At 42.3% G+C, this 72,089-nt stretch overlaps 1 protein-coding gene across 1 annotated transcript; it reads left to right on the forward strand.

The window, feature by feature from the left end:
- The first annotated feature begins 579 nt into the window (after nucleotides 1-579).
- On the forward strand, nucleotides 580-57,973 carry Irs1 (insulin receptor substrate 1). The gene is made up of 2 exons (XM_028789428.1): nucleotides 580-5,284; nucleotides 53,479-57,973. The coding sequence occupies exon 1, from the start codon at nucleotides 1,550-1,552 to the stop codon at nucleotides 5,261-5,263; it is 3,714 nt and encodes a 1,237-aa protein (XP_028645261.1). The 5' UTR covers nucleotides 580-1,549; the 3' UTR covers nucleotides 5,264-5,284; nucleotides 53,479-57,973.
- Nucleotides 57,974-72,089: the final 14,116 nt, after the last annotated feature.

Raw genomic sequence — 72,089 nt, forward strand, 5'->3', positions numbered from 1 at the left:
CCTGTTGGGTGAGAGCTAGCAGGTCACCCACGTCCCCTCCGCCCCAGTGCCCCCACCCCCTCGGGGCTCTGCAGCCGCAGTGCACCCCCTCTCACTGCCCCCTCCCTCACTCCTGCGTCTTCCCCAGATCGCCCCCTCCCGTTTTCCCAGACTCCACTCCTGCTTTCCGGTAGCCACCCAAACACGCCCGCCCTCCCGCCGCGGGGATTCCTGCGGGCCGGGGGCTCCCTGGGTGGCGCGGGCATGGGAGGCGCAGCACCCGGGGCTCTACCGGCCACGCAGGGGCGCTGCCCGAGCGCTGCAGCAAAGGGCCAGCGCGGGCGCCTCTGCGGCACGGCCGGGGGGTGGAGAGGGGCGGGCGTGGGGCGGGCTCGGCCCGGAATGTAGAGCGAGCAGGGAGAGGGAGAGAGACCCAGGCTGGAGCCTCCCGGCGGTGGCCGGGCTGCGGAGCGCAGAGGCTTCGTCACGTGTTTTGCTCCTCTGGAGTGAGACGGCGGCGCGGTCTGAGGAGGGCCGGCGCGCGGTGCCAGCCGCCGCAGCCGCCGCTTGTTTTGGTTGGGGCTCTCGGCAACTCTCCGAGGAGGAGGAAGGAGGAGGGAGGAGGGAGGAGGAGGAGGAGGAGGGAGGAGGCGAGAAGTAACTGCGGCGGCTGCGCCTCCGGAGGACCGGGCGTCTTCCCCGATCTCTTCCCAAACCTCCTCCCCCCCTCCCCGCCTCCCTCCCTCGTCCCCTCCCCTCCTCCCTTGCGGACTGGAGCTAGGGGCAGGGATGAGCCTGTCCCTCTGGACCGTCCCCTGCTCCCTCGACTGCCCAGTAGCGTTGCGCGTGGAAAAGCCACTTTCCCCGCCCGCCGAGATGGGCTCGAGTGCGGGCTGCAGAGGACGCGTCCTCGGGCGGCAGCAGCAGCAGCAGCAACAGCAGCAGCAGCAGCAGCAGCAACAGCCGCAGCGCCGTGGTCTTTGCGATTGAGCTGGTATTTGGGCGGCTGGTGGCGGCGGGGACGGTTGGAGGGTGGGAGGAGGCAGAGGAGGAGGAGGAGAAGGAGGAGGAGGGAGAAGCCTGTGCAACGTTGGGACTTGGCAGCCCGCCTCCCCCTGCCCAAGGATATTTAATTTGCCTCGGGAATCGCTACTTCCAGAGGGGAACTCGGGAGGGAAGGCGCGCGCGCCTGGAGGGCCAAGCGGGGACTCCTCGGGCCATCGCTGCCTCCCTACATCGGACTCGACCAGGGGCGGCAAGGGATGCACCATAGCTCCTACTCTGCTGCAGGGACTTGGGGAGACTTAGTCCTCGGAAGATTGCGGCTGCACTCACCCTAGACCCACTGCCTTTCCCTCTGGGCATGAAACGCCCTTAAACTCGGATCAGGCTATCTTCCTTGGCGCAGCTACCTCGTCCTTCGGCTGCCCCTCCCCAGCGCCAGGAACAGCGTGAATTTCGGAGTCAGGGTTTCTGCTTGCTTCCTCCAGCCCGGAGTGCATGTGCGGGGCGGCACTGAGAAGCCACCCCTCACCCAGTTTTTCGACACCTCCCTCTATTCCGCAGCAGCATGGCGAGCCCTCCGGATACCGATGGCTTCTCAGACGTGCGCAAGGTGGGCTACCTGCGCAAACCCAAGAGTATGCATAAGCGCTTTTTCGTGCTGCGGGCGGCCAGCGAGGCCGGGGGCCCGGCGCGCCTGGAGTATTATGAGAACGAGAAGAAGTGGCGGCACAAGTCGAGCGCCCCCAAACGCTCGATCCCCCTCGAGAGCTGTTTCAACATCAACAAGCGGGCTGACTCCAAGAACAAGCACCTGGTGGCTCTCTACACCCGAGACGAACACTTTGCCATTGCGGCGGATAGCGAGGCTGAGCAAGACAGCTGGTACCAGGCTCTTCTGCAGCTGCATAATCGGGCAAAGGCCCACCATGACGGGGCTGGAGGAGGCTGCGGTGGTAGCTGCAGCGGCAGCTCTGGTGTCGGAGAGGCAGGGGAGGACTTGAGCTATGACGCGGGCCCAGGACCCGCGTTCAAGGAGGTCTGGCAGGTTATCCTGAAACCCAAGGGCCTGGGGCAGACAAAGAACCTGATTGGCATCTACCGCCTCTGCCTGACCAGCAAGACCATCAGCTTTGTGAAGCTGAACTCCGAGGCAGCCGCTGTGGTGCTGCAGCTGATGAACATCAGACGCTGTGGCCACTCAGAGAACTTCTTCTTCATCGAGGTGGGGCGTTCAGCTGTAACAGGACCTGGCGAGTTCTGGATGCAAGTGGATGACTCCGTGGTGGCCCAGAACATGCATGAGACCATTCTAGAAGCCATGAGGGCCATGAGCGATGAGTTTCGCCCGCGCAGCAAAAGCCAGTCTTCCTCCAGTTGCTCCAACCCCATCAGTGTTCCTTTGCGCAGGCACCATCTCAACAATCCTCCACCTAGCCAGGTGGGTCTGACTCGTAGATCTCGAACTGAGAGCATCACTGCCACCTCCCCTGCCAGTATGGTGGGTGGGAAACCAGGTTCCTTCCGGGTGCGTGCCTCCAGCGATGGTGAAGGCACCATGTCCCGACCAGCATCAGTGGATGGCAGTCCTGTGAGCCCTAGCACCAACAGGACCCACGCCCATCGGCATCGAGGCAGCTCCAGGCTGCACCCCCCACTCAACCACAGCCGCTCCATCCCCATGCCTTCTTCGCGATGCTCACCTTCAGCCACCAGCCCAGTGAGTCTGTCATCCAGTAGTACCAGTGGCCATGGCTCCACTTCAGACTGTCTCTTCCCGAGGCGCTCTAGCGCTTCCGTGTCCGGTTCTCCTAGCGATGGCGGTTTCATCTCTTCCGATGAATACGGTTCTAGTCCCTGCGATTTCCGAAGTTCCTTCTGCAGTGTCACCCCAGATTCCCTGGGGCACACCCCACCAGCCAGGGGTGAGGAGGAGCTGAGCAACTATATCTGCATGGGTGGCAAGGGAGCCTCCACCTTGACAGCTCCCAATGGTCACTACATCTTGTCTAGGGGTGGCAACGGCCATCGCTACATCCCAGGTGCTAACTTGGGAACAAGCCCAGCGCTGACTGGAGACGAAGCCGCTGGTGCAGCAGATTTGGATAACCGGTTTCGGAAGAGAACTCACTCTGCCGGCACATCCCCTACCATTTCCCATCAGAAGACCCCCTCACAGTCTTCAGTGGCTTCTATTGAGGAATATACAGAGATGATGCCCGCTGCCTACCCACCAGGAGGTGGCAGTGGAGGCCGCCTGCCCGGCTACCGGCATTCCGCCTTCGTGCCCACCCACTCCTATCCTGAAGAGGGTCTAGAGATGCACCACTTGGAACGTCGTGGAGGCCACCACCGTCCAGACACCTCCAATCTCCACACTGATGATGGCTACATGCCCATGTCTCCTGGGGTGGCTCCAGTGCCCAGCAACCGCAAAGGAAATGGAGACTATATGCCAATGAGTCCCAAGAGTGTATCTGCCCCACAGCAGATCATTAACCCCATCAGACGCCACCCACAGAGAGTGGACCCCAATGGCTACATGATGATGTCACCCAGCGGTAGTTGCTCCCCTGACATTGGAGGTGGGTCCAGCAGCAGTGGCAGCATCAGCGCAGCCCCTTCTGGGAGCAGCTATGGGAAGCCATGGACAAATGGAGTAGGGGGGCACCATACCCATGCTCTTCCTCATGCCAAACCCCCTGTTGAGGGCGGTGGTGGGAAGCACTTGCCTTGCACAGGTGACTACATGAACATGTCACCAGTGGGAGATTCCAACACCAGCAGCCCCTCAGAATGCTACTACGGCCCAGAAGATCCCCAGCACAAGCCAGTTCTCTCCTACTACTCATTGCCAAGGTCTTTTAAGCACACTCAGCGCCCTGGAGAGCCAGAGGAGGGTGCCAGGCACCAGCATCTTCGTCTCTCTTCTAGCTCTGGACGCCTTCGCTATACTGCAACTGCCGAAGATTCTTCCTCTTCTACCAGCAGCGACAGCCTGGGTGGGGGTTACTGTGGGGCTAGGCCAGAGTCTAGCCTCACACATCCCCACCACCATGTCTTGCAGCCCCATCTGCCTCGAAAGGTGGACACGGCTGCACAGACCAACAGCCGCCTGGCTCGCCCCACAAGGCTGTCCTTGGGGGATCCCAAGGCAAGCACCTTACCCCGGGTACGAGAGCAGCAGCAGCAGCAGCAGCAGCAGCAGCAGCAACAGCAGCAGTCTTCCCTGCACCCTCCCGAGCCCAAAAGCCCAGGAGAATATGTGAATATTGAATTCGGGAGTGGCCAGCCTGGCTATTTAGGTGGCCCTGCAACTTCCCGTAGTTCTCCTTCAGTTCGATGTCCACCCCAGCTCCACCCAGCTCCCAGAGAAGAGACTGGCTCAGAAGAGTACATGAACATGGACTTGGGGCCAGGCCGGAGGGCAACCTGGCAGGAGAGTGGTGGAGTTGAGTTGGGGAGAGTAGGCCCTGCACCTCCAGGGGCTGCTACCATTTGCAGGCCAACTCGGTCGGTGCCAAATAGCCGTGGTGACTACATGACCATGCAAATAGGTTGTCCTCATCAAAGCTATGTGGATACCTCACCAGTGGCCCCAGTCAGCTATGCTGACATGCGGACAGGCATTGCTACAGAGAAGGTGAGCCTGCCTAGAACCACAGGAGCTGCTCCTCCTCCATCCTCCACAGCCTCTGCTTCTGTTACACCTCAAGGAGCAGCTGAGCAGGCTGCTCACTCTTCCTTGCTGGGAGGCCCTCAGGGACCTGGGGGCATGAGTGCATTCACCAGGGTGAACCTCAGTCCTAACCATAACCAGAGTGCCAAAGTGATTCGTGCAGATACTCAAGGGTGCCGGAGGAGGCATAGCTCTGAGACCTTCTCAGCACCTACTCGGGCTGGCAACACAGTGTCCTTTGGAGCAGGGGCTGCGGTAGGGGGCAGCGGTGGCGGCAATGAGGATGTAAAACGCCACAGCTCTGCATCATTTGAGAATGTGTGGCTGAGACCTGGGGATCTAGGGGGAGCCTCCAAGGAGTCTGCTCCAGTGTGTGGGGCTGCTGGGGGTTTGGAGAAGAGTCTTAACTACATAGACCTGGATTTGGCCAAGGATGTTAAGCAGCGCTCTCAGGACTGCCCCTCTCAACAGCAGTCCCTACCACCCCCTCCCCCTCAACAGCCCTTAGGCAGCAATGAGGGCAACTCCCGGAGACGCTCCAGTGAGGATTTAAGTACCTATGCCAGCATCAACTTCCAGAAGCAGCCAGAGGACCGTCAATAGCTTAACTGGACATCATAGCAGGTGCGTTTTTATGGTGGCAAAGTCAGAAGACAAAAGTGCTTTTACCACGGGTGCTTGAGTTCTGTTCTTTTCCCTCCTTCCCTTCTCACTGCTTCCCACAGTGTCCTTGGGGAGGATACACTTTCAGGAGGGGGAGGGGGAGGTGGGTCAGGGTACACAGATGCTCACCTCACAATGACACCTGGCAGATAGTCAAAGAAATGTGTTTGGAGCAGCCACAGAAGGGCTTCTGTATTTGAGAACTCCCAAGTGTAAAAGTTGCTGCAGCATTTAAAAACTTAAGTTCTATAAAACCAGTTCTGAGGTTTGATGAGTTCCTCCATAGGAATCATTCTCTTCTATCTGGAAGTTTTCTTTTGACTAAATATTAAGGCCAGCCCCTAGCAGGGACAATTCTACCGAAAATATTTGCTAATACAGAGGCTAAAAAGCCTTCAATTTAAGATCCTTTCTTAAAGTTCTGAAAGGCAAGCTTACCGAGGGGCTGTGTGCACTTTTGTTCTGTGATTTCACAGTACCAAAGTAGTTGTAAACAGCAGCGACTTTTATTTAAGCTCTCTTAAAAAGCTTCCCGAGTAAGAGCTTTTCAGGCACAAGTATTTATAGAGAAATTCTTACCTCTCTCTGATCTCCAAAGAAAGTAATTGTAGGGCACATTTTCTTTTTGTTCCTGTGCTGGGCTTCATGAAATGTTTTTCACACACAGACCTACCATCTTGCAGGCATGGCTGCTTTTGTACAGAATATGCAATAAACACCATGCGCCTGGGACCCATTATGAGTTAAGAGTTATGGGAGTTCACCCTAGCCTGTCTGCCCTGTAGTTCCTTTACTTGTACTGAGGCATCACACATATGGTTTGGGGGCTACTGTACATTTTTTTTCTGTAAGATTGCTTAACATTTCTCTAGTAAAATGAAAAGGCACTTGGTCAGGGGAAAGAGAGTGTTTGTTCTGGTGCGTGTTGGATGATAGAGCAAACCTGTGTATTCTCCATTTGTAGGGTATTTGTTTTCCTTTAAATTTATGACTAGATGCCTCAGAGATGTTGAAAGTTGGCTTTAGGTCATCTGTGGCCAAGGCTGTATTGAAAATGAGAAACATTTGTAATAGAAAGTTAGTTCTGGGAGCCTGTTTTCTGGTGGTCATTGTGGGTAGAGGAGAGAAGTGTCATCCCAGATAATGTGATGAGTTGGCAAATCAGAACTTTCCAGAATTGGAAGCAGTTTATTCTGACAAACTGATTACCTCATGAATTTTATATATGCTTCACAGGAAGAGCACTGAAAAACATTTATTCTTCTTAATAAGGCTCTTTGTAAGAAATTAATGTGTGCCTTGGGCTTTTATCAATAGGAAATAATAATAAAGAATAGGAAGAATAATAAAGTGATTGTGTGGTCAAAATGGTCCTGATTCTGCTTCCAACAATTAACATTCTCTATTTTGTAGGGCCAAATGGAGGTACATGAATATTAAAACTCAAGTTTTATGTGATTTGTTAAGAAAGCACCTATTTGGGTTTGTTCTTTATTTCAATGCTTGCTTTTATCACTAGGACAGAGATTTTTTTTTATTGTATTGTTTGCCAACATAAAATTCTTGGTTATTTCTAACATGGATTTTGAGGGTTGTGACTCCTGCAATACTTTCTTTGTAAACAGCTTACTTCATAAAGTAGGAGGAACCTGAAGCAAACATATCCAGTAAAACAGGAGATAAAGAAAAGAATCCCCCCCCCCATTTACTTTCTTACAAAATAGAATAAGCAGTGTTTTGTCTTTTGAGGAAATGAAATGATCAATGGAATCCTCATTGTTTTAAAAGGGGATTTAAAAGAAAGCCGTGCTTATGTAGAGAACACACACACACACACACACACCCCACAAAAATCCTTCCCCTCCCAGAACTTTAATGCTGAGCTTTTCATTTTTAACTTTCTTAGAGAACGTATGATAATCCAGAAAAATCAGTCATGTCTGTTACAGAAGAGCTATAGCTCATCCTTTGCCAAATGCCAAAAGTAGACTTCTACAATGTGTATCTAAATTTTAAGTGTGTGTGTGTGCTTTAAGCAGAGCGTCCAGTATTACCTGGTGCTGTATACTCTCCACTGTGCTTGCTTTTGCTAAGTTTAAAGGTTTTGTTTGCTCGTCAGCTATCATCAGAGGCTGAGTGGAATCAGATCTGCCAGTGGCAAACAGCTTCTGCTCACAGTGAGTTATCAGTTAGCTATTTTAACCTCCCCTGCCATTGCTGTCGCTGCTACTTCGCCTGTCTTGGGAAATTGAAAAACAAAAACAAAACAAAAAAACCCCGAAAACCCTGAAACAAGGTTAAAGGAATACAGCTGCCATAAGTGTGTGTGCGCGCTCGCGCCTGTGTGTGCGCGCGCATTCTCTGAGACCCTCTTTTAAACATCTCAGCTTGTTTACTTTGTTTCAATGTCAGCTCAAGGAGAGCCATTTGTGAAGCATTTAGCTCCCTTGCACAGGATTTGACTGAACAACAATCTTTTCTGTGTCTCTTTTCTCTGATGCATGTCAGGGTCACCTCCAACTTAGTTCTGAACTGCTAGATTGTGTTGTGGAACGATCACTCCTCTCCCCACCCCTTCCTTTTGTCCCCACCTCCTAGTGCATGGTCCGTGCAATAGTACAGTCATTGTGGCCTACTGTCTGTAGTGGGTTAACCCAGAGCCCAAAGTGGAAAGCTAAAAGGACCCCCTGGGCCGTCTAAATACCTTTAACCAGCATTTGCCTTAGATTTGAGTTTACTGTTGAAACTGAAGCTTGGCAGACAGAGCACACTTTTGCTGACACAGACCCGAGTCATCCCTCCGGGATCCTTTTTTTTTTTTTGTCATCCTTTTGTTAAGACCCCCTCCCCCCAACAAAAGGGGATTTTACCATTCCTCTCTGACCCTGTTTTTCCTTACTGTGACCTCCAGGATTCCCTGTCTCCACTGCTCACAGCTGCCTCTCTTCCCGCCCCCTCCCGCCCCCTTTCCGCGATGCTCCCCGCCCCCTGGCCTTTGGAGCTGGCGCAGACCCGCGAGCCCTGGCACTTTCCCTTTTCCCGGGTCACCTCCGCTTCCTGCCTGCCCCTCTCTTTGCTTGGCTCTGCCCCCCCCCCTTTTCAAGAGCCCTCCCGCCCCGGTTGGGAGAGACAGCCTCCTGCCCCCGCCTGGCTCGGTCTTCGCGGGATTCGGGCCCCCCTTCCCAGGCCTCGAGGTTGGCCGTAGCAGCCGAGCCTCCGCCCCTCAGGCTGGCGGGCCGAACGCCATGTGCCGATTGGCTCCTACAAGAGCCAATCAGCATGAGTAATGGCCGGGCGGGGGCAGGGTAGGCTGGGGCCTCGCTGGGAAAGCTCGCTCACCCTTGTGGGTGCTGCAGAGCTCATCCAGGTTCTTCCGCCCCCAAGTCTAAGACGCGATGCGCTCCGTCTCTATTGCATCTCTGCCAGACTCATAAGAATGAAAAACACTCTGCAGCGGGCTGACGGAGGCCGGAAACACCCCACTTCCTCTTCTTTTTAATTGAGAAAGAAAAAAAAAATCAGGCCGCGACCATGTGACATGCCCCATTTTGTTTTCCTCCTGTCTTTACTATGGCTTACTACTACGCCGTTCCTTCATCTTCCCATCTCCAGTCTGCACGCAGGAGGAAGCGGCAGACAGCACGTGGTTTGGTATTGACAAGACTGGGTCATGGTAATCACATTTATGTCTCTTGCTAAAAGGAAGGAGGAGGAGACACAAGGTTGTTAAGGGGTCATTCGGAGAAAAACTCCTTTTCCTTGAAAGAGCCCGAGGCTCTTTCCAGTAACTAACAATATACACTTTATTGAGCACCTGCTGTTTACAAAGGACAAGAACTGGATAAGATCAAGGAAAACTGATCCTCCCCACCCGCCTTGTGAGGGAACTCAGGAGTGTAGGCTGCAGCTTGCACATTGTTAAGTGTCTTCTGAATCACTAGAAACGCTGGAAGACTAGAGGGTGTTCTTTTACCAAGATTTGAGAAAGAGTGGGTGTGTTCTTCAAACGTTTGTTTTTGGCCAGTGACATCCCATCAGGGCAATCTGGGCTGGTTTTAAGGCTTGTTCTAATTGTACTGTGCCCTCATAAAAAATTTCATGAGATGTGTTATTGGTATAGGGAATGGAAAAGATACTAAAGAAAGAAAATAAGAAATCTATAAAAGTGTTTTCTCCTTCCCCTACTCTCAAAAGTGCTTCTCAGCAGCCAGCATCCTTCTCCATCGCTGACTCCTAAGCCTCAGGGGTCGTGTTTTTATGAGGTGCCCATGGGAAAAGCACAGGTAAAAACAGTATATGGGCAGCTCCGGTGTGAAAGGACTCAGGTTTCTTGAGAGCATCGGAAAAGAGTTACTTTTTGCAGTATCTAACTTTTTATTTCCTGTTTATGTTTTAAAAAATATGTCTCTATGTAGTAACCGTCTGTTTGAACACATCTAATATTGCCTTACAGGAAAGAACTTGAGCTCCAAACCAGCATGCTGCTTTTTTTTTTAAATCTTTTTATTTTCTTCTTCCAGTTTATCGAAATTCCTGGAAAATCACTTTGTTCTATCTTGAATGAGGCAATGGAAAATAAGCCCCTCCTGGGAGTGAGATCTTGAGTTCTAGCCTCGTGACCTTGATCAAGTCACTTAGTTTCCCTGGGTCTGTTTCCTCATCAGTAACTGGAGAAGTCTGTTCCACATTGTTCTAACCTTCTTTGCAGCTCTAAACATAGGGATGTTTTGGAGCAAATGACTGATACTCTTTCATGAGTCATCTGTACTGAGCTTGTTTCTCCAGAAGCAGTAGTTGGGGCCATGGCAAAGTGTGTGAGGATGCCCCTATCAATTCTCCCCTTACCTCCATGTCCCATCCTCTGTCTGGGCACACAGAGACATGGAAGGAAGGCTCTTTGACATAGGATTGGTTTTTTGACTTTTTTTTTTTTTTAGTTTAGAAAGGGCATTTTGATGTTTTAATGGACTTTAAGGCAAAGCCACCTGATTTTATTTATTTACATGTTTGGAGCTATCTCCCGACTGGATTGGTCTCCTCATATCTCATTTAAAAATAAACTATGCCATGAGTATTCAAGTCATCTGCAGTTTTCTGCTTTCTGAGGTCACCTATCAGGAGGATCATAGTCCACAGTGTAGGTCAGGCTGTAACCCATGTACATCTGTGACACTGTTCAACATATCTTCTGTTGAGAATCTCCCCCTTCTTGTAGCTTGTCATTTTATGGATACTGTTTCTTATTTTTAGTATCAGAATTCTCCAGTGAGATACCCATTCAAGAGAGTGGACAATAAACCCGAGAACCTCACCTGAGGGCTGTGGGCTGTTTTTCTATATGTTTTCTTGTACAGATGAATTTTTCCCTGTTAGACATATTAAAGTTTCTTTTCTTATAGGTAAAATGTATGCTGCCCCGGGACTTTAGAATATGCTTTAGAATTTTGGAGCGCTTAGCTGAACTATTAATATATGTATTCTGTTGACTGACCCAACAATATCTTGGCTTTGGAGTTGTTAGTATATTCAGAGGCTCTCATGATAGTCACATCTCTACATGGGCTTCATAAATCACTAGAATAATAGTCTATATACTTTTCCTTTAAAACTATTTTCCTATATTCCTACTGTAGTCAGATTAGTTAGATTTATTTATTTTCTCCTCCCTCTCCTCATTCTCCTCTTTATTTATTTATTTATTTATTTATTTTTTTTTTTTTTTTGTGGTTTATTGAGATAGGGTTTCTCTGTCTTGGACTCAATTTGTAGTCCAGACTGGCCTTGAACTCACAGAGATCTGCCTGCCTCTGCCTCCAGAGTGCTGGGATTAAAGGTGTGCAACACCATGGCTGGCTAAGTCAGATTTCTTAGTTGAGTTAGAGATAAATGGTTCCTTTTATTGTGATGGGTTAGTAATAATAGAACCTCACAAATCTAACGTTCTGTTTTGTTGTTTTAAAGAAAGCCTTTTCGTCAATTATTTCCTTATGTTAGGGAACTCCTGAAAATAGCATTCAATGAAAATGACTTATTATGATCCAGTGACCGTTTTTTATACTAGTATTATTTTGGGGTCTTTAAAAATGATACGTATTCTCTTACATTTATAATTATGTATTTGATTTATTATTTATTTCATTACCTCATAGATCCATAACTTCATGGCCAACTTTAAAAACTCTTTTCAAAATGTAATGTTTGAAAAATGTTTAAAAAGCATAATCGCATAGAGGTTTTAGCAGAATCACATCTTCATGCTGCACACTATAATTCTAGTGTGCTTCAGTCTAATGTGAAACCATTTAGGTGGTGAGTAGAAGGCTATTTGAAGTGAACGGCTCATAAGCATCATCAGGTGGCATCTACTTTGTCTTATAGAAATGGCAGTGTCTTTCCCAATCTTAATTTATAGAAAAAGGGAGGTGACAGAGGAGACCCCATTAAGTTACTCATAGCCACAGTGAAATAGTTATTTTCCTTTTTGGTAAGATTCTTGCTACAGGCTTTGCTATCATCTATTTGTTGAAGTAAATGCTGTTTGTGTGTTTTCCGTGAGTCACTGATCTTTGAATAACAGGGTTTTAAAAATAATGGATTTATGTAGACAAGGCTGCACATCCCTTTCAGCCCCTGTACTGTGTCTTCATTCCCGATGGCATGTGAATGTAATACAAAGGTCAGAGGTTAACTTAATTATGTCAGTCTTCCATAGAGAGGAATCTAGTGGTTTCATTTCTGTATCCCTAGTGCTTCTTTGCCTAAGCTGAGCTCCCTGTACCACTTCATGTTTTAATCTTGTTTCTTGCAGTTCCATGTTTTGTTATATATCCTCCTGGCCCATTGTTTGTTTGACCAAGTGTTCTCTGATGCACGGTCTCTGATCTACCTTGACATAATCAGGTCATGTTGCCATCAGTATTGTTTAGTCTTTAGAATGTTTACGTAGTCAAAGAGCTTTGATTTCATTCTGAATGTGTGTTGCATTGCAAACAAATTATGTCTTGCATGGGAAGTTCTAATTCTTGCTTTCAGGAAACACATAGAACATGTTCAGTCGTTTTAAAAGTCAACCTAAAAAATAGTGGTGGGGCCTACCAGAGGCCTCAATGAGTAGAAAAAGTTCTTGCTGTCCAAGTCTGACATATGACCTCTGTTTGAGAGCTGGAACCCAGGGTGGTAGGAGCGTCTTGACTTCCAAAAGTCATCTTCTGATCTCCACACATGCATTTGCACTCAGACAGACAGACAGACAGACAGACAGACACACACACACACACACACACACCTTACATATACACAGCAATAACCAAATAACAAATTCACTACTAATAAAAAAAAAATAGCTGATACTTGATACTTGCAGGCCATATGAAGATTTGTGTAACTCAACTGTCCTTCATCTGATCTTCAAAGATCACTTCTCTGTGCACTGGTAAATTATTTGGAGGCCTCAATATGTAAATACTCTCAAATTTCATGAGGTGTGGAGATAATCAGATCTTGGCAGTTGCTGTGGTGTGTGTGTGTGTGTGTGCGAACATGTGTGAGTAGAACAGTTTGATGTTGGGCATCTTGTTTAATGGCTCTCCACCTTATTACTTGAGGCAGGGTGGAGTTCACTGAATTGGCTAGAGAAGCTGCTCACCAAGCCCCAGGGGTTCTCCTGTCTCTGGCTCCGTAGCAGCACTGGGATTCTAGGCTTATCCTGATTTTTTCTCATGAGCACTGGAACTCACACTCAGGTCTTCATTCTTGCACACAAGTGCTTGTCAACTGAAATGTCTCCTCAGCCCCAACAACCAGGAGATCTTTAACAACTCCAGTATAGTCTTTAAACCTACCTATTTGCCAATTACAACATAAATTGTTGACTGTTGGTCAAACAAGCCCCTAGCCACACCTGTATTTTCTTCCTTGGTAAACATCATTGAGCACTAGTACATGTCAAATTGTTCATTTTCTATTACGAGTGGGTGAGGCTAGACACATAGAGAAGACACCGGGAAGAAGAAACCCCCAAAGTAGTTATCCAATTTCTTTTGACATAATTCATCTAAGACAAAAGAAAAGTTAAAATTTGGAATGTATAATCCATGTAAGCAGAGATTTTCATAACTCTATAAGACAGAAGTTTTAGTGTTTAAGGTTATTTATTTATTTGTTTTTTTAAAAACCAACCAAAATAACTGTGACTTTCCTCCCTGGCAGCAAAACAAGATACTCAGTTATTTGGTGAGGTTGTTGAACTTGTCTTTCGAAAGAATGGCTCATTTTCAGTTCGGCAGGAAGAAAGCAAGTGACAGGTATCTTTGGTTTGGGCCTTTGGTCCAAATGAAGCGGAAAGGAGAGGATCCAGCCTGAAATAAATAGAACTTGAAGGTGGGTCCTGTTACTGGTTGGTTGGCCTCAGGAAGCATGAAGGCTGTAAAAGAAATTATAATCCTTTGTATCTTAGCTTTGTTATTAAGGGACTCCGCTCCTCCTTCAGGTGGGTTTAAGTGTTGTTTTGTACTTTTCTGTTTTCAGTCCTGAAAGACTATAATCCTCTGAACTATGCTTGCTTCTGGTTGGGAATGCAACATCCTTTGCATTCACCACTCATCACTCTCCATTATTTTTAAATATGTGGTAGGTTCCCGGAGAACGGATTTCTTTTAGGTTGCCAGGTTTTATCAGACATCTCTGAGCCTTCATATATGATTTATTGGTTTACTTTTTATCTCTAAATTTTTAAAATACTAACATGAAAAGTGATATTTCATTTGGCATGTTCACGCATATATATATATATATATATATATATATATATATATATATATATAATATTTGGTATTACACATCCCCTTCTCAGGCTTTCCTTCGCCATCCTCCTGTCTGCCTCCTTTTGGTTCCCGGCCTTTTCCCGAGGAGTTCCCTGTCTACTTACATGTCACGTGTATTCTATTATGTTTTTTCTCTTCTTACCTCTTTCTTCTTCCTCCTCCTCTACAACTGCTACTGCTGCTACTACTACTACTACTTCCTCTCTCTCTCTCTCTCTCTCTGGAGGAGGAGGAGGAGGAGGAGGAGGAGGAGGAAGAGGAGGAGGAGGAAGAGGAGGAGAAGGAAAAGGAAGTGGAGAGGAGGCACTTGATTTTGTCTTTCTGTTTTTGACTTGTTTCACTTAGCACAATGACTCCCAGTTCCGTTATCCATTGGTTTGGTGATAGATATCCACAGTGGTTCTCTTCTTTAGCTGCTGTAAATAGTGCAACAGGAAACATGGCATATTGACTTGAGTCCTTTGTGTTTATACCCAGGAGTGGTATGGCTGAGTGATATAGAATTCCTATTTGTAGCTTTTTGAGGCATCTCCAAACTGATTTCCGTAGTGCCTAAATCATTTTCATTCTCACTAGTGATATAGATGATTTTTTTTCCTCTTTCTCCACATCCTCATCTACACTTGAGCCATTTGTTCTCTTAGTGGTTGTCATTTGTACTGGCTGAGATGACATGTCAATGTAGTTCTCTTTTGTGTTTCTCTGACAGAAAAGATGTTGAACACTGTTTCAAATATGCATTGGCTAGTTATATTTCATTTGAGAACAGTCTATTCAGTTCCTTGACCCATCTATTGACTGAATTCTTTTTTGCTTTTAATTTTTGCAGTCCTTTAGTCACGATTAATTCCATGTCTGTTTATAGTTGATAAGATCCACCTCCTCCCATTTTATAGGCTTTTTTTTTCACTCTGATGTTTGTTCTCTTTGTTGTGAGTCACACTGTTTTTAAAATTAAGACATGCTGGAGTGATGCCTCCGAAGTTAAGAGCACTCCCTCCTCTTCTACAGGACCTGAGTTTAATTCCCAGCACCCACATTGTGACTCACAACCATCCATAACTCCAGTTTTAAGGGATCTGATGCCATCTTCTGGCCTCTGCGAATACTACATGCCTGTGGTCCACAGACATGCATCCTGGCAAAACATCCCATACACATTAAACTACATGCATCTTTTTAGAAATTAAGATATGCCATATGTTTATATACTTTAATTTCAAGTGTTCTTTTTTTGTTTGTTTGTTTTTAAAACAGTCTCCTTTCCACCTGCTTCTTCCATGCTCTCTTCCCAGAGCCATCAAATGCCACTTGCTTTTGTTTGTCTTCCAGAATTGAACTATCTATATAGACTCTCTTGAATTTTAGATACAGAAAGTTTCTAGAGATTGTGTTTAAAGATGAAAGATGTTGGTTAAGAAGTGGTCATCCAGGAGCCTGATATGGCTGTCTCCTGAGAGACTCTGCCAGAGCCTGACAAATACAGAGACAGATGCTCGCAGCCAACCATTGGACTGAGCTCAGGATCCCAGATGGAGGAGTTGGAGAAGAGACTGAAGGAGCTGAGGGAGTTTGCAGCCCCCTAGGGAGAGCAACAGTGTCAGTGGACCAGACCGCCTCCCCGGAGCTCCCAGGGACTGGACCACCAACCAAAGAGTACACATAGAGGGACCCATGGCTCTGGCCACATATATGGCAGAGGATGGCCTTGATGGATATCAGTGGGAGGAGCAGCCCTTAGATCTGAGGGTGTTCGATGCCCCAATGTAGGGGAATGCTGGAGTAGGAAGACAGGAGTTGGTGGGTGGGTGGGTGGAGCACCCTCATAGAGAGAGGCAGGGATGGGGGAATGGGATAGGGTGTTTGCGAAGGGGAGACCTGGAAAGGGGAAAACAATTGAAATGCTGTTCTTCATATGGAGTGAATTATACTTCTCTGTGTAATGTGGTAGGACTAAGTATAAAGGTTAAGCACTCCTGGGGAGGCTTTCTGGGCACCCACGGAATCGTGTTTTTGAGAGTTGGAGAGATGTGGTACTTTTTACTGGAATCGTTTTTTCATTTCTCTCATCTCAGGTTCTGGGAGCAGTGTGCTTTAAGCATACAACTGCACTCCCATGGTTGAATTCCTTTGCCTCAGTGATCTTGTCTTCCTAAGCATCGCCATGGGACCAGAGTGGAATGTAAAGCGTCTCTCCTATCCCCAGTGATAAATTGCTCAAACAGCTTCTAATTTGAACCAAAGTGAGACTTTAACTATTGCTCAAAACATACATGACTGACATCCATCTTTTTTCTTTCTCCTGAGTGTGGTCCAGGACTGATGGAGATGAGATGGCTTATGCTACAAAATAGAAACGTTCAAGAATATGAGAATGCACAATATTTATTCAGTGCTTATCAATGTTTGCTCACCTTTGGTGACATTTCCCCATAAAAATACACTCATGGTAAATGTATCCATTTTCTTCTAGTTGTCTGGAATAAGTAGGAATGAAAAGTCTTACTTGTGAAATTATGTGTTTTCTTGGATATGATATATGTGTTGTTTAGCTCTTGGGGTAAAACAAACCATTCCAAAACCAGATTCATTAAAATATCAAATATTTATTAAGTCTCAGTTCTGTGGGCTGCTGTTTTTGGCTAGGCTTTACTGGGCAGTTCTTTTGCCTGTCTGCCTGGGTTGTCTGAGGTGAGGTGGAAGTTGGCCTTCTTCAAATGATGCTCCAGGTATTGCTTCCTATGAATAGGGCTATGTGCTCAGCGGAGACTAACCAGGACTTCACCTGGTGTTAGGTGGATTTCACAGACAAGGGAAGCAGTACTAGAGCATAATGACTCTCTAGCCTCCATGCCTGTCACATTCACTTCTGTCCTGTTTTCTAAAGCCTAAGTCCCACAGCCATGTTTAACTTTTACTTTGTTCCTTGTGTCTGTATAACATGTATCTATCTATGTATGTACGTACTTACGTAATACGTACTTATGTATATGTACAATATGTGCATGTATGCATACATTTGCATGTGTGTGTGTGTGTGTGTGTGTGCAGTAGTGTATAGAGGTCAGAGGACAACCTCAAGTGTTAGTTTGTACCTTCCTTGTTTGAGACAGGGTCTCCTTGTTGTCCTTTGCAGTATATATAAGACTAGCTGGCCTGTGAATGTCCTGCCTCACTCATACCTCCCCACCCCCATCTGTCCACAGGAGAACAGGGTAGCTCTCAACACAGCCCAACCCAAAATTAGAAAACTATTTAAAACTTACGGGATTTTTTTTTAGGTGGGTGGGGGACTTGTTTGTAAAGTTATAGCACATGAACTTTGTAGATGACAACTTGTGTCACAAACTTGCAGACAGCCCTCAGGTGGCTGGCACAGGACCTAAGAGCCAAGGTATCAATGGAAGAGAAGCTAAAGGCAGAGACCATCTTCCCCTCTTCCCTTCCCTCCCCTTCCCTTTCCTCCCTTCCTCCCTGTCCTCCCTGTCCTCCCATTTCTCGTGGCTGACATGCAGACTCAGGAAGCTAGACCAGATGAAAACTGGCTGAGTAAAGGACCCGATTATACCGGGAGAAGTGCGAGGCAAGGACTGTAAACAGACTTTTCAATGCATTGGAAGAGTTTCCCACCTGAGCCTAAGTGCAGATCCTGCCAGTACAAAGGGTCTGTTGAGTCTCACCCAGGGCAAATACATTCCTGAACACTGCCCAGGCCTTCCAACAGTCACTGGTGACATTTTTCTCTTACCAGAATCACAAATGCCTTAAATGCTGTTGAGGTCAGAGAAGAAAATAAAACAGGATGCTGTATAAAATACATTTGATGGTGGGAGGGGAGGAGCCACCATCAAATGCAGCTAGTTGACCTGGTGCTATTTGTGTTGTGCTTTTGGTGACTCCCAGTTACCATCCCTCCTACCTGTCCCCTACCTGCCTACCAGCCCCACTCCTTCCCAATTCCAACACACTTTTTGAATCTTAGCTACGTGATAACTCCCTATCAAAGCAGATCCCATGCCTCCTGCTTAGGCTAAGGAATATGTGTAAATATCCTATTCTTAAAAGAATGCATAATGAAATAATTGCTGAAGCTGTTAATTGAATACATTGGAAATCACTGAGGATATATTTAAAACCTTCCCCTTTGCCTAAATGTCCCCATTTGTCTGTGTTTGTGTGTGTGTGTGTGTGTGTGTGTGCGCGCATATGCATGTGTGCATATGCATGAGAGAGGGTGGAGGAAGAGGAGAGGGACTGTGTGTGTTTGTGTTTGGGGGTTGGGAAGAAAGTTAAGTTAGGAGGTGGGAACTAGAGTGTAATGAAAAGGTAGCATTCTTAAAACTAGGTCTTTAAAAAATATTTTGTAGCTTAAGCCTTTGGTCCCTCACAAGTTCCTACAAGGGACGACCTTCAGAAAGTGTGCGGGCTTGTTGTCTCTCTGCCTTTGAACCGGGTGAAGAATGTGTCTGGAGACGGAAAAATGAATGGCTGGTGCTTTTAGCCTGCAGCGTGAAACTCGCTGGAGGAATGTCTTTATGTTTTCAAAGCCTGCTTCCCACTCCAGCGTGTTAGATGGGCACTTGAAAAGTGTCCTTGCATTGTCAAGCACACCACAAAGGAAAAAAAAAGCCACCAAATTCAAGTTCATTCACTGGCTCCTTTTAGGTGGAGTTTTTAATCAATGTGTGTCCTTTATAAGAATAGAGCTTCGTTTGGCTCTGTCTACACCCCACTGATAGGATTTACTGTTCTTCATAGATCAGGGACTTTCAGGCTCCCCCTCCCCTTCCCCAAGAGAATATTTAAAAAAAATAATGACAGAAGTACTTAGAAAATATCACAGATCTAAAGAGTTCTGAATAAATTTCGAGCATAAGTAAGTTGTGTTTATGAATTGTAAGTTAGAAAAAAAAACAACATTTAAATGACCAGAAGGGCAGAGTAATGTTTTATGTTCCAGGTTCAAGTATCCTTAGCTCAGCTACTCTTTCAGAAAGATCTCCCTTTCTTGAGGTAAAATGACAACTCTTATTCTTGTGTGGCTGCAGGCTTCCGGGCTTCTTTTCTTACTAAAAGTTGTGAGCTATGTATGAGTGGGCTCCATTGTCCAAGTTGGTGCTCATAAAAACCCTTGTTAAATTGAAAACTTGTCATCAACAGTTCACAGAGGAGCCTTTGATCACAGAAGGGGAAGGAAGGGTTTAGGAAAATCCCCTACAGAAACCAACCATGTGAATATATTTTAGAGACCCTAAATCATTTCATTTGTAAGACATTAAAATATTAAAAATTAGATTTAGCAATATATTATTAAATGTAGGCAAAATTATGATAGTCTTATGGCCTAATATAGATGTGAAAATGTGGATCAATTTTTTTTTTTTTACCAATGTCTCGTTTTGAAATTGCAATTTATCTTTTCTTCTCTTTGTTGGGTATGTGTGTACATGTTCTCATGTGATGTGTGTGTGTGTGTGTGTGTGTGTGTGTGTGTGTAGACTAGCTGGCCAGTAATCTCCAAGACCCCCATCTCCCATTTCTGCCATTCTGGTACTGGGATTGTAGATACATCCTGCCATGCTGGACCTTTGCAGGATGCTGGGGATCCAGACACTGGCTTCCATGCTTGTGTGACAAACATTTTACAGATGGGGCCATCTCCTCAGTCCCTGTAGTGTCTCTTAAAGTCTTGGAATCTTCTCTTGTTTCCCAAACCGGTTATTCATTTGAAGATTGACAGAAACTCTGCTGTGTTGTGACAAGATTTATTTCTCAGCTCCAACAGCGGCGCGTCAGCTTATATTCTATTAATATAGTTCTTCTGATGTTAATTGTAGCTCACTGATCTAGGTCATAGCACAGTAGTTTTTTTTTTTTCCACTGAGGTTTAAGAGAGATCAGAATCCCTGGGAGGGGCACACTTCTTTAATCCCATCACTCTGGAGACAGAGGCAGGTGGATCTCTGTGCGCTGGATACTACCTTGATCTACATAGTTCCTGGGCAGCCGGGGCTACACAGTGAGATCCAGTCTCAGAACACAAACACATAGAAAGAGATCGGACGAAATGAAAAACAAAATTACTTTAAAAGTACTGGTTGTATCAGTTACCTCTGTTTTTCAATTCTTCAGTTTGTAATTCATAAACCTACTTCAAATATTTTACTTTGTTTCATTCCTTTTGGCTATATTATTGCCAATTAGACCCTCAGTTAAAATATATGGGGAGGGCTGGGCAAAGCTGTGAAATTTAAAATGAATTCATTTGGCAGTATGGCCAGTGTTCACATGAAGTGTTTCCTTGGGTCCAATTGCTAAGATTTGAAGCTTTCCACTTTTGTTCCCTGGAATTCAATTCTGTATTTGCTTTTGAAGTTTAGTGAGCATCATGTCCAAAGTAATGCAATGTGTATTCTAGGCTCAACTGACAGCTGTTACAGTATTTCTTTCATAAAACATAATTTGAGGGCTGAGTCTGGTGGTCCAAGCTCAAATCCCAGCATCTAAGAGAGAGAAGTAGACGGATCTCTATAAGTTCCAGGCCAGCTTGATCAACATTGTGAGTTCTAGACCAGCGAAGGCTATCTAGTGAGTCCCTACCTCAAACATGGCCAATAAATATCATCATTTGTTATTTCAGATATGAAAACTAAAGCTAAGACCTAAGCAAATGTACCTGTAACAGCAAAAAATGTTTTCTCTTTTTGTATAAAATCCCTAACTACACAAGTCCTATCACATAACTATATTGTCTTATTTTAAGCAGAGATTCAGTTCTGTTGGCCCTTTGCAGGCCCTTCATATTTATGCTAATTACTAAAGCTTGGAAATATTTCCCAACAGGTATGTATCAGTTGTTAAGGGAGGTGGCTTCTCTCTACAGCCACACTGTTGGTAAGTTTCAAATGCTTGGTGGAACAAACATGGCATTTGGTAGATCCTGTTTGTTATTTCTAGGTATGAAAGGAATGACGATTGCACTGTCTGTTTTAGAGAACAGTATGGGAAACACCCAGGCAGGTTATCATCTGTAAACCAGAGCCTACCTGTTGAGCATAGAGATTTGCCTAATGACATTACTATTGCCTGACGCCAGATGAGTTTATGCATTGTCTTAAATATCTCTAGTTGTTGCACATTAAGCTTTTGTATTTATTGCACCCGAAGTGAACTCAGCTTTCAGAGGGTTGTATAGTGAGTGGTAGGAAATTTCTCAAATATCTCTAGTCCAGATAGGAAAGGATATTCTGGTTGATGATGACAATGAGGAGTTACTGAATTACTACTTAAATTCTAAAAGTAGTTCTGCTCTGAAGTGCATATGCCAAGTCCTCCTACAGCTTCTGGTCTTAAGAACAGTTCAAACAAGAGAGGTATAAAAGGTTAGGTCTACCAGGGGACAACTGAGATGCACTGAGAGAATGTACAAGGACTTCTGGTCCCTTTCATGGACTGGAAGGGTTGACCAGAGTGACTAGTTTGCAGTTTCCTTATAAAATCCATGACTTCTTCGGCCTGTATGTAAGTATGTTGTCACTCTCTTGCGCTTCTAGTTTTATTGGCTATGGTTAAGGGTGTCTCGAGATGCCCAGATGAAAACAAGTCACGGTTCTCTAATGGCAAAGAGATATTGAATAAGGATATAGAAAAAACGTAAGTGATATTTGCAATCTGTGTTTCTGCTTGAGAGAAGTTGTCCAAGGTGAATGATCTCGAACAGGTGGCAGCTGGGGCAACCAGTATGTATTAAACCATATGTTCATGGAGGTCGTGAACCTGGCTTGTGTTCCAGGGTTGGATGTTAGGAATTTCTAAGAGGTATTAAGTTTTCTTTTAAGGATCATATTCAAAAGTGTGAATGCCTATATATATGAGTCCTTTTCTAAAATTCTGTTGAAAAAAAGTCACGTGAGAAAATTATTTAATACAATTTGCTTTTCTCCGGCGTATTTTTTATGGAACTCGGAAGGAAAGAATGTTTTGAAACTGATCTTATATAGGAATCTTTTGTTTTGATATCAACATGTATTTTACATGGAAAGATCTTCAGGTATATCCCTCCTAAATCTATACCTGGCTGGAGTAAATCATGCAGTTCTGAGATTATTTTCTGTAGGGGTAATAGCTGCTATGCTGGGAGATTCCTTCTGAGATGACTCATTCTGATTTCATTAGTGGTAATCTGTGATATCCCTGACATTAAAATAAATGTAATTGAGGTCTTTAAGTTGTTATTTCAATCAGAAAGTCCAAACTCCTATGTTGTGTGACAAAACATTTCTTGGGGGAGATGCAACACACACCCCAGATAGGGATCCTATGACTGACCAACAAAAGTACAGATACCACCAGAGTCCAGCTTATTGAAACAATGAGTTTTATTGGGCTTATTTACAGGAGTATGGGTGAGGGGTTACTTATAGGAACAGAAATGACTCAAAGGCAGCTGTATCAACAAAGCCTATTCTACCATGGATGATAGCTCACAACAGCTGGAAACCTAGAGCATACTGCACAGCCTGCAGGCAGTTCAACAGGCTGCAGAGTGTCCTTTCCAAGTGATTCTGATCTAAACCTTTTCTAGGCAGTCCAGCTGGTGTCTGCTTCTTCCAGGCAGCTGGTCTGGCCTCAAGAGTCTTCTTTGCAGCTCAACTTTCTTCCATTTGCAGGGTACTGGTCAGCTTTTACTGCTTAACCTGGCAGGGAAGGGTCTAGTGAATCCTCTCAGTTTTAGGAACTTCCTAAAGCTATTTTGAGTTGTTTGCTTTCCTGTTTAAAGAGCTTCCCTGTGGGATAGAATGTTTCAATCTCAGGAAACTGTTAACACTATTTTATTGTTAGCCCATATTGCAACTGTTGTTAGCCCATATTCCTCTGAGAAGCAACTTTAACAACTATAAATCCATGTTGTGTACACTGTCATTTACTTTTCTTCTCATAAACTCCCTTTCCCCCTTAATTCCAAGTTACTCAGGTCAGATCTCACACTTCCTTCAGTGTGGTCATTTCATGCATTATGGAGAATCTTTTGTCACGTTCTGAATTCCATCCTAAGATCATTAACCTCGCAAATGATTTATTTAAATCTGCATACATTTGAGTTCTCTATTTATGCCATAATGTACTATGGATTTTGCAAAGTGCTTAACATCTTGTGTTCACTATTAGACTGTCACATAGAACAGTTTAATTTAAAATTTTTCTCTTAATCAATATTTATTTACGTGACCCCAGTCTTATAGCCAGCATAAGTCTGGGCATTATTTCTATGCTATGGGAATTGTTTTAGTGTGCTACTTTATCAGACTGACTCCTTTACTTAGCAATATGCATCAAAGATTCATCTTCATCTTTACACGGCTTGGATGTATCTTTTGTTTTATTGATGAATACCCTTTGTGTCTGTACCACAATTTGTGTGGCCAGTCCATTTCTGACGTGACTCTTTTCTAGCATCCCATTTATGACATGTCTCTTTTTATATGTGTTGGAAAACTCTTGTGAGATCCCAGTTTCCCCTTAATATTAGTCATCTCTAGTTTTCAGTTATGACTCTAATTTTTTAAACCTTTCGTTAGCCCTGTGGTTGTGTTTGAAACCTATACCACATGTTTTCCATGTCTGAAATTGTCGATTATTCTGTAGTGCTGTGCTTTTGACTGTCCTAGGATGCAGCTGGAGATTGCTTCCCATTTCCTAGTTCTCCTGACTTTAGTATGTTCTGTGTTAGTGTTGTCTGTTCACTAACAGCAGAGCTTTATAGATTATGTGCCATCTTAGGCCCACTATGATTCTCAGGGATCCAAGGTAAAATCCTACACCTTTAGGGTACAATGTGATTGGAGGGGATGGAGAAGGAGAAGAAAGAGAGCCATAGTGTGCACCGAAAAAATGTACTAAGAATCCCTAGCCATTTGTGCGTGCCCTAGTGCAATTCTGCATACTCCTTCTTTCCCCCTTTGAAAGCACAGACTCTCTCTTTCTCTCAGAAGTGGTTTCAGATTGTTCTGCAATTACAGTAATAAAATTTCTGACATAGTAGATCATAAAGACTATAGTTAGTGTCTCTTACAACAGTGTATGCTAGAGATAGATAGATAGATAGATAGATAGATAGATAGATAGATAGATAGAGACAGAGAGAGATTCATATGATTTAACCTTGGATTGCACATGCAATTCTTCAGACACAGTACCTTATGATCAGTTTTGTGCTCTGTACTTGTTGACTGGATTATTTTCAGTAGCAAACCCAGAAGTTTTATTTTACATAGCCCTTTCACTAAAATGAATCACTTGGTCAAAGTTGTTATATATATATCCTAATGGCTTGTATTTCAAAGGTTCCAGAAATAGTCCACATGGAACCATAGGTCATTAGCTGCAAGTGTTTTTGTATCCTCTATAGCATCACTGTCACTGCTTGGCTGTGCACATTCCATTGTCACCAAATTCTACAGGGAACTCTGAGACTGGGTTAGTGGAAAGTGTGCCCCATGCTCATGAGTACATATTCTAGGCTATTTATGAGACAACCTCAGCTGACAGCTGAAGATCTGAAGATGCTATTTGGGGGAATGTCCTAACTGTGGGGTTCTGTAGTGAGAAAAAAACTACAGATAAGAACACATAAAGCAGGATGCAGTGGTAACTTATTGCTTCCTGTTTGGTTGATAAGGATACTTAAAGCAGCTTAAATCTTCAGGTCTGCTTACCTGATCCAAGGGTTCTTGTAATAGTCTTCTGTAAGAGGATTAGAAATTTAAAAAAAAAGTGCTTGTGAAGAGAAAAGAAACTGTACCTGCATATTTTCTCCCGTCTTGATAAGTCACCCCCTTCATTTCCTATCACTCATTGTTCTTGTTCATTGAGGTGAAAAACTGATTAATGCTCTTTTATTCTCCAACTGTGTATTGCGACTAGAGAGTTCTGACTGACCAAGTCCATATATGTCTCAAATGCAATACCAGGTGATGGCTATAGCTTAATGGGCCCAGTGGCAGAATTAAACCAGCATGGTCAGCAAAAGAAGAGGTGTGGATTTCGTCCTGCTCTTGCCCCCTTCGGGGGACCAGTCATTCTTTGACCTAATTTTCTGGTTCATAAAATTGGAGGAAGTCCTATTTCCTCAATCCATCTTCCAGTGTTGTCTCGAGGACCAAAGAAAAGAGTGAATGAAAGCATGTTCATAAACCGCAAACTGCTCATGGAGGTCGAGGCTTATAGTGGTCTGCATGTGTCCCGCCAACTCCCTTTCGCCTTCAGATCACAAGAGTAGGCTCGGTTTGTGTTGTTTCCTTATTAGAGATATTTTCCAAATTCGGCCGGCTTCCCTGATTTCTTGGCTGGTGAAGTGTATTGTGGTTGAATGTCTGAAGAGATACATCAGTGTTGACTCTGCAGCTCAGAGATTTATTTCATGGAATGAGCATGTTGTGCTGTTACATTCTAAGAAACAAGGTTGCATTCATAAGATTGGCATAGTTAAAGACAGGTTCTACATGACAGCTCAATTATTTTATACCCTATGTCTCTGCTTTAGGGTTAAAGACTGAATCATATTTATTAAACTTAAAAGAAGGTATGTATATATACATTCTGTAGTTCCTGTGGATTTAATTACATACTAAATACGGAAGATAAAGATAGCACTGCATAGTACTGAACATTCTTTCCTCTACAAAATACTTTTTAATAAATATCTATACTGACTCATACCCCCTCAGTGGAAAGATCTCCTGTTACAAGCTTGGCAGATAGGAGGACCATCTTGAAGAGATGGATTAAAGAAATGCCATGGTTTACCTACTTACTAAGCAAGTCTGATCAGCTCTTCCATGTTGGCTGTTGAATCTAAGTTTACATGTCCCAACAAAAGGACAAGAGGAACAAGAGGTAGCCAATGCCTCTAGAGCAATTCCATGCTCACTGCTGGAGGATACCAGAGAGTATTGACTGCTGTTTGTGATGTGAAGGTGTGCCCTGTTTTTATAAGAAGGGTATATATTTATGATCAGTTGCATACTTGGTCAAGTCTGTGTTTGTCAACTTCAGAGATATCTGGAAGGATACTGAGAGTGTACCGCAGGAGTGTTGAGGGCTTCAGAGCTGGGCGCCCTTGTCTGTACTCAGGTGCTTGATGTTAGCCAGTTATCCACTAGCTCCCTCTGCTTATTTGTGTTTCAGCTTTACTTCTGATGACATCACTAGATCAGGAAAGGCAAAAAGAAAACAGAAAATGAATGAGTACTAAGGGGGTACACTGGTAAATGTAGGGTTCATACAACAGGTATATGGGTTAAATCGAGTTGGTGATGTATAGTTTTCTAAGGGCCATGCTTTAGATCTCATTTTTCTGTCCTTGCAAAATGGATTATAAAAATAGTTGACTGTGTCTCTTAAATTTATTTTGAAAAACATTAGAGGTAAAAGTGCCCTTAGAGGTAATAAAAATATTCCCATTAACAAATGGACTCAGGGTCAGAGACATTAAGAAACTTGCTCAAGATGGTACAGTCATCTCATGGTAGAATTAGAGAACACTCATAGTTTCAGGTGCTAGCTTCATATTTCCTCCCATGTGTGGGCATCTAAGGGTGTACTGTGTACTTGTATATGATATTTTGTCTCTTTTATAACTCTGCACTCATGCTGCATATTCACAAGTGTGTGGCCATTGAGTATATACTATAGATTTGCTTGGCTTTGGATTTGTTCTCAAATGCTTATAATGCCAGTCACCATTTTGAGTACTAGGCACATCACTGAAAAAAAAAAGTGTCGTTCATGCATTAATACCACCAGCACTCTGCAGGAAGGAGAACGTTGAATTCAAGGCTGATCTGGGCTAAACTGTAAGATCTTGTCTCGAAAACAAAACAAAAGAATGTGTTTTCTGCCCTCTTTGAGTTTATGTTCCAATGGAAGAAATAACTAATAAACTGACAAAGTGTTTGTAGATAGTGGGGAACTACTCAGTCAAAAGAAGAGGAAGAAGAGTTTCTGGTCAAAATGCACAGTCTTACAAATTTGTCAGAGAAGCTAAAAGGACCATACTCAGATTTATTATTATTGTTGCGGTTATTATTTATATTTATTCATTAGTGTGTGCATGTGTGTGTGTGTGTGTGTGTTTGTGTGTACATGCCTGTGTACATGCAATCATGCGCTACCATGACACATGTGCAGAAGCAAGAGGACAACCTGTAGGAGTTAGCTCTTTCCTTCTACCCCGTGGTTTCCAGAGGTCAAACACAGGTCGTCGGGGTTGGTGACAAGTCCCTTTACCTGGTGAGCCATCTTGCCAGCCCTTTTAATTATTATTATCATTTTAAATTTAGTTTTAAATTGATGTTTTTCAAGTTCCTTTTGGAAACTTTTATCAAGTAAGAAGCCATTCAAATATATGGCTGGAAAAAAATGATAGTTTGTAAGAATAATTAAAGGAATTAAAAGGTAGCCTGTTAAAGGATGTTTCTCTTTTATGTGTAGAGTTCTTGATTATTAGTTTAACCTAGCAGTAATTTGGGAGCACTGGTAATTATCTGTCGATGACTTAGTCAGTCTCAACCACAACATTTTAAAACTGCATTTATGGTTCATAGGAGACTTTATTAAGTGTTGCTCTTTCCCCTTGGTCTCTTCTATTTCCCTTCTGGGAGACAAGTGAATTTCATGGCCCCTCCACTGCTTATGTGGAGTGGTGAAGCCATGATGTTATATTCTGTAGGATTTGAAAGGCTAGACCCTGTACAGTAGTTGAGGAGTCATTGTTAGGGCTTCTTCATTAGGATGAATGTAATTAATGTTCTCAGTGAAGAGTGGAATCAATCAGAAAATTTTGAAGCTTTGATTCCATTTGACTACAATTGATTGCTCATATACAAGTTTCCTGGAGTCTTGATACATTATCTGGCAGAGAAGTCTGTTTTCTTTCCTGTTCTCACAGACAGGATAACTTTGCTATATTACTTCGTTACCATGACTGGTCGTGGTTGGTCCATAAGCAACTGGTTGTTAAATGGAAGTTGTTTCTGAGCCTCCTTTGAATGTCCTAGGAAAGCTAAGACAACATCACCTCCATGTCTAGGTCTTCCATACATGTGCTGATTGGCTATAACAACAGGCCCAAGAATGGCTTTGTGGTTCTGTAGAGTACTGGAGACTTACGTTACTTTTGATTAATCTTCCTCAAAGTTAATTGCTTCTGAAGTCAATTGTTCTTGGTTCAGCTTTATTTTCCTCTTTGGTCACTGAGTAGTTGAACTTGGATTGCCCTGAATTCAGGGTCCAGATACTGCATTATGGTGACTGTCCTTGGCAAGGCAAGGATGTGTTCTCAGTTTTGGTGTCTGTCATAGGTCTTTTCTGATCATGCTCAGAGGACTGTCATCATTGGCCTGTCTTTAGTGCTTCAAGTGGGAACTCTCACAGAGTAATTTCATGCTAGCTGTCATGTTGAAGTTATCGGGATCTGTTGCCGGTTGTTTTTCATTGTCTCTTCAGTTGTATGAAACAATACTGAAGTACACTGCACAGAGGACTCTCAGCAGCCATGTGAGGGAAGTGTTACCTCATTGTTTTTTGGAGAATGGGTTCCAGAGAGTACTAGGAAGACTCAAAATTGTAGTAAAATGCCAAGGCCATTCAATTTGGTTTTATAATGTGTAGATTTAGTTTCAAATGGATTTTAATGTCAGAAATGAAGAGTCATGGTCCTTGCAGTCTTGGTAGCTGTTGAAGCATAGAAAGAACTAAGTTTTAGAGTACTCCCTGGGTTTGGTTTATTTCTTTTCTTTCCATATATATTTGGGGATGTGTGGGTGTATGTGTGAGTGTATTCATGTTTGTGGACACACACACGTGTGTGTGTGTGTGTGTGTGTGTGTGTGTGTGTACATGTACCTTTGCATGTACCTATAGAAGCCAGAGGTTGACCTCATGTATCTTTCTCTGTTGTTCTCCACCTTGTTTTTTGTTTGTTTGTTTGTTTGTTTGTTTGTGACAGTGTCTGGATCTTACCAATTCAGCTAGCTGACCAGTGAGCCCATGGAGTCTTACTGTTTTTTGCCTCCTAGCACTGAGATTACAGGCCCATCCCATCATGCCTCACTTATTGCATAGGTGCTGGGGAGTCAAACTCAGGTGGCAAGCACACTATTCACTGAACCATCTTCCCGGCCCCAGGTTTGGTTATTACGATCTTAGCAATTATTATTACCTTATTATTTAGTATTTCATCACCTATATCATAAAATCTATTTATTTCCATGTGGTCAGTATATATCAAGAAATATCTGTTCAACTTTACAATATGCCCAGAATAATTTTTAAAAATACGGTAAATTGGGCAGAATAATAGGTTTATGTCTCCATGGATTGTGTACTCTTATAATGAAGAGGCAAATGACAACGAAAAGTAACACAGTTTCAGAAAGAACCACAGAAGACATCAAATGCTGTAAAGGGTGAGAGAAGGGGTGGGGTGGCCCAGTTTTTGAGAAAGAAAGCTGCTTTTGAGGCATATGTGTGCGGTTGAGGCAAGGAGATAGACCCACGCCTGTTCTCAGGTGAGAGAGGAGGCTCTGTACCTGCAGAAGGCTGCAGTGGAAACAGTTTTGGCTTTTCCCAGTACATCTGGATGAACAGGAGTAAAAGAAGGTGTGGAGTAACAGACTTGGGCCAGACCTTGAAGAGACTGAGACCATTGTAAGTTGGGTTTTGTTCAAATTATGTTGGAGAAGACTAGCAAATGTGCCAGGACCACCCATTGTGCTACCAGGTGTTCTGTTGAAGAGATGTATAGTTGTGCACAATCTGTTATTCTGTGTCTTCATGTTGGCATGCCCATAAGCTGGGATCTCTTAAATGTAAGCATAACCCACTTCTAACCTAGATCACCATATTCATTCCTAGTACCAGCCAGGTATATCCTAGGGTGGCTTCAACAACATACTGCTTTAGTCTCTGAAACTTCCATCAGTCAACCTTGACCTGTTGAAAATTGCCAGTAGAGTTTGGTCTTAGATCCAAGCCTACTTGGACATTGGACTACCTACCACTCAGGTGTGACTCTTGACACATACCTTAGAAGACATACCTGTTCTGGTTTGTTCAGGGCTGGATCATGATGATAAAGAATAGCCAGGTGTTTTCTTTTACGGTCAGCTCTTTGTTTTAATCCTCCAAAAGACATAAATAATTTGCTATAAATAATTTGACCCAGTTTTTATTATATCTTGAATTGGTTCTTTTTGTTCTGGAGTTTATGTCACCTGATGTGACCTGCTTACTTCCTGGCCTGTTTTGCCATGTGCCAGCATTTCAGCAGTCTTTTTATTGGAAGTGGTTTTTAGGTTATGAGATCCAAACTCAGCCTCACTGATAACACTTGGCTACCAGTTAGTTGACTGGCACTGTGTAGAAGTCTCATTATGTTTTAGGAAGTACAGTGTTAGTTCACTTTAATCCTTTAATCTTCCTGTGTGCTGGATAATAGGTGGCTTCAACACCTACATTTCAAAGCACTTTTTTTTCTTTTGGTAATATTTTAAGCCCTTAGTAGAAACATGTAGCACTAATTAGATGTAGTAGGTTTGCTTTGACTTTTATTTCTCTCTCTTCTTTCTTTTTCTTTCTTTCTTTCTTTTCTTTTCTTTCTTTTAAATCCTAATATTTCCTACTTCCTGGAAAATTACGTTGGTTGAATTAACTTTCAGTGACTTTGCTGAGCATACCGTTTGTCTCTAAGTGCTAATTCTTGTGACTATTCCCATTTTGAGCAGCTGTAGACAGCTGGTACTAGTAGTTTCAGGGAGGCGTGCTAGAGGGTGGTGAAACCAAATCCTACCATATGGTGGTAGGGGAGGAGGAGAGTGTTCTCCATTGTCTGAGTTCCTGCAATTAAATGGATCTAGCAGGGAAACAGATATAAAAACATTCACTAATGAACTAACCACTTGTAAACTCCCATGTATTTCATCTTTATTTTCCAATGGAAGTTTTCAATTGAATCCATTTTAGCATAAGCACTAGTCCAGCATTTCGAACAGGTTTATCTTTTTAGCTCCTTTCTGGTTCCAGTCTTTTCAGTTTTGGAGCATATCTTAAATTTCTCTGATAGGGTAGCTGAGGAAGGCCTTGAGGAGGTCTTACCTTTATGTATGTATATGCATGAACGTCTATGTATGTGTGTATGTATATATATGATGTATATATGTAATATATTATATAAATAGATAATATGTAATACACACACACATATGATACCTTCACAGAGTAGATATAGAGTTTCTTAATTGTTCCAGAACTCTGAGGTCAGCTGTTGAGCATGCAGTTGACAAAGCCCCATGGAGTCCCTACTTTTATAACAGCTCACAAAAGATTGTTAATGACCACAAGGCTGTTTTGGAAAACTTCCACAGATACAGGGGGATAGTACCCAACTTTGTAGAAAACCCACATAAGTTACTGGCTTTCCACAGTGTCTTAATAAAAATTCCCCCAGGCCTTAATGGCTATATACAGTTGAGAGCCAGAGAAGGTAGGGCAGAGAACACTCTCTGACAAAGTTTATCCGACAGCAAAAGCCATTCATTATGAGTTTGCTGAGTGCTAGTCAATGGAGCTCTAAAAGCATGATCTCATGTCTGATTCCCATTTAACCTCAGCTGTAGGTCCAGGGGGAGGTGAATTGAGCAAATCTTTTCATAAGAAAGAAATAGAAATTGACAACGCTCTAGTGTGAGTTGGGAGAGTTGGGGATATAATTCAAGAAGTGGGAAGCAGATTCTCTTGGCTCAGGGCAGATTTCATAAGAACTGAAGTCTGTGTGGTAGAGTTCTATATGTGGGATTGAGGACATTCCTTGAGCTAGGTGTGTCTGTGCTATGTTATGAGCATCTCAGCTGTAACATTTAGACCTTGATACTGCAGCCCAATAGGCAAAAGATCCTAGAATTCACCTATAGAAATTGATGCTACAGAGGCCTATCATTTTGATCGCTGAACTTCATTTTCTTGGATTGGTAATACCATCCTCTTTCTCGATTTATTATCTACACATGTTATTTACAATTTTCTACAGTCTACAGTTATCTATTGTATACAAAATTCTAATTGAGTTCAAATTTAGAACCCAAATCATATACAGTTTAGTTTTATTTTGATGAAGCGCAATACTGCTTGCAATGAAGGCTTTACTCAGTCAAAGGTTGGCTAGGAAGCAAAAGTTCTTAAATACAAATGACTGTTGATTATAGTGGGAAATGTGGCTGGGAAGAATTATATAAAAAGTATCCATCAAGTAATATGGTTTTGAGGGAGAGGTCTTGGAAATTGGTGTAGGATGGTAAAATAAAACCTATAATAGCAGCCAGGCTGTGGTGGCACATGCCTTTAATCCCAGCACTTGGGAGGTAGAGGCAAGCAGATCTCTTGAGTTCGAGGCCAGCCTGGTCTACAGAGCAAGTTCCAGAGCAGCCAAGGTTACACAGAGAAACTCCATTTTGAAAAGCTAAACCAAACCAAAACACCCCAAACTGTAACTGAGCAGCTGTGTGTGATACAAGTTTGTGGTATGGTTGCTATTGACACACACAAACCGTGTACACTTCATCCCCTGAACTTGTGTGGTCAAAACTTTGGTTACAACAACAGCTAGATTTAGTACTGAAGTGCATTCCACAGCAATTATGTTGTCAAACACCTGGAGGGCTGGTTTTTATTAGTATGTTTTGCTCATTAAAACCAATAGTTAAGAATTGAATTGTCTGAGGAGCCACATTCCTGCCCACAGTGAGTTAGGTGGTGAAGCCTGATGGAGAATCCAGTTTGATGTCTAAATTTAGTCTGACATCTTGAAGCTGTAGGGGTGGTTCTCACGGAAGCAGTGTGGAGAATCTTTAGCAATGCCTGAACCTTTACTCCTGTACGCATGAGAGTGCTACTTGGAAACAGAGTGAAGTGTAGCCTTGGATTTTGCAACATTACTTTCACCAGTTGGCCTTTGTATTAAAACATATTTCTAATGAGGTCTGATGAAGATGGCCCCTTGATCGAGCTTTGCAAACAAGCCTGGAAGCTTTGTTTTTTCAGTATCTTTCAACAAAGGAAAGCATTTGCTGTCTGATAATGGCACAGATTTCCATCTTTTAAAAAAGCACGTGTCCTTCCCAGCATTATCTGAAAATGAATAGATGTGGGTGCTAGGGGATTAAATGTTTGAGCCATGGTGCATGCATGAATAAAAGTGCTTGCCCTCATACGTGCACAAGTTTTTGCCAGCTGTGTACTTTTGTGGAGGCGGAGGAGCAAGGGTTTCCTCTATCGTGGAAGCATTCCAGATGGACCAGACTGTAAGTGCCAGGTTACATATTTAGGGGCTTACTAATGGAGCCACAGGAGATTAGGAGGTTAAAAAAAAAATGTGGCTGGGTATATTTGTAGAGAAGTGTGGACTGGATTAGATTTGCTATCTGTGAGATCTAGTTTATTGATATTTTATAATTTAGTTGGGTATTTTCAACTTTTACCAAGAGATAGAAAGGGAATTGAATCCTAAGGCTGCCTTTGGTTGGAATAGTATTTCAAGAAACCTTTTAGTTAAAGCCATTTATTGAAAATCTCAGTTCTATAATTAATTTTTAATCTTGTCATAAAGCGTAAAGCAAACCAAACAAAATTAATTGGTGCACATGAATTAAAAGTCTTGTTTGGAGAATGAGTGAGCATATCCTCCTACTTTTCTTCTAGCAGAGGATTAGAGGGTGAAACTTCCCAATGTATTTTTGTGGCTTTATCATCATTCACTGTCTCTTTGCCTGGTATTGTGACTTTTTAACACTCCTGAGGTTTCTATGAAGGAAGCTACAGGTCTTAAATTGTATCAAAAGAAAAGGTTTATTTGTCTTCATCAGAATTTTGAAACAAGTGTATGCCTTATTTCTTTATTCATTAAAAGAAATGACTCTGAACGTGTATATCTGCTTTGATCCTGCCAGCTCCTGTTTGCTTCCTTTGGCTTTAGTGGGACAAGTGTTTCCTCGCATGCCAGCGTTTAGCATACTATAGGAAGTAGTAGATTTCAGAATGTGCCTTGATTCAGCAGCTGCTTGCTGGTTGATGGCTCCGGACGTTTGCCAGCTGCCAAGTTTCTGCCTTGTTTTATTGGAGTGGAGCCGAAGCCCTTGAAGTTTGAGGCTCCAGAAGCCAGTACATATGTGTCCTTTTATTAAATGCAAGTGCTATGTTAGGAAGGTTGTTAGTAAAAAAAAAAAAAAAAAAAAAAAAAAAAAAAAAAAAAAAAAGAGCCCTGTCAAAGTTTTCTCTGAACAAAACATTTTTTGTTTGAAAGCAGTTTTCTACTCACTGGGATAGCATTACAAAAACCTAGCAATTGTATCTCACAGTTACATAGATAAGCATTTAGAATTGTCTTTCAGAACCACATGGGTACCTAATAAATATTACTTGCTAGTTGTAATATTTATTTGTTCTCTGAGGCTGCATGATTTCCCCCTTAACTGCATTTTTGGGTTATGGGGCTCCCTCCTCTGTCTCTGTCTCTGTCCTGCCCCCCCCGTCTTTTTTTTTTTAAATTATACTTCATTGGGCCTCTTAAGTCATACTCTGGCACAGATAGAAGGGAGTGTATAATTACAGGGTATGTCTTATTCCACAATATCTAGATGAAATCATTTGCAACGTGGAAGGAACATTGTTGCTAGAAGATCTTATAAAACTTCTTCAAAGATAATATCTGCATTTTGTCCCTCAAGTCTTAAAAATTCCCTTTCCCCACCTCTTTGTACATTTTAGGATTGGTCTGGGCTTTGTCCTCCTTAGTCATTTATGAAATTTTATTTGTGTCCGATCAGCTCACCTCAGCCCTTCTTCTACCTCCTCATCACTGTGCCCTTCATGTTTCAATTTTACCTTTACAGTGAAATATAATTTGGGTTTATACCTTAGAAAATATCCTAGGCTCTTGGAGGCCAAGGGGAAAATCAAAGGAATAGTCTGATTGACTTTAATTATTTCTGCATGATATCAAATGTATAAAAATTTTAGCAATATTCCAATTTCAGAATATTCCTATTAAGACTTTCATCCTTTACAGGCCCCAAATAAAGACAGCTGTAAAACTGGGAAAGCATTTAGGTTCAAAGGTAACGTAACGTTCTGTTTAAAAACTTGAAGGACCTCGTGTTGGTTAAGTTTGCCTTTGAAAAGGATTTCTCATGTGGTTGGTTTTGGTGAACAGCCGATGGAAGCATAGGTCTTCTGACAGTGTGAAATGGCTTTACATATCACATACTTCTTTGAGTATCATTTTAAATGATGTGCTCAAGAATAAGCCATTTGATTTGTAAGGCATTCATTCATTCACCAGCGCCATGGAGGTAGAAATAAAACAGCTTTCAAAGATGAATCTGGAAACACAAAGGAGGGTAGAAGACCTAGGGAAGACCTACTGGTGAAATCCTGGGGAAGTTGAAAGGTTGTATTGAAGTGGAAGGAAAAAGAGAACTTGAGAGGAAGGAAAAGGAAAAAGGAAGTAGAGGATGAAAAACAGTGAGTCAGGTCATGTACGATCTCACCAAGATTCACCCAGACAATACCAACCCTGTGCATCGGGGTGGGAGATGAGGGGTGGTGATGGTAGAAGTAGGGGAGGCTGATGTGGGGGGCTGGGGGGAAGTAGGAGGTGGGAGGAGTTATGCTCTGCTTCCTATTCTCCTACTTTCTCATTTTCCTTTTCCTCAGACCCAGAGCAGCAAATAATTCTTTTGACATCTAAAATCTCATGTCAGATTAAAACTTACTGGTGCTTTATTTTTCTTCTTAAACCATTGGAGGAATTGGAAGATAAACCAAACAGGGCATTTTCAAAGGAAGCATAGTTTTTCTATAAGCTTTGTGCTGCTAGAGACTTTTAAACAAAGTCCCTAGCCTATAGTGTGTAATATGTAATGTATTTACATAGGCATATATGTATAGATACAGTATTAAAGCTCCCCTGGAGATTTAATATATGAGATATATGAGAGAGTGTGGAACACAGGTGGGTATGAGTTTGTTATGATGATGATGAGGAGGATGTTGCTCTATTTTGGTTTTTTGGAGACAGGATCTCTCACTCAACAGGATGTTAGTGATTCTGGTAGACTGGCTAGTGGGCAAGCCCTAGGAATCCACTGTCTCTGCCTCCCCAGTGCTGAAATTACAGGTGCACAGCAGATAGCTACCCTACCCAGCCCTGGAAATGGAAACGCAGGTTTTCCTGCTTGGGTAGCAAGCACCTTACTGGGATGAGTCACTTTCCTGACCCCCAAGGGCAGCTTTTTGTTAGCTTAGTGTTCCAATCCTGGAGAGCAAGAATTTTAACAAGAAGAAAGGTTGTTGATTTGAGGCCACCCAGTTTTCTAAATCTCATCTTCTGAAATGGGCTGAGCTGTATTTATGGGTGGTAGTAGTTGAAAGGGTGTATGAAAGTGGAAGGAAAAAAAAAGTTGGTGGGATGGAAGATGGCAGAAGTAGAGGATGAAAAAACAGTGTGCCAGGTAATGTTTGATCTTACCCACTTTTGCTCAGACTGTCTCATTTTTGCATAGGCTTTCAAGCCAGGCTGTCATCAAACTTGTGTTGCTAAGAATGACCTTGAGGTTCAAATTCTTTGTCTGCTCCTTAGCTCTGGGATTGCAGGCATGCACTACCATGTCCCATCTATATGGCGCTGGCCATCAACCTTAGGACCTCATGAATACTAAGCCATGGTGTCATTACCAGCTCTCAGACCATAGAGTACAGTGCCCACTTTCAATCTGAAAATGCCTGTTCTATTGTCTAGATGGTTGGGTGGAACGTGCACTCATGCTAGATATTTTAACAGCGTCATAGGTAATTTTTTTAAATTTTTTTTTCTGTAGAAGGAGATAATTAGCGCACTTAATTATAGGCCTCCATTTGAGCCATTCAGTTCCGTTGCTGCAGACTCTGTATAAACGTAGCCCTATTTATGTGTAAGCTGTGTAGTACTTTAAAGCTAACGTCACTGCTTTCCTCTTTTCCAAGCACAGCATGTTTTGATCTATGCAGGGAGTATTTTTAAAAGCTGGATGTCTAAGAATGTAAACAGTCGGGAAGGGAGGTGCAGCTGTTTATAGTTTACTTTTTAATCGCATGTTCTTTTGTGGCCTCTCTCATGGCAAAGGACTTTTATTTACCTCTTACAGTGCATGGCTCATGACTATATAAGTATAGTTTTTCTGCTTTTTATTTTGGCTTTCTAAATAAAGGAGAGAAGGACTGAAGGAAAACTACTGGATAAAAATATCCACATAGCCATTAGGTCTTAACCAGAAGCAGCGGGACAACAGAGTTGGACCCCTTAAAGGGAAAGCAATTCTATGTTATAGGGTCCATAACCTGCGGGCTTCAGTCTTTACCTTTCATTCTCCATGGGTTTGTTTGTTCACTTCTTTTAATTCCACTCATTTCTACCAGAAATGAGGGCTTGCATTTTCAGTGTCCCCCACACTCGGAGAGAACACATAAGAAGGGATAAAAGGATGCTTGGGTGATGGCAATCTCCTGTGCAGATGCTGTTCAGCAGAGAAGGTATTTCTGATATGTGGGTGCCTCTGAGGTGGACCGTTGTTTTGTTTCAGTGGACGTTTATCACTGTGGCATTTCAGGATGTAATTTCTCATTACCCTCTGTAAACACAGTGTGTACCCTTGGTTTCCTCTTGTAAAAATAACTTTGTATATTGCAGTGGACTCTATTTAGATGAAAGGCTTAGCAATACTTCCACCCATGCTTGCTTTTTTATTTTTAATAGCATTGTCTATGAGGGTCTGTGGCTAAAAGCATGAGATTTGCATTCCAGTTGCCCCGGATCCAGGCTGTGAAGTTTTGAGGATTCTTACTCACTCTTTTTAATCCTCCTTTTGCTTGTTTTAGAAACAAGAACACACTAGTATAATCTCAGTGTTGTTGTAAGGCTTACATCAAATAGCGTACATGATGATCTCCAGTAAAGCTTGGTGTAACCACTACAGGCTTTAATGATGATGGAGATCCCCAATTGATTTGTCTATGTTTATGGTCAGTTGGAGGAAGGAGGTGGACTGTTGAGAATGAAGCACCAGGGCCTCTTGTAGGCTAGTCAAATAATTATTCCTTGGCTGTAACCCAAATAAATCTGTCTTCAATTAATGTCAGCTGTGAGGATCTTTGCCCCAAAATATGAAGGCCATTATCTTGGTTTAGCTGAAACAGTTTAACATTAACCAAGTGGCATGGACCTTAGTATAAAGGAATCTGTATCCAAAGATTTGCCTATATATGTCTTGTTTAGACATCAAGAATATTTAAAAGCTTAGCTATAAGAAACATTAAGGACAGACTAATAAGGTGTCCATCAACTGCAAGCTTATTTCCAGCCTTGGAAAATTTATTATATATTATAATATTATACATAATATTATAATATATAAAATTATATTATATACTTATAATACATAATATATTATATATTTTATATATATATTTCCAACTATTTCATGACATAGTTGGAACACAGTGTGAATCTACAGTGCCTAGCTAGCTAGACATACATGATTTGCCTCCTAAATAATAACGTGAAAAAATAATTAGTTCTACAAATGGATGCTTTAGAATGTCTCTTTTGGTCTAAGGGCAGTGTAATGCAAATAATGGTTCAGAGATACATATGGTGAGCTCAAGGCAAGACAAGAAGAACCTTCATACCCAGTAGGATAAAATGGTAAAGTAAAACAAAGTCTATTATATGGTATGTGTAATCGTTGTGATATTATGATTTTTAGAGGCTCTCCACTCTATAAACATGTGAAATTGCAAAGAGGCATAAGTTCCTGCCAAATAAATAGCTCTATCCCTTCCCACCATCTCCTCTCTTCATGATGGTTTCTAGGAGCCCCATGCTAATAAATTATGTGCTATAATTGCTAAATTGTCAAGCTCTGTGCTTCCTGATCTGCAATCACCATCTTATTCCATCTGCACTTTTATTCCTGTCTTGCTCGTTTATTGAGACTAATCAGCTGTCCGAAGTCCCAGTAGGAAGTTGAGCTGGGGTCTTCCAGTGAAGCAGTCAGTGACTGTGGCTCACATAGAGGGCGTCTCTCAGGAGGCTGCCATTCCTGTTGCATCCCACAGTCCTGGGTCAAAAAGCACTCTTACTTTGTCCTAACTTGATAGGAAAATAACTTAGGTGAATTGCTCGACATGTCAGGAGCACAGATTGGCAGTTGTTTAAGTAGCTCTTGGGGAGATTTTCCTAAAATGATCTTTCCACCTTACCGTCTCCTATAGTCTTTTGAAGTGTGTGCTTGCCTTGCATAGACGTCTGTTCCAGACTGCCAAAACTGCACTTGAGGTGAGAACACAGACACAAGCCTTGTGTGTTGCTGTACGACGACACATTTAGTACCAGTTTTTACATCCTTTTCAAACGGGAAAAATACAGAGTTGCATTTTTCTTGAGTTTTCCTTTTATCTCTTGGCTCTCTCCCTGCAGGTAGTGCTAGTAAGTCACTCTCTGGTCAAGGGCAGAAAAGAGAGGCCTGGACACTAAGGTCACATGACCCTCAAGTTAGTACTGATTGCATTCAAGGCAGGGAATGAGCCAATGTGGAGTCATCCTGGTTCCTCTGTTTGGGAGCCTTTGGGAAGAGGATCCTGTTTACTGGAAAATCTTGGGAGATCCCAGAAGCTACAGTGAAGGTGCCTGAAGGGCGTTGCTAATAGAATAGAGTGGGAAGGGAGAGTGTAGAGAAATGAGAACGTAAGGATTATCTCCAAAGAACCAGACTTGCCATGAAAATTGACCCAATCATCCCCTTCCTTCCGTCTTTATGGAAGAAAAGCACCAAGAGACAACCTGACCAGGAAGGCTGGTTCTCCTAGTGGCATGCTCTTAGGATAAATTTTGGCTTTTTTTTTTTTAAGCAAAATTTGTGGAAAGTGTGGAAAGGAAGTTTGCTTGTTATATGCTGGGACCACAGCAGTTCCTGGAGGCTGTATAAGGAGGATGTATCATTTTTTTTTTGTTATTACCTTTGGGATCAGCCTGAATAGCTTACTGCTTAATCCTCTATGAATTAACTTATTCTGTGTTCATTGCTTTGTGTGAGTGTGTATGTGTGTGTGTATGTGCCTGAGTGCATGAATGTATGAGTGTGTGTGAGAGTGTGTCCATGTGTGTATGTGTATAGTGTATGTGTGTGCATGTGAGTGTGTGTGTTTAGAATTTTGAAACCTTCATAATCTCATCAGTAATGCTACTTGAACCCTACTCAGCCATTTATTCCTTTTTCTTATTTTCCTTTAAGATAAACTTAAAGATAACAGAAGTTGCCTCCCCAGGCAGCTCTGTAATGGAATGACTGGAATGAAGCTCTTGGTCTTACATTATGACTGTTGTTTGTTGGCTTGTTTGCCTTTGGCTTCTTGTTTTGAGCAGTAGACCTTGTTCTGAGGTGGATACTTGTTCCATGAACTGTGAAAAAAAGTCTAGGAAACAGCATACTGACTTCGATGTGCCCTCTCTGAGACTCAGGTTGGAGAGGCATTGAGTCTAAAATGTCAACTTGATTCAGGAACAGTGGGAATCCAATTTGTAATTTTGTTTTCATTCACAGATATTTGAGGACAAAACACAGAAAAAAGCAATCATAAGTGACTTAAATAAAATGTCCTTTTGTTCCCATACCTCCTTATGTCATCTCCCTGCACTTGCAAATGACTGTTAGGGCTGGGTAGGGTATTTTCTCTATTTTATTAAATTGTGGAAGCAAATGGAGCTCTGTTCAAGATTGGTGGGGTGATGCAGGTTAAGTTGATTGAAGACATGGACTTGGGAGGGCTAAGTGTATCTCCTCGTGGACTACCCATCAGGAGAGATAGAACATTGCCCCATCCTGCTCTTTGTCCCCAGACTCTGTAGCCCTCTGCTCCCGAGTTAGTGCTTCACTATGTCACTGCATCTGAAAGTTTCTCTGTAGGAAAAGGAGAGAATCGTGGATTTGGACTGATTAGATTAGCCAGCTATCTTCTAGCAAAAAAAAAAAAAAAAAGTTATTGAGCAAGCAGGACATAATACAAGCTAAGATGCAAGCAAGCATAGTAATTTTGAAAAGGGTCTGGGTATGCAGAGGGGCATTTTGGGACATTAAAGAGGCATGGCAGTGGCAGGCTTTAAATGTAGGAAGTCCTCAGAGCAGGGAATGTCAAGACAAGAACCTCTTCCCTCATGTTCTTGCTGAGGGCTTGCCATATCCCAGAAGTCAGTGAATAAGCCACATTTGGAACTTCCCATTCTTCAGCTGGAGGTAGCATCCCCAGGCTAGAATTTCTCAGGCAATGTTGATGTTTTGAAGCCAGATAGTTCTTGGTTGCAGTTGACTGTTCTGTCTATGGTAAGGTATTTAACAATAGGTATGTGCTCTAACCATGAGAAATTAATATGCCTCTACCTACTATACTTTGTTTCAGTTAAGACAACCAGAAATGTTTATGGACATTACCAAATGTCTCCCGTGAGATAGAATTTTTCCAACCAACCCTATCTGAGAAAATTTGTTTGGAAATTGAGCAAAAGGCTCAAAGACAAGAAGGTATCTATCTACAAAGAGATGGTATCAGCCTCAAGTGCATGCTTGAGCTGAAGTTACAAATGTTCCTTGTGTAGACATCAGGGATCTGGAAGGTGACCACATTCCTCTGCCCTGTTCCTCAGAGTTGCTGTCTTAGTTCTAGCTAAGGTCGCAAAATAGAGTAGGTGGCTATATAATAGTTACTCATCCGATCACTATGCCAGAACACCTGAAAGAAATAATTGAGGGGAAGAAGAATTTAATCTGATTTAGGACTCCTTGGTTCATCATAATGGAGGAGGCGTGGTAGCAGAATTGACTCATGATTGAGGCCACAGACAGGAATGGGTGGCTGGTTACATTGTATCAGTAGTCAGAATGGCTGGCTGGCTACATTGTATCAGTAGTCAGATGGCTGGATGGCTACATTGTAGTACATCAGTAGTCAGAATGGCTGGCTGGCTACATTGTAGTACATCAGTAGTCAAGAATATGTCCGCAGTCATGAAGTAGAGAGTCTCAGACAGGAGTGGGGTCAAACTAAGACCTAGAGGCTCCTTTCCTGCTGACTCACTTCTTCCGGATAGACCTTACTATCTAAGATTCCTTAACCCTCCAACACAGTGTCACTACCTTGAGACCAAGTGTTCAAATAGACCAGCTTGTGGAGAACATTTCCTATTCAAACCATAACAGTAGCTAAACAAGACATAGCTAGTTCTTACAATTCTGGAACCCCAGGGAAGCCAAGATCAGGATTCTGCTGATCTCTTGTTTTGTAAGGCCTTCTTCCTGGTTTGCTGGTTGCCTCCTAGGTCACAGTAGACAGAAAACTCTCATGTCTTATATAGGTACCATTTTTTCTTTGCCTTTATGATTTAGAGACAATCCTAAGGCCCCGTTTCCTAATGGTAGCTCATGCAGAATATAAAGGAGGCCACAATTTATAATACAGTGACATCTTTCTATAGCAAAGCCTTGATTAAGAGTATCTAATTATTAAGAATTGGGCACAACATTCTTCAGGGATCTTTTGGTTCAGCCAGACCATCAGCTCACCACTGCAGTATGGTACAGCTTCAAATGTAGCCTGGCAACTCCCAAGCCAGGGACTTTCCAAGTTAGAAAGAACCAGGGACTGGGAAATGACTAGGTCTGGAAAGTGCTTACCTAAGTTCAATCCCCAGAGCCAGTGTAAAAGTTCTGAACTTGGATCTCACACTTAACCTCTCAGTGCTGGGAAGGTAGAGACAAGTAGATCCAGGGCACTCACTGAGCAGCCAACCTAGCATGTTTGGCAAATCACAAGCCATAGAGAGGCCCTGTCTCAAAACTATAAGGTGCATATGGTGAATAATGACAAAGTTGATCTCTGGCCTACACATGTGTGTACATACAAGCACTCTCTCGCATGTGCACACGTGTTCACAGGGATGGGGGTTGTCTCTAGAGCCAAGTGGAAGTGAGACTTGAAAGATGAAAAAAAAAAAGGCACAAGACCTTTGGTGTCAGCAGGTGAAAGGTCATCCCCTTTGGCAGCCGAGAGAATTTTACTTCTTTGTGTGAGAATAAAGAACTGTTTGCAGTTAGTCAGGAATCCACACCAGTGTCTTCCTCAAAGGCCTGAGAGTTTCAGGCAGCCATGTACACTTTATCAACTCATTCAGATTATCTTTCAAAAATTCCCCCCTACTCTTCCAGCTGCTAATGGTTAGACTTGACTGCATCTGGCATCGACTTCAGCTTTTCAAGTTCCTCAGGCAACCCTGACTGCTCAGGTCACTGTCCTCTTCAGTCCATTCAGATGAGAGATTGGAGGAAGGAATTTAGAAACCTAAGCCACCCAGTTCCTCCCCCACCACAATAAACACGCTTCAGAAACTAGAAACAGTGCATTACAAACACCCGAGTGAACAGCCATCTAGCTCGATCATGTAGTTTCTTTGTGAAAGTCTTCATTATCAGACTTAGAAAGGGTGAGAGTTTGCATCTTCAAGTAGCAGAAGAGGCCTTTCCGTGGTGTTTCTGTAGATGGCATTAGTTGGAGACCTCAGATGAGTGTTACTGTCTTGCTATTTTAACTCCTGCTGTGCCCTATGTATAAAATCACACCACAGGGCATAGTGTGAGCTTCCCCACTACCATTTTCCCCTGTTGCTTCTGACATTTTCCGTGCCATCTCCTCTCCTCCAATGTAACCGAGTCTCTCTTCCTAAATTGCATCCTGGATCTGCCTTCAGCTCTAGCCTGTGGCTGGACTGTGGACCCTTTTGTGTTTACTAGTTCCATAAGCTATTCTCAGCTAACATGTTTTCAGTTATCAGGAGGAAATCTGAGTGCCAAGGATTTCTAGTTCTTAGAGCAGTTACAAAAGAATCACGGATCAAGGACTTCTATGGCATGCATAATAAGAGAATTTCATGTATCACCTCAATAGATTTCCATGATAACCCTAAGCAGTGGTTATTGTTGTTCTGTGTTGTAGATGGAAATATTAAACTTCAAGAGAGTGAGTAACTTGCCTGAAGGAACAGGGCACAGTACAACTAGAGGAGGTCACAGAAGTTGTCTCAGATTCCATTCACAATCTAATAGGTAAATAGCTTTGGAGTTAGACAAAATTATCAGTTATTAAAAGGCATTAAAGGTTTATAGTAGCTTGGTTTCCATTTCCAAAGTAACCCTTTGCAGGTTGACTTTATCAAAATTCATTTTAGAATGCATTCCCATATAGATTACTTATTTGTCACTGAAGCAGTGGCAACCCACTGTCAACAAGACACAACTAAGAGTCACTTGGGAAGAGAGTCTTTGGCCTGTGGCCATATCTCTGAGTATTTTCTTGATTGTTAATTGATACCAGAAGACCCAGTCCATTGTAGGCAGTATCATTCCCTAGGCAGGAGGTCCTAAACAGTATGAGAAAGGAGAAAGCTAGCTGAGAACAAGCAAGCAAGTAGACAAGCAAGGATGCATGCCTCTGTTTCTTTCTGTGGATGTAATGTGACTTGCATCAAGAGCATGCCTTCACTTCTCCTCAATAATGGGCTGGACCCTTTCTCCCCTAGGTTGTTTGTTGTCGATGTTTTATCGTTGGAATAGAAATGAAACCAGAACACTGGATGAAAGCACACATTACTGCTTTGTTGTGAGGGATATCTGTAACTTGTCTTTAACATAACCCATTCCATTGAGTTTTAGCTGTGGACTTGTGTAATCGAAGCTAGGTGCATAGTTTTCTAACTTCCCTTATTCTTTCTTTTACATTTGCTCTTAGACAAAATGCCAAAGAGTGATTCGTTTATTGTTTATAATTTAGCCTCATACCCAAGAACTTTTGTAAGTTGTATTTTCTTAAGTGTTCTTAAGTTGAGATCAATGAGATTAGTGTGGAGTTTAATGCATTTGGAAATAATGCCACAGTCTTAGGTATTTTCAATTAGTTTCAGAGAGAAAGTGTTCTTTTATTAGTTGGACCACTTTTTTGGAACAGCTCACTTAATTCCAAACAAAGATCAAATTCACTACAAAATGTTTCTTCCCACCCCACAGTCTCCTCAAAGGAAGAAATGAATAAACTTTTTCCTTGTGATTTGACATTAGGGTTTCCTGGAGATGTTAGTTCTATGCGCTTAGTGGGGAAAGTAAGTCTTTTCCTGACATTGACTCCAAGGAACTATTGGGAGTGGTATTGTTCTCTTGTAGACCTGTTTAAACCACTTACAGGGAGGGAATCAGGCCACACTGCGGAGGTACTCTGTGGTTCCTTTAAAAGTTTCTTGTTTGGTTCCATAGACATTTCTTGCATTACCAAGATCTTCCATAAAGTCAACCACAACCATAATACCGGGGACTCGGGCTCACATTTGTAGCAATCAGGAAATAGATTAAACACAGGTTTTCCTATTTCTCCAGCTGCCAAAAGTGATGTCAGTTGTGGTAACGATTGTTACTTCAGTTCCCTGCAGATCCAGGGCTTTCTGTGTGAATGTCTGTTCTGGGGCCTGTTCACACGTTGTTATGGAAAATCTGATGAAGGTTGTGAAGCAACTGGGTATATGGACACTTCCTCACATGCACAGTCAGGGGTTTGCTTTCTTGGAGCATCAGACTCCAGGGACAGAGCATGCATGTGAAACTTATTTAGTGTTTAAGAGCAAAGAAAGGTTTGTGGCAATAGGTCTGCATCCTTCCCTTTTGTCCAATTACAGAAACTGTGTTGCAAACACGTTTTGCTCCCTCTACACCACATTGTAAAGGAAGCCATGATGGAGTTCAAGTCCACTGGTTTGTATCCAAGCCAGACTTATAATCTCTGTGTCTTGTATTACTGACCATTATAAAAAAATAAATAAAATCCCCAACCCCCCCAAAAAGTGACGTGATGTTACCATATAAACCTAGAACTAACTAGAATGTACTTCTAATAAGAGAAAATAATGCTCTTGAAACAACACCCTGAGTGAGAAAGACTTCCTGTCCCATGACGCTTATGGTCTGGCATGTACTGTAGAGGAAGTTTTCTAAGTCTTCCTGCTTTGATTCTGTCTTATATATGAAAATATATATATATATATATATATATATATATATATATATATTACTTATGTTATTGCTGTGACAAAAGCAGCTTAAGGATGAGACAGAGATTTTTTAGGGTAGTGATTCAGGTATACAGTCTATCACAGTTGGGAGGTTCTAGAAACAGGAACAATAAGCAGCTGGTCATGTGAGCTCCTCAGTCAGGAGGCAGAGAGGGATGGATACTGTTCCTAAGCTCACTTGTATCCTTTTACCTTCACTCCTGGGTTCAAGTCCACATTTGGGCTGTCTCCTCCTACCTCAGTTAGCCTAATCTAGAAAGTTCCTTAGCAACATGCACAGCGGTTTGTCTCCTTGGTGATTCAAGATTGGTCAAGTTGACAAAAATTATTAATCATAGTAACATACGCTATTGATGGGAACATTTGAAGGCATTTTGATTAACCGATTTCTAGGAACACTATTTCGCCTTCGGTCCCATTTGCTGTATTATTGTGCTCCCCCTTAATTGATTAAAAGAATGCAAAATGACTTTTTAAAAGTAATTTTAAAATCTTTTTAATTACTTTCATTTTATGTTTATGAGTTTTTTACCTGCATGTATGCACTATCTGCATTTCTGATGCCTACAGAGGCCAAAAGAGAGTGACCAGTGTCCTGGAATTGGCGTTATAGATGATTGTGAATTGCCATGTGTGTGATGGGATTTAAACCGAGTCCCCCTGGGAGAGCAACCAGTGTCCTTAACCCCAGAGCCATATCTCTAGCTTCAGTTTAAAATATTTTTGAGTTTTATTTAATTCATCATTGACACCAAATCTTTCCTTATCGAGAAGTGAACATCTCTGTTTAAATTTCTTTTCTCATCTTTAATCATGTTGAGACGTTTCCAGAGCCTCATGGAAGCCGGAGAAGAACCCCACCATGAGGGCAGCACTCACCCCAGCAGGCCTCAGAGGAACCAAGTGGCTCCATCACCTCCTTGGTAGATCTTGATATTTCCTTTTAATAAAGCTTGCCTTTCTTCGTTGGTGGTCTCCTGAAGTCACCAGCCCTGCCAGGTCTTTTGTGGCGACAAAGGAGGAATTGGAGCGAGATGGCCTCTCACATGTTGGCACTCCATCCTGGATTTTCTCCCTGGCAACTCTGTGCCCGTCAAGGTCTGGCCAGCAACCTTGTTATTTTCACCAGCTCGCTTCTCCCCATGTGACTGGCAGCAGGCACGAGTGGTATTTAAGTAGGTCCATTAAAACATTGGTTTGGCCTGCTTGGTTACCCTTTGCCATTTAAGATCACGGAACCCAGGCTTGCCAGCTCAGACTTGGCCAGTTTGAAAAGAAGTTTTCTTTCTGGTGCTTAAATGCCTTTCCATTTACCACATCAAGTAGCGTTATGTCAGTCCTAAACCTCTAACCTTCATTCCACTCTTCCTTTATTTTGGTGTGATCACTGAAAGGCTTTAGAAGAGACAGTACTTTCTCACCATCTACTTTCACCTGCTTCCAAAGCTTCAAACTTGCCTTGATACTTCCTACCCGCACTATCTAAAGTCCAAATAGATTCTCCTGTGCACTACTAAACTTTCAAATCTCTCTGGCCGTACCTTTTTTTTTTCTCCTAAGTGGATGGTTGGCAGAGCTGGCAGAGGTGACTCTTTGGAGTGCTGTTTGGTTCTCGGATGCTTGTCAGAGTTCTGACTGTCAGTCACAGGATCCTATTAGTAAGTGTTTCAAGTCTATCAAGTAGAGTGGTGCTTCAATGTCCTCATCTCGGATTGTGTAGTAGCAAGCGTTATAATTAAGGAATACCTGTTGGCTGCAAGAACTGCAATGTCATTTGCAACTGGTGTATTTGGATTTGTTATTCTTTAATTTGCCGGGCTCATTTACCAGACTGAGGAATGCTTAAAAAAAAAAAGTGTTCTTGGAGTATGTTGTAGACGCTGTATCAATACATCAATATTCTAGAAGATGTGAGTTTTGAATTAGTCGTGCTAGGAGTTACTATTGCTGCTGCAGAAGCAGCAGGGAGGAAGCCGGAGGAATGAATGACTGTGGCATGAACTTGGATGTAGTTGCGTGAAATGAGAGACTGGTGGTCCTGCAGAGCGGAGGAGATGACTTCCCCCCCACCCCGTAAAGTGCTTGCTGAGCAATCCTGAGCATCTGTGTTCAGTCTCTAGAGTCCAGTTTGAAAAGCTGGTCATGATGGTGTGTACAGGTAGTCCTCTTGCTGGAAGGATCCCTGAGACTTGCTAGGATGCTAATACAGCTGAATCAACGAGCTTCAGATTTAGTGTCTTAAAAGTAGGATGTGGAGAACTGATGGAAGAAGATACCGGATGTTGCTACCACGGCATCACAGTTTCCATCTTGGAGCACAAACCAGTGCCCAAGTGGCATGTTTGAACTCTCCAACTTCTGCTTCTTCTCTTTTCATTTCCCAGTTGGGGGACCAAAACCAGGACAGCAGCAGCTCACCCCAGATTCCAACTATAAATAGTGAACTAGGAATATGGGAGAAAGGATAGGATCCCATTGAGAATGACTTATAAAATGGGCTAATAATTCTCCGTGGCTCTCCTTTGGATGTTTTTAAGCACAGAAGTATGATTTGAACGTTATTTTTCTCTTGTTTAAAACACACTTAAAAATAAGTACAGAGTTACAAAATCTCAAGCTCCTTCATGAAATTAGGACAACTGATTTAACAGTTACTCCATGGGTGCCAGGCATTATAAACAACATTTTTTTCCTCTTGTAGATCTTCTGTATTTTATAATGTTCTGTATTATATCTTTTCTAAAAACCTAGACTTATGTTAAACAAAACATTAATATGCTGTTTTGATACTATTTTTTGCAATGCAGTAGATTGAACCCAGGACCTTGTATATCCAAAAGAACCAAGTGTCTTTTTTACTAGGCAGCATTCACAAACTCTGACAAATCTGTTTGAGTAGAGGAATTTAACTGAGAAGAACTTGCCTTGCTAAATCCACAGTGAGGTTTCAAACAGGGATCTTCATGGAAAGGAACTCAGTCCTGCATTCCTTTTAAAAAAAAAGTCATTACAGGATGGAAGGTTACTTTTTAGCCACATTTTAGAACCCTATTTTACTCCTGTTTCCTAAGACTCAAGACTAGTAACCCTAGTCAGACACTCTATTGCACTTGACTTCACAAACTGGCAACAAGTTTCAAAATGTGCAAGCATAAGATGGTAAATAACCCCTATCAACGGGGTTTGATTACAAGTTGGTTGCTGGAAAGGTCCAGGCTCTTCCATGGTACTTCTGTTTTAGCTGTGTATTGTTTTCAACTTTCAGGGTCAAAAGTGCTCAGTAGTCCAAAGCAATGTGAAAGGGGACAGAGGTTGGATTTGTTCTTCAGCTCTAGTCAGCATAGTTTAAGAGGGTCCAGTTCCAGAAGATATCCATTCTTTCTGGATGCAGTAATGTAATAACCCCTCCAACTCAAGTGCCACTGCTCCGGTGCTGACTCATTTGATAATGCTTTAAAAATGACATTGTTTTCCATTTTCTGGCGGCAGGATTAGGTGGGTTTTAGCTTACAAAAAGACACACACACAGGCTGCAGTAGATACTGATGTGGTGATGAAGTTTTGTCAAAGTGTAATTTCCTGCTACTCAGTCTCATGACAGGTACATCACATTTCTGGGTTCAGAAGTTATTCCCTGGAGATATAACCAGTGAGAATGCATGACAGAACATCACGGCTTGATATTTGAAGTGTCTTCTGTTAAGGAAACATGTTTCAGGTGTGCTTTTGGCCTATGCATAGAAGCAGTGAGCTCTAATATTAGCATGGACACATTTGGTATGGGTGATTGGTATCTCCCAGCCGAGGCTGTGCATATCGAGTATTTTGCATGAACATGTGGCTGTGCCATCCTCATTGCTTATTATGGTATCTGTCATTGTATTCGTGGATGCCTAAGATACTTATTGAATTGAACATATGGGAGAACCTAGTGTGGTTATCTTTTTTGTTGTTGCTCTTCAAACATATTCCTAAATTACAAAAAGTATGTGGGCCTAGAGCTTTCCCCTTCTTCATATGCATTGGATGCTGCAAGCTCAGTCTGTCTAGATTGCAAGAGTATAGTGATACAGATGTAGAAAGATGAACAGAAGTTCCATAACGCCTCTGAGAGGTCTGTCTGTGGAGTCTGTAGTCTCCCTGATGCATGGGATGAACTAAGTCTTTGCAGCTTCAGTGTTGATGCTCTCTGGCTTTAGATAATAGGTCACTGGGAACCACCAGCCCTGCTTTTCAGCCCCTTTATTCATCATATTTGGCTCTGAAAGCTTTTTGGCTATCTCCAAAGATCAGATGTGCCCTCCAAGAGCTAAGACGGGCTGCTAGAGAGACCATGGGAAAGACTATGCCTGAGGTTGGGAAGACAGTGGCAGAAGAGTAGGTGGTCCACAAACACTGCTGCAAACAATAGCTACATGATTGGAGTACGTTTGCTGCCTCCAAAGGGGCCAGTGAGGAGACCTCTTGCTGAGGGTTGTCTGTAAAAAAAAAAAAAATCTGTGTCATTACCCAGTAGCTAGCCTTTATGTGAAGCCACAGTTTCACATCACTGTACAAATAGGTGTGAACTTCACCCTTCCTCTGTCACCTTCTGTCCCCTTCTCCCTGTATCACCTCCAGCTCTCACTCTTTCATAAGTCCCTAAGTTGGTGACACCAACAGTGATACCTGTAGCTGAGGTGGCTGTATAGATTTACATGAACCCCCTTTTAAAGTAGCATGCTAAGACTTTGGAAGGGAAGTATTTCATGAAGGGGCATTTTCTCTCTCTCTCTCTTTCTTTCTTTCTTTCTTTCTTTCTTTCTTTCTTTCTTTCTTTCTTCCTTCCTTCCTTCCTTCCTTCCTCTCTCTCTCTCTCTCTCTCTCTCTCTCTTTCTTTCTCTCCTTTAATTTCCTAGTCTTTTGAATATGCTTATGCAAAATTACAAGAGTTGTAACTGGTGGGGCAAAGCAATGTATTTAAGCCCACAGTGAAGCCATATTTTTGTCTCCCCTCAAGGGTCTCCTAGTCTCCGCCCCATACACCCATGCAGTTTGACAAGTGAGATGATAACCCTGGGTACAGTTTGTTCCCAACCTAAGCTGTTTGTTCAGCCCTTCTGGAGGAGAGCCAGGCATGAAATGGAAAACATGCTGTATGTCTTCCATCTCCCTACCCCCTCTGCATTAGGTATTTGACAGTCATAGGTTGTTTAATATAGTGTGGCCCATCTGACTCATGTTAGCTCCAGAGCTGTGAAGCTCTGTCTGGGTGTCTGTTGGTATTCTGATAGGAGTTTAGGAAAAACTTACAAGTGAATGACAACCCTGGAGCTGGGCTGGTGAGTTTCATAGCCCAGCTGGGACTGTGGATAGGACAGTTTGGCCCTTTCTCCTCCTGAAGTAAGTACAGTCTCACTGCAGTTAAAGTGAGAAACTCAAGACATTCATGTTTGTTTTTGTGTTGGCATCTCCACACTGAGTCTTTATTAGTTAAAAAGGTAGCTTGTCTTTTAGAGGCAGAGTTACTATTTTAGAATAAATGGAAATCTCGTAAAATTAGAGGCTTCATTTGATAAACTTTGACTTATCTGACATCCACTATGTAAATAGTAAATGGAACTGGGTCAGAGTTACAACCAACCCTGTCAAGAGGAGATAGAGGCCAGACTTATTGGTACACACATCCTATAATCCCAACACTGAAAGAACTGAGGCATGAGGATCATGAGTTCAAAGACATCCTGGACTACATAGCAAAACCCAGTCTCACACACAAAACTAAAGCGAGCAGAAAAACAAGTTGTGTTGGTCAGCATTTATGCCTGTGAGTTTTAGAAACCACTGCCCTCTTGTATCTCACCTTGATCTTATCTGAAACCATTGCCCTTTTTTATCGATGTAATTAGATAAAGACCTCCTGGGCTGTCCACTGAGGTTTTCACCAATATATGGCCTAGATCTATATATTTAACTCCGTATGTCCCTTAAGGTCTTTGGCAATCTTATAAAACTGCATCTTTTTTATGGCCTACCCAGTTGCTGGTCTCTTACTGTGCTGAGCCTTGTTCTATTTCATCTTTAAAAGCAAGTCCATGGCATGCCCACCCTTTGTTCGATTCACATTTATGAAGTGCCTGCTATGTGGCAAGCCTTGTACAAACACTGGGGCGAGGCGACAATCCCTGTTTCCACATCCCCAGATTATCCCTTTTCTTCTGAATGCAGCCAAATGTGTCAGTAAGGTACTTACCTAATGTCCTTAGCTAAAAGCACTCTTCCCTCCTTTGTGCATCTAGAACTTTTCCCCTGTGCACCTGTTGTGAAAGCCACCTGTTTGCTTCACAGTCTACCCATTTATGAATGAAACTTGCCTGCCTTTCCAAAATTGTTAGAAGGCAAACTTCAGCAGGATGCAACTTTGTCTACCCCATGGTGTTCAATGTAGCCATTTACCCATTCAGCGAGTATTTATGCTAATCGAGTCCGCTGCAGACCGTTTGGAACACTCTATTGATATGTATAGATTAAGTTCTGGGTACATGAAAAATAGGTACTTCTGAAGGAACCATCTGATGTGAAACTTGAGAGCAAGAGATACTATCAGGAGCTCATAAAGGGTCCTCTTTCTGAAAGAGAATTACAGATAATGTCCTGTTGCGGTCAGCTTTGTTAAATTGCAGAGAAGAAAGGCAGTGTTTTCCCCTAAATAAATTTCTATGACACCTAAGTTAGAAGCTTGAGTGTAGGCTCTAGCTGTTCCTTACGTTTTATGATATTTTAAATGAGAACGAGAATGTACATTTTTGCTTCAATCAAAATCCCAATGAATTTTTGTATTCATTTGTTGCCAAAACTCTGAAGTGCATAGGTTACATCGATGTTTGCTGTTACAGAATTGACGTAATTTAGTTTGTGATTGCTCTAAACACTTGGATTTTGAAAGAAAAGTTAAATAATGTGTTGATTTTATAGAGACACCACTTGTGCCTGTAACATTAGTCCAACTTTCCTTCTGAAAGGGGTGAGCTCTCCGTATTGTGATTGAATCCACATTTTCCAGATGCCTGTGGTGATGTTTTATTCTTATTTTTCCATTTTCTTCCCAGAATGAAGACCTAAATGACCTCAGCAAATCCTCCTTTTAACTCATGGGTACCCAGACTCGAACTATTTCACGATTCACAACCAGGACCTCACGTCTCCCTTCTCAGCAGATGGTACGATGCATCCGTTACAGTTTGTTTACTTTGTACAATCCTCAGGAGTTCCTTGACTGAACTGCACGTTCTATATTGTGCCAAGCAACAAGAAAGCACTGTGACACCGGAAAAATGAGTCTGCATAAACTTCATCTTGAACTTTAAGGACAGCTGGCCACGAAGAGCTGGTGTGCTTCCTACCACGCCACCGCAGGAGAATGAGTTTACTCTCGTCAAATTTACAACCTACGTTTCCTCTACTCTGAAACTGTGTTCCATGACGTGCCGCTGTAAATTACTTCATATGGAACTGTTCACATTGGGTGGAGAGAGTATTAAATATTTAACATAGGTTTTGATTTATATATGTAATTTTTTAAATGAAAATGTAGCTTTCCTTACAGCACATTTTTTTTCTTTTTCTTTTTTTTTTTTTTTTTTTTTTGGATGTAGAACTGAGGTATTCAATGTTCTGTTTTAAAGAATGGGATGAATGCTTAAAACAAGGCTAAAAAGAGTAGACTAGGGGATGGATGATCCTTGTTTTAAGATTTTAATTCAGAAAAAAATAATATAATAAGAATCATAGTGCCATAGAAGGTTCTGGACTGTATAGTTGTACTTGCTGATACTGTCTCTTGTAATATAAACTTGGATGTTGAGCTGAGTTCCTTTTAAGAATTAAGCTTAGTTTTGTATTTTTTTTCCAAATGGAAGTGTTGGCTTAGAATTGGAAGTTGAATGGAAGCGAACTGCAACAAAGAAAGGAAACCACAGACTTCCATTGTAAATACTGTAGAGAGAAAGAAACATGAGTGATCCCTTCAAGTCAAAAGCTCTCCTTGGAATGAAGAACGTGGGTGTTTATAAATTCTGACAATGTCTTTCTCTCCGTAATAGTAGACACTGTTGGTCCCTCCCCTCACTTCTATAAGCTTTTTGCCCCCACCCTCATTGTTTTTTTCTGTGTACATATCATGTTTCATTTCATATATCGCCTCGAGAAGGCTTGAAAGACAAGTGCATTCTTGTTAGCTGGATATTAAAATTCCAGATTTTTTTTTGTTTGTTTTTAAGTCATGACCAGGGCTCTGTGTTGTGTTCCCTAAGACACCTATCTCGCGTGTTTGGGAACTTTCCGTGTTATGTGTGTTTGAAATGAATGCAATTGGCCCATTTGCCCTGGTGTTTGCTGGCCTTTTAGTGGTTAGCTAATAAAACACAGTTTACAGAGAGCACATAAAAACTTAGTGACCTACCGTTGAAACATCTAGTTAGGAGTGAAAATGTTAATCTTTTCGTTGTTTGGAAGGTCCACATGTTTTGGATCTTTTCACTTTATCAAATAGAAATGGCAATGACTATGCCTGAAGATGTTTCCTCCAGAATTGTAAATTGTCTTGTCATGAAATTCTGTGAAATGACAGTGAATTGATTCAGCGATCAGGCTCCCTCCGAGTCCCTGTGAACTTAGCCCTGCTGCAGGGCGGAGCAACACTCTACTTCTGAGAAGAGGTGAGCCTGGGCGAGGCTACAAGGAAGGATCATGGGTTGGGAGGCACTGCAGTTGCCCAGTTGCCCTGATCAACTAGTTGGGGACTCCTGGCTCTATTCAAAGAGATAAATAGACCCCCAACTGCTGAGGCTTGGGTTAGTGTTCAGTCAACCAGATGTACAATGTTCAGTGTTGCAGATCTTAATCATTTGCATGCTCATCAATTTCTAAGATAAATAGGTCTCTAGTCATAAGAATTCATTGTTTTCAAGGAACTCATTAAATGACATCATTTGCTGTCAGTAGAAAGGCTTTGAAAATAGGAAGTGAAAGTTGGTCTTTTACAAATGTGTGAGCAAAGTCTCTCATTGTCAAAGTGACTATTTTTTTAAGCACTCTGACTCAAATTCTTGCTAAGGTAAGAAGGAAGCAAGCTGCTTGCTCTCTTTCCTCAAGGATCTGAGTTACTAAAGATCACCAGTGAGCAATGTCAGCCCCAACCATTTGCCTGTAAAGCTGGCTAAAGTTTCTCAAGGAGCCTAGGCTTTGAATATCTATGACGAATATACCTCTGCCTGTGGGGTTATTGACATTTGGGGTGAGAACAGAAACGAACAGACTGGACAATCGTCTCCTGGTATCTATATCTCTTGCTTTGTATTGAGTCAGTAGTGTAAAGGTAGACATTTTTATTCAGCTTCTTCTAGACTTTACCTGAGCTGAGGTTGATGAAAGCATCAAACTTGGCTGACTTAGAACTGGAAGTTGCTGGTACCCAGGCTGAAATCTCACGCTCTGGCTCCTTGAAGGGTTTACTTTAAGCACATCAGCTGCTAAGACTTTGTGTTCAATTCCTATTAAAGGGGGTTGGCCTTTATCTATTTCCAAGTATTTGCAGGCCAATCAAGGGCTTATATTAATGTGGCTTCTAGTGGCTTCTGGCTAATCTGGAAGTTAGTGGCTTTTTCTTTATGAGACCAACCCTTCACAGCATTCTTTCTTAAAGACTTGTTAAGGCAGGGTTTTTAAATTCTTCTTTGTGAAAAGAACAAGTATGCTCCCTTGGCTATGATGATACCTTTCTTTTGGGCAAAAGCATAGCCCTAGAACCAGCTGGAAAAGAGGGGATTCTATTAATGATCAACTGCCTGGGTCAATAATGGCAACTCAGTACTGATGCTACAAGTGTAGTTATTTCTTGCTAACTTTCAAAGGTCAGGGACGCATTGACTAATATACCGCCTGTAAAAGTAGTACTCAAGAATCATCTAGCCAGAAGTAGAGAGCTTTATCCTGTCTTTCCTTGGCATTTGTCTTCTAGCTCTCATTTATATGTGAGACAAAGTGTTAAGAAACTATTTTACTGTACTATAGGAAACAATATTGTATAATGTGGAAACCCTATTTGATACAGTGGAACATCCTGAAAGCAATATACCATGTATTTGGGAACACCTGTAAAACTAGGTGACTTAAAGATAGGGGAAGATGGCTCACCATATGATGACAGTAAGAGCCACGAGGGACAGTACAGTTCTGAAGTGCTGTGGCTAGGGGTGATAATGATCCCAAATTTACCTCACGATGCCTTGGCTGAGCTCTGTAAGTAAGACGGTCATACAAAGAGGTCCTATACCAGGACACGGACATTAACACCGACATTGGGGAGAAAAGGATTTTTGGAATGCATATGGAGGACAACTCGGGGAACCAAATAAGAAATAGTTTCTTCGTAGTGACAGGACAGAAGGGTTAGTGCTGGCATGACAAGGTGGATGTTAGCAGGTGGTGATGCCCTACCCACTTGCTCAGACTGCTGAAAATCTTGAAAGAAGCAGGGTGTTCTTCCAGGTGTGTGAGCAGGTACAACCTTGTCAGTAGGAACAAAAAGATTTCCATGCTTGGCTATGGGGCTTAGCTATGGAGAGTAAAGACAGCCTTCCATATAGTTAGTATTAAACACTGAGCCTCTGGTCATCCCTGAGTCAAGCCTGAGATTCTGAAGGTTCTACAAGAGCTCTGTCCGTCAGTCTCCTCCACATGCCTGCAGAAAGTACGGCACAGCCAGTGTGTACTTTGGGTATCTATCATTCACTATTTGCAACTAGAGCACCAAATAGATGCTGGAAGGAGACTGAGAGGTGCTGGAGGTGTTTGGCTCCACTCTTAATTAAAGAGCTTATAATTAGCAAATATGGTTTTTAAGTGTATAACTTGGGTAAGGCGTTATCTCCCTTCCCTAGCTTATCCATGATGGCTTGGCATTTGGGATGTCTACACCAAGAAATGGGTGTGTTATCCCTTTGCCGTTTACCTGCTATGTAAACCTCTCTTTGTCCATGCTATCCCTTTCTCCAGCGCTAACCATTATGCCATGCTGTAGAACAAATTCACTACCCAGGAAAATGTGTCTGTTTGCATATACATCTGTAGTGCTAACATTTTTTACTTTTTTTATTTTTATTTTTTAGTCCATTTTAGAACTTTGCCACTGGCCTAAGAATATAGTTTTCAGAATAATCTTTGTTATGTAGTTACTTTCCTTATACCTCTTGGCTACAGGGTGGGCCAAACGAATGCCATCTATCTTTCCATTTGCTGTGTGTGGTTTGGTTTATCATCTGAAGATGGTGGTGCTATCGATGGTGCTACTTCATCTGTGTACAAAAGACCGACGCATGGTCTATGTTGCTACCAAAACATTTACTGTATATATGTGGATAACGTATTATGTATATATGTAATGGGTACCAGGCCAGGTTTATATTGTTTTTCTTTAGAAGTGTTTCACTTTTCCAAGCTTTCTTTATAGTGTTATGCTTGTTCAATTCTTTTACCCCCCGATTCTGTCTGGTACTTAGAATTGTAGTGTCTTCATCGTTAATTAAAGAAAACCATCTAAATGAACCCACAGATGTGCAAAGTAGTCATTCTGTCTTACTGTCTTTCACTATGGGACCTGGGGCAGATATGGACCATTGGTTGGATATAGGCAGTTTACACTGAATGTGCTTCCATAGATGCTCTTGGGAACAGATAGTTTTCTGTTCCTTTCTTGGTCAGTGTTCAGTGGCTGAGTATACTAAGAAAAAGAGCTCTGTGAAGATTCTGATGGTTGGTGGTACCAGAGGATAAAGGTGTGGAGAGGAAAAGCAGTGTCTTCTTAGTGGAAAGGTCTGTGCTGCCTTTCTGCTCCCTGGGACTACCTTGCCAGCCTTGCACCTGCACATAGAGCCCTCTGTTCAAATGTAGGTCATGGTTGTAGGATCCCAGTTGATAGTCCCTGTAGGCAGATGATACTGAGAAGTGAGACAAAGATGCTTCTCAGCCCTGGCTCCATATCATTTGGGCAAATTTCAAAAAGGACCCATGGCTGGGACAGCCATGAGAATGATGGTTCAACTGGCCTGGGCATCAATTGCTTTTGATGTTCCCTGGGAGATTCTAGCAAGAGGGCAGAGTAAGAACCTCTGCTGGGAGGTGTATAGGCTCATTAGAACTGCTTATTAGAAATACCTTCTGGAGTGCTGGACTGTTCTGCGCATGTGTACTTTTGGGGGGAGGGGGGCATGGGGCTTTCCTCATAGGCAAGTTTGGGAAATCCTGATCTCTGTGCAGATGGAAACTTTGTATTGTTTTGCCACCAGAAGGTTTAACAACATTGTATTAGTTACTTTTCTATTGCTGGCCTTGTGACCAAGGTGACTTACAGAAGGAAGAGTTTACTTGGGCTTATAGATTTTTTATAGATTTTTAGAGGGATAAAATCCATCACTATCATGACAGGGAAGTGAGGCAGCTGGCAGACATGGTGGCTCGAGCAGCAAGCTGAGCGCTCACATGTTAAACTGCAATCAGGAAACAGTAAGAGCATGCTGGGAGTGTCATGAGACTTTTCAACCTCAAAGCCCTCCCTCGGTGATATACTTTCTCCAACAAGGCCACACCTCCTAAGCCTCTCCAAATAGAGCCACCAACTCAGGACCAAACATTCAAATGTCTGAGCCCATGGGGACATTCCCACTCAAACTACCACAAGGACAGACCTAGAACTTTCGGAGATAATTATTTGCCTTTCAGAGTCGAAGCAGCCAAGTCCCTTTGGCTGCTCTTTGGAGATTTCTAACTTAAAAACCTAAGAGAAAAGATGACATTTATAACTTAGTCTGTCAGGGCTAACTCAAGCTACTGACATTTTGTAAACAGATTCAATATTAAGTTTTTAAAATTGATTATTTTTTATGAGCATGGGTCTCCAAAGACTGACTTATTTGGTACAAATGCTAGAGAGAGCTGCCCGACAGGATAACTGATATTTTTACTGTTTCAAGGAGCATACAAAAGGGGACTATTGGATTGAGTCCATGGGCCCCTATGGAAGAGATAGGGGAAGGACTGAAGAAGCTGAAGGGGATTGCAATCCCATAGGAAGAACAACAGTATCAACTAACTGAATGCCTTAGAGTTCCCAGGGACTAAACCACCAACCAAAGAGCATACATGGGCTGGCCTGTGGCCTGCACTACATAAGTAGCAGAGGACTGCCTTGTCTGGCCTCAGTGGGAGGAGATGCGCTTGGTCCTGTGGAGGTTGATGCTCCAGAGAAGAGAGATGCTAGAAGGTTGAGGTGGGAGTGGGTGGGTGGGTAGGGGAGCACCCTCTTAGAGGCAAAAGGGAGGGGGGACTGGGAAGGGGCACAACATTCAAAATGTAAATGAATAAAATAATAAAAGAAGAACAAAACAAAACAACCCCCCAAAATGGAAAAGCACAGTTAAAATTTTATTTATCTATTTAATCTCCATGTATACATAAAATAAGTCAATTGATTCCATTTTGGATTGCTTTTTTAGTTTACAATTAAATTCATAGTTATTACTACCAAATACTACCAAAAAAAGAGATCTAATACATGTTTGAAGTTGTAGTTGATCTCTTCTTTATATTACCTTTTCCCTTTATATTAAACACGCAAACAAACCCTATTCCCTTATAGTGGAATTGCAAATAGTGCTTTATCTCCTGTTGAAATCACATCTGAGCATCACTAATTAGCACTAATGAGAGTTTAGTCTACTTGTGATGCATCAATGGTGTAATTTACAGCAGAATTGTCCTCTTACCTTTACACACATAAAGTGTATAGCAAGTCAGGCGTTGCTGACAATGGACTTGGAGAAGTAAGAGTCAAGGAGAATTTGGAATTCGCACAGTGGTACTATTAAAATCAGTATCGTTGTTTGTTATACACCAGGATGTGCATCAATCATCTGCTTCCCAACAACCCAGAGGTAGAGGAGGTATGTGTCTCGTCACAGGTTCCTGAGAGGTCCAACAGCTTCTTGCCAAGGACTATTTGTTGGCAAGTGTTATGGTCTCATTTGTAGCCTAGTAAACCTTGTTTACATTTGCTTTGAGAACTACGTTGAAAACCCTACTGAGTTGGGGTACAGGTAAGTCACACACAAACACACACACGCACACACACACACACACTGCTCAGCATCCCCTCATCTGCCTGGTGTTAATGATGTCAGAACAAATGTGCTCACACGTGAGGTTGAAAAGGTGCCGGTGTCCAGCTTATAACTTCCAAGTAGGAGCTCACAAAGTCTGATACTTCGTATCTAGTTTAGTCCATTCATGTCTATTGTAGTCTCCTGCATCTCTTAGTTATCTCACGAGGTACGTCTCTTTCCAGCAACAGAGTAGAAACATCTGGCTTTTTTAGGAAGACACAGCAACAGTGAGTTAAATGTGAAAGCGATATGGAGTCCTAGTTGTGTTTGTGTTTACATGTCACCTCCACTAAACCCTTCTAGATCAGAACTTTTAATACTGTCTGCTAAGGGCACTGGTAAGCAATGGTGACAACAGGAAAACTGGAGAGTCAGATGCCCAAGAGTTATTTGGGTTGGAGAATGAGCCCCCATCACCTGAAAACACATCACAATTCAGAAATCTCTCTTCTCTGATAGATGCTCAGAGTGTATCAAAGCCTAAAGTGAGGACAGCTTTGATGCACTCCCTAAGAGTACTAATAGCGTGACACAGATTTAAAAAGGGCTGCAGGAAGTACCACCCTACCACACACAAATGGAAGACTATGTTCCCAAATACTAAGAATTGATATGTCTGATAATATTTTGTCTGGTTTTTCTATAAAGTTTTGCAAAGATTCTGACTCAGTTTTATAATGAGAAAGAAGTCAATAAAATATTTAAAATACACAGGATGTTGAATGGAAATCTTCTCAGTGAATCCTCACAATCTTAACACTCCATGGTCTACAAATCAGAGAGTTGTCATCCACAGCTAGAAGTCAAATCCAATCTGCCTCACGGTTTTACCGTTAAAGTGTCATTGGGCTGTAACTGTGCTAGTCCAATTACACAGTGTCTGTGCTATTTGACAGCACTGTGGCATAGCTATCTCAGAGTCTCAATAGCCTGTGAAGTACAGTATGTATTGCCTGGCCCAATGTTTCTCAAGACAGAGAACTGGGCTCTGAGGTAGCATCCCCTGCCCTGGGCTTCTTAAATTCTCTAGGGTTAGCTACAAACAATTTTATAGCAGATACTGAATCTATGCTGCCACAGCTACGATGTTGTTGGATGGAGTTCACAGTCCTTGATGCATCTCCATGCCATTGCCTGTTAAAGATCCACCTGAGAAGCTTTATGTATAAACTAAAATGCTACTTTATAGTTTGCCAAATAGCTCTGAATGAAGGTCTAAGACGATGCTTCTATCTCAATTTTTATGGAATAAAAATTTTTAAAAATGGCAGAAATCAATGAAGAGTTTTCCTTTTTAAGTGGAGGTTGGGCTTCCTTGAAGGCCAGAGAAACTTCAAAGGAGATTATAGCATCCAGGATAGGAAGATCTCTGTAAAGATTTGAGACAAGCCCCAGGAGCTTCTTTTCCATTATTGTTTGCTAACTTGCCATCAACTCTGGAACAGAGGACAGGTGTATCCACTCTGGCCAGGGAGATAACTGGTTGCCTACAGGGCAAAGATAAAATATGTGAGGGTTTTTATTTTTTTTTTAAATACCATTGCTCGATGCTGGCATTAGATGAGACAGGCAGTCAACTCTTTGGTATTTTTATAACCAAACATCAATATTCACTCATATTGTGGGGAAGATGATGTTGGAGAGGTGTGAGATTTGTACCACAGAAAACTGCTTTGGATATTTCTATATTAGTGCTGAAAATAAACTCAGATTTTGACTTGTCTGAACTTCTTTTATAGGTAAGAAAATTAGATTTAATTTCAACCTCCATTTACTGTGACTTTATTTTAAAGTTATGTTGACACCATGATGATTAAAATATATGTCAAAAGCCTGATTGCATAGGGGTTGATGTCAAAAGTATCCCCTCTCCAGGAAAAAGACATCGGGATGGGTATGGCCCTCATGCCTCACTGGACAACGACAGGGGGACCGTAGCCATTACAAGGTCCCCTTCAATTACTGGAGGTCAGGCCTCTATCCCCGCCGTCGCAAGATTAGAATTGCCACAGCTCTTCTATACTTAGAGAAGGGAGGAGATATCAGGGGCAGCTCTGCTTACACACTGAAGGCCTAAAATCAGCCATAGGCCTAAAATCAGCAATATGCCTGTCATACATGTACACTAACACCAAGTCTTGAGTCTCTGTAAAAAACAAAACAAAAAACAAAAACAAAAAAACATTAAAACAGATGGCTATAAGCTATTGTAAACAGGCAGCTTTTGTGGAAATTTACAAGCCCGAGTAGTCATAGACCTTGTAAATAGGTAGCCTTGGCAGACAATACCAACTTAGATAAGGACAAGTGAGTCATAGGCAGAGTCATAGTGACCTGTCCCCTGAACCTTCACCTAGCCGATACCCGGTTCTGAAAGATATTTGTATTCCTCCTGAACACCCACACTCCATTGTCATCCCCTTCCCCACATCCTGCCTTTCTGTGTTTATAACTCCTGTGTAAATGAACTACGATTTGAGAAAAAAATAATTTTTAAAAAAAGAAAAATAAATAAATAAAAATAAAAAATATATGTCGAAAATGCCTTACTGTCCCCCTCTCAGCCAGCCTTTGGGATACTTGCCTGGACCCAGGATAAAGCTGGTATACAGATTTGAGAAGCCAGGTTCTGGGAAGTTGCCAAAGCCAGTTAGATAGCCAGCCAGATGGAGAGAAGACAGATTCTGCACTAAATGGAAGCAATGAAAAGGATCCAAAGGCTGAAATAAAGAGAAGTAGAAGGTGAAGGAGGGGAATGTCCTATAGGGGAGTGGACCCAGGGTCCCAAGCCTTAGAGACTCCCACATGCTTTCTGTTGGATCGACTCATCCATTTGTCATAAGATTTGTTGTATTCTCTCATAAAGACAAGATGATGAGGTCACCAGGCTTGTTCATGTGTTAAGAAATCCTTTTTAGATCAGCTATTGTGAGCATCCAGATAACACCCAAAGCTCATCAACCCGCCCCCAATCTTTGCCATGCTCCTGTTGCCATGACCAGTTCAAGGGTTTTCCAAAGGACCTTTTTGTCTCAAAGGATGAAGAAGCTATGTCAAGTGGGATTCCAACTCAGATCCATTAATAATGGAAAGACATGGGAACTGAAATAAAGAGTCATGCCCTTTGAAGTCCTGGTGAACATGAGCCTGATATGGATGTCTCCTGAATGCCTCTGCCAGAGCCTGACAAATGCAGAGGCAGATGCTCGCAGCCAACCATTGGACTGAGTATGGGGACCCCAATAGAAGAGCTAGAGAAAGAACTGAAGGAGCTGAAGGGGTTTGCAACCCCATAGAAAGAACAACAGTATCAACTAACCAGAGCTCCCAAAGCTCCCAGGGTCTAAACCACCAACCAAATAGTACACATGGAGGGACCTGTGGCTTCAGTCACATATGTAGCAGAGGATGGCCTTGTCTGGCATCAGTGGGAGGAGAGGTCCTTGGTCCTGGGACGGCTCAATGCTCAAGTGTAGGGGAGTGCCAGAGCAAGAAGGCAAGAGTGGGTGGGTGGGTGAGGGAGCACCCTCATAGAAGTGGGGGGGAGGGAGATAGGATAGGGGATTTCTGGAGGGAAAACCAGGAAAGGTGACAACATTTGAAATAAAGAAAATGTCCAAGAAAAGATAAGAAAAGAAAAAAAAAACACTGGAAGTGACAAATTTTAATACTCTACAACTGGCTTTCTAAAATGCTGTATGTATAGAATAAATCTTATTAAAAACAAGTGCAAAAAAGAAAGAAAAGAAAAGAAATCCCATTAAATATTAATGATGTCTGGAAAATTCCATGTTCCATACTTCAGAACCAGCCTGCTGCATTTTGCTAGCTTTTTATCCTTGAGTTCAGCTTCCTTCTCTAGTCCTTTTGTGATTAAGTCAGGATGGAAATGAATCTTACTGTCTTTTAAGCTCAATTCTTAAAGATTTTCTTCATCAAGGTAAATGTAGCCAAGTATATGTAAATGCACACATACTACAGCTCTACCCACAAATATATACTTTTATCCCTCACCCCTTACCCCTTATCCTCCCTACTTTGCCCATAACACACACATATAAACACCAAGACACACAGACACACATAAACACCAACACATACACAGAAATACATACACAAACACACACAGACACATAAGCACACAGACACACAAACACCAACATACATACAAACACACAGACACATAGTCATACACATACATAAACATACACAGATGTATATACATATGTACATACTAATGCACACACATACACAAACATGTGCACACATGACACCCACACATGCACACACATACACAATTCAAGGAGGAAAACACTGGTGCATTTAAAGCAGTCACTAAAAAACCTATCCTTAGCATTTTCTGCTTTAAATTTAGATTCTTCACTTAATTTTGCATCTTCCGATCATCCTATCATCTCTTCCAGCCAGCAGATTCCATGACCTATATGTGAAAAAAGAATTATGAGTCTGGTTTATTTTGACTGTTGAAAAACAAATTTGGTCAAGCTAGACAAACAGTCCTTTTTTTTTTTTTTTTTTTTTTCCAGAGATGCCTGACAGCCATGAGTTTGATTCCTTTTCCTGACCATGTGAAAATGTCTGTTCTCATCTTGGCCTTGTAACAAACTGTGTGTGTGACTTTGGGCAAAGTTCTCTCTGGCCCTCCAACTGTTTGATTATAGGAGTAAGTGTTAATGTCTTTTCAACTCAGGGCTCTGAAATGTGTCAGCCCTTCCAAGTCACAGGCACTGTATCTGTATAGTGATGATGTGACTGTGTGTGTTTTCTATTCCTGGGGAAAGGGTTTATACTTTTTATGAAATCCACTAAAGTTTTTGTGACAAAAAAGAAATGGTTCCTTAAAATAATCCCCAGAGTCATAGGATAGCTTAGTGTGGATTAAGTGCTTGCTGTGTGTCTTAGTTAAAGTTCTCATTGCTGTGAAGAGACATTATGACCAAGGCAACTCTTATAAAGGGCAACATTTTATTGGGGCTGCCTTACACTTTCAGAGAGGTTCAATCCATTATCATCATCTTAGGGAGCACAGCAGCATGCAAGCAGACATGGTGCTGGAGGAGCTGAGAGTTCTCCACAAGGGCAGCTAGAAGAAGGGTCCCTTCCACACAGAGCAGAGCCTGAGAATTGGTCCTCAAAGCCTGCCTAATCAGTGACATTCTTCCTCCTATGAGGCCACACCTCCAGTGCCATTTCCCATGAGACAAGCTTATTCAGACCACTTCACTATACAAATGTGAGGGCCCGAGTAGGGGTCCCTACCACCCACCAGATATGGTAGCATTAGCCTGTAATCCCAGGGACAGACAGGAGGCTCCCCAGGGGTGTCTGGCCAGCCAGTCTATCCAATTGGTAAGGTTCACCTTCATTTGGAGACTCTGACTCAAAAACTGAAGCGAAGAGAAAGAGAGAAAGACACCCACTGTTCTCCCCTATCCTCCATGCACATGGGCACAGGCCCAAATCATCTAATTACATAAATTTCTTTTTACAGCTTCTGTTATAGAACCAGGCACTGGCTTAGGACAAAAGAGGACATGGAGTTTATCCCATTTCTCCACTCATGGCTAGGAATTGGTCAAGGGTTAGCACTCTCTCTGCCTAGCACTTCCGTGAGACTCAATCTTTCTGGAAAGGAGAAAAAGTATGCTAATTATATTTTTGGACAGGTCTATGAAACTAATGTGCTGTTCCTGGGACATTTGCCTCAACAAAGAAAAGCTTCCAAGAGAGATGGCAACTAGAATTGGTGATATTGGTACTTTGGTGATAGAAACAGGTTAGATTTAAAACTTTCTAGGAACAAGCTCCAAGAATCATGAAGTGGTCATTCTTTCTCCCTGTATGTAATAAGAGTAAAAATACAACAACAAACAAACAGACAGACAAAAACAGTACTTTATAAATGGCATCAGATTTGTATATTAACTAAATAAAACATTTTTTCAGACTCTTTGTTTTTAATAATTTAAATTCTGGATATATACATCCAAGATTTTCCCCTCTTCAAAATCTGGGGCAGATGACTGTGGAGGTAACTGATTGGTGGTATCAAGCACAGCCTAACTCAACACCCTCCTTGCGTCTCTGACATCATTCTCTGTGCATGACGGTTTTCCTACTGGCACACAGCCTTGGTTCTGATTACTGAGCTAGCCTCATGGTCTCCTGTTGGCCTGAAAAGAGCTAAATCAAGAAAAGAATTGGAGACTTTCTCTGCCAATAAGCAGCTCAGATTTGGTGTTACTAATGGGAACTCTGTTTGTTACTCTTCCCTATCCTAGGTCTGCGGTGGATTTTTAAGACACAAAGCTGAACTCAGCCAAAAATATGGAAAAGCGTACAACTCTTTATAGACTATAGGTTTAAAACACATTCTGTAAGAAACTACATGACTGTGTTTCAGGTAGGAACACTGATCTCCATGTACTTGTTCTGTGAACATGTTAGAACCTTGCAAATGCAACTAACAGTTGAAGATTTTCACCAAAGATGGCCATGAAACCAAAATCTGCTGCTCAAGCTTTGAGTGTGCGCATGCGCCCATTTGTGCTTGTGTGCCCAAGTAGATCTCTGATTGTATATATGGGTTGGGAGACCAGAGGACAGCTCCATTCCTCAGACATCATCTGTCTTTTATTGATTTTTTTTTTTGAAACAGGTCCTCTCACTGGTCTTCAACTGCCACGTAGGCTAGGATAGATGAACAATGAGTTCCTGGAATCTACCAGTCTCTACCTTCTCTGTGGTAAGATTACAGGCATATGCTACCACAGTGGGTTATTTTATTGGGATTCCAGAGATCAAACTTACATCTTCATGTTTGCAAGGCAAACGTTTTAGCAATGGGGTGTCTTCCCAAATCCTTTCTGAAGCTTTTTTGATTGGTCACAAGAAGATGAGTTTTTATTTTAGAAGATGACTTTGGCATTGGAATTCAATAGTCATGAGTCAACCTGGAGATTCCTAATTAGTTAAAAGCATGGGGGAAACTACTTAAGTTCTGAGAACCAGAGTTTTCCTGTCTGGATTTGAGGATGCTGCTGCTCCCAGTGTAGCTTGATGCTCATCAGGCATGGGAAGTACTTCCTTCCTAGCTCAGCCCTTGGATGTCTTGTCTTGAACTTAATTGTACACATGTTTAGTTCAGGCATAGTCTCTTACCCCATGACAAGTAATAAAGTTAAAAGGCTTTATAAGATGGACGATTCCCCACTTGAGGTCCTCTTCCTCCTCCTCTCTGACTCTGCCTTCTGGTCAAATAAAATTGTATGCTAAACGCAAGTTTAGAATTAAGCCATAGATGGGATCTTGCCGTGATTGTATTGATTCCCAGAATGCATTAGTGAGACTTCCTGATCTGCTGCCCCTCCCCATCTCTGCCCCCCCGAAAAGGACATAAGATTGTGAGTTAACAAAGCCAAGTTCTGCGCCTTTTCCAATACTGCGTTACTTACTCAAGAACAGCTGTGATAGAAACCCCCACTGAATCCAACTTGCTTACCTTACATTGGACATACATATGGTCCCTATGCCTAGCACATTCATGCTTTTGGATCAGCCAAATGCTGTTATTTTGTTCAGAAATGCAAGGATTTGTTTGAAGATGTTGGTCTATAAGTGAATGTCTCTGAATCATTTAGGCTGTCTAGCTTTTTGCGTTCCATTCTTTTTCCAACTAGGAATAAAAATTTAAAAGAAATAAATTCAAGGATAGGCTGTTTTTCTTCTTTATTTATGGTCTAACTTCCATCAACAATCCTGGTTTCTTGTTTGTTTTGTTTTTTCCTTTCTTTTGTTTTTAAAGAGCAGAGGGTGTCCAGAGGGACCTTGCCAAACCAGACCCCATTATCCTGCCTGGATCCGTGGAATACTATCCAGACCACAAGGAGTTGGAAGAAAGGCTATGCTGAGCAGTTCTTAGCCTGTGTCTTGAGGGTTACCTGCTCTGATTTGCCTCTTAATTCTTTCTGTCCCTTTTGGGCTGAGCCAACCTTTGCGGCATCATTTTTACATTTCATATGGTTAACAGTCACTTCCCCGAGCCCCTCCTCATTCTTGTTTTTGAACTTCACAAAGATGTGTGATGACTCTCACACTTATGCGTTCAAGGACATGATCAAGGGCACCAGGGAGACAGTGTACTTCACTTTAACCCCTTGCGGGCCCCTGACATGCTTTGTTTGCTCAATATGAACTTTCTAATTTTTTTTCCAGGCTTGTGTGTTTTGTCCAGCCTTCAGCCTCTCTGGAGCTTGGCGTGCCTCCTTGTTTAGAGGAAAGCTTATTGCTTCACAGTAAGACCATCTGACAGTTGTTATCTGCGACCTGAGACAGAACTGCCAGTGAAGAGTGCCAGAGAGAGCGATGAGCAAGACCTCCTGGTTTCTCAGGCCCCACCACCATCTGGGACCACCCCAGGGAAGAGACCGGTGTGGCTGCGACAAGTGTTCACAGGAGGAGGGAACATTCCCTCTCCACCCACCCACCCGTGGCCAATCTCATTCTGGACTGGAATCCCTGCAAACCATGAAATCCATCCGCTTGGATGTCTCCTCTGTTAGTTCCCCCTTCCTTTCAGATCTCTCTCCTTCTCTTTTTCCTTCTTCCTTCTGCCTCTGCTTTTCACAGAATACTGAGTACCAGTTGCTGGGTGACATCTCCCTGGGAGGCAGACACAATTGCAGACATAATTCTGAGCACACCCAGTGAGCCATGCTTTCCCAGAGATTCCCCAGGTCCAGTGGGAATGAAACCCAGGCTGTTCATTAGGCCAGCTGGGCCCTGCAGGGATGGAGCACATTGGCTTCAGAGCCCCTTGCAGGTGTTTCCTTCTTAGCCCGTTCTCAGCCCAAGTGCTACTGCCTGCAGTGACCTCTCCTTATCCCTGTACATCTTGTTCTTAGTTTCTCTGCAGCATCATCTTTATCTGCGGCTCTCTGTCTCCATTTGTTTGCTTATTCCCTTTCCCTCTGTATATCTGAAGCTCTCTGTGCTATTTCTTTGGTGCCTGCTATCTGGTATATAACTTGCAATCACGACATCTCTGCTGAAGAAGTGGATAAATAATTAGAGGGTGTAAGAAATAACTAGAACAGCATCACTGGTCACAATGTGAATAATACTGACTGCTCTCTTTCTATACTCTGTCAAGCACTGTTTTGTGTATATTATTTCAAATTCTCAAACCAATTCTGAGAGAGAGAGGACAATTTTTGTTTTGCTAAAACAAAATGTGGAGGCTCCCAGGAGTTAGGGTTTTCCCAAGGCCACCCACCAAGTGAAGGATGGATCTGCCTTCCATCCTCAGATGTGTCTGTCTCTACAACCAATAGGCTTTTGTTCTTCTTATTCTGCCTGTGCAATCACACAAGCAACTTACCACAGGGGCAGAAAGAGATAAGATCCTTGTGAGGCAGAGATGAAACGCCAGGGTAGTTCAAAGGAGAAAGAAGTGACCTCTGGGGTGACAAGATGATTGTTTTTCTGGGTTTTAGTGGAGGAGCATTGGGGCAGCTAAAGAGAGAACAGAAAATCCCAGGACAGTTAGCTTAGGGAAGTGGCTCAGTGGGTGTAAGGCCTTAGATTTGGGTTCCCAGAACCCACATAAATCACACATGCTGAGATCCCAAGATTTCCACAGCTAAATGGGAGGTAAAGACAGAAGAATTCTGGGAAATTCATGGGCCTAACAGTATACAATGAAGAATGAAAGAACCTGTCTCAAACAAGAGGGGAGGTTAGAGCCTTAGTAGAACCTTTAGTAAAGGTGAGGCTACTTGAAGTAGCTTCTGACCTCCACACACTAGCTGTGGCATTAACTCACTCTACTCACATGAACACAGTGCATGTGTAAACACACACACACACACACACACACACACACACACACACACACACACACAGTCACCCTAGGATACAATGTGGGAAAATGCCAGAATGCTATCATAATGAGTGAGTGAGTGAGTTTGTGTGCACATATGTGTACAATGTATGTATCTGTACATCACAGACTGAGGCAGAAAGACAAGTAATATAAAACAAGATTAAATTCAACTCAATTAGTGTTTGGAGAAAGGAGAAAGAAGCAGTTTCTTCTTTATTCAATTCTGACTTCAGTTCTTACAGGCAGATGTGCACATCTGTAGCTACTGCACCAGAGCTTCATATGTGCACAACGACCCCCAAATTTCTGCTCAAAGAAACATTACTGTTTATTAATGGAAAATGTGATGTCTTGCCATCCAGTCACATTTAATTTTAGACATTGTCTAAATATTTCAAAAGCTGTCTAGCCTAGGGGTCACCATGTCCACATTACTTCTGAAACTGAAGTTTAGTGATTGAGTCTCTTCACCGGATCAAGAAAGACTTCAGCCTCCTAAAAAAACTGCCCTGGTTATTTTGAACCTTCAGGGCCCGTTGGATATGTTCAGGGACAAGTCTATTGTTCATGCTTGACTCTGCTGTTGCCATGTTAGGTACCCTCTATTTGATGGTGGGCACTGCTATCTCCATAAGTTTCTAAGTTTTTGCTTTCAGGCTAGCTCTGTCTGGTGACTCCCAAGCTAAAGTCCTACAGTTCCAAACTGGCGGTATTCTTTTTAGTTCTCATGGTCATGGGCTCTATATGGTGACCTCACAGATGACAAGGGCATCCTCATTTTTAAGAAATGAAATCCATGCAGGAAGGCTAGAGTCAGATTGACAGGATGGCTAAAGGGTAGGAGACATGATGTAGTCTGTTTAGATGAATAACTACGTTATTCACGTTCTATGCTACTATGTTACAGAACTGAATGCTACTTCTTTGATCTCTTGGGTAAAGAGATGAATTGTATCATTTATAGCTGACAAATCAACCCACAGAATTAAACATATATTTAAAGTGTAATAACAAGTATTAAATTGAATAGCAAGGAAAAGATGAAGGGGAAGAAAACAGAATTATAATAGGTCCTATCAACTGGGCCCTTTGATTATTGTATGAAACACTTAACATTATGAAGAATGTGGTTCTGAATTGGGACTTTACAGTTCAGAGCATCTGAGAACAGAGCATCTGCATACAGAGAAACAGTTGATGTAGCAGGCCATGGGTGGAATATATTTTAGGAAGATATCCACATATGTTCTCTTAGTTCATAGTAGAACTAGGGAATAAAAAGTAATGTACTGAGTAGTCAAAATAACACAAATAACAGAGGAAATCCAACTAGTGTATCCAGCCAGCTCTCTCATTACCAAGTCCCTTACTCATGCGTTTAGCTCCAGATGGATTGAAAATTATAAGCAAATGGGGAAGATGAACTGGTGCTTCCCAACAGCCTTTCACCCATATACACTAGTCTTCATTATACTGCAAGGAGTTCTGCATGCTACAAAAAGAGAAAAATAAACACCAACCCAGCTACGAACCTTTCAGTCTACAAGAATGACTGCTTTCAAGATATACTGGTGCAATGGCGGCACAAAGCTTGTGTGAA

The sequence above is a fragment of the Grammomys surdaster genome, unplaced genomic scaffold, assembly GCF_004785775.1.
Source record: "Grammomys surdaster isolate TR1022 unplaced genomic scaffold, NIH_TR_1.0 125833, whole genome shotgun sequence".
Taxonomy (NCBI): domain Eukaryota; kingdom Metazoa; phylum Chordata; class Mammalia; order Rodentia; family Muridae; genus Grammomys; species Grammomys surdaster.

Coding starts and splice junctions, on each gene's coding strand:
- Irs1 (XM_028789428.1), top strand. CDS start 1,550: ATGGCGAGCCCTCCGGATACCGATGGCTTCTCAGACGTGCGCAAGGTG.